The sequence below is a fragment of the Furipterus horrens genome, unplaced genomic scaffold (genome assembly GCF_987537825.1).
Source record: "Furipterus horrens unplaced genomic scaffold, mFurHor1.1.pri manual_scaffold_13, whole genome shotgun sequence".
Taxonomy (NCBI): Eukaryota; Metazoa; Chordata; class Mammalia; order Chiroptera; family Furipteridae; genus Furipterus; species Furipterus horrens.
The window spans coordinates 37,407,130-37,479,218 of NW_028327183.1; the positions used below are offsets into that span (position 1 = coordinate 37,407,130).

At 39.5% G+C, this 72,089-nt stretch overlaps 1 protein-coding gene and 1 pseudogene across 3 annotated transcripts; one reads left to right on the top strand and one right to left on the bottom strand.

Annotated features, from left to right (window-relative positions):
- Positions 1–9,621: 9,621 nt before the first annotated feature.
- ZFP14 (ZFP14 zinc finger protein) lies at positions 9,622–57,017 on the top strand. 3 transcript variants are annotated; one of them, XM_090260686.1, is made up of 4 exons: positions 9,622–9,669; positions 16,558–16,633; positions 19,550–19,676; positions 52,604–57,017. In XM_090260686.1, exons 2-4 carry the CDS (start codon positions 16,604–16,606, stop codon positions 53,968–53,970), a joined length of 1,524 nt encoding a protein of 507 aa, XP_090116812.1. In that variant the 5' UTR covers positions 9,622–9,669; positions 16,558–16,603; the 3' UTR covers positions 53,971–57,017. The 3 variants fall into 3 exon arrangements, with proteins under 3 accessions (XP_090116812.1, XP_090116813.1, XP_090116814.1); XM_090260687.1 differs by lacking the exon at positions 9,622–9,669 and adding an exon at positions 10,822–10,862; XM_090260688.1 differs by lacking the exons at positions 9,622–9,669; positions 19,550–19,676 and adding an exon at positions 10,822–10,862.
- LOC149994574 (calponin-2 pseudogene) lies at positions 34,188–35,073 on the bottom strand (annotated as a pseudogene).
- Positions 57,018–72,089: the final 15,072 nt, after the last annotated feature.

Genomic DNA, 72,089 nt, shown 5'->3' on the forward strand with positions numbered 1-72,089 from the left:
AGAATAATTCCCCAGTGGAGACCAGGTCCATTCCTATGCTTCCCTCTGCTGTAGCGCTGAGTTCTATGACTTGGCACCTCCCTGAATCCAAAACAACTGGCTGCCTGTCTTTGCAGAGCTCCTGTTGTGGGCTGGGGTGCCAGAGCTCGCATCTCCCTGTCCGTTTCTCGGTTGTTGTAAGGGGTTACTGTCTTTATTGAATTTTGATCGGCATAGATTGGCCTAATGCTTGCCTTTTCAGCAACTGGGGCACAGCTGATTAGGAGCTCTTGGTTTTTCTGAATTCTTAGGTGCAGAATGGCATTCTTGCTGTACATGGCCAGGCTTGCCGCGCTGAAAGCATTTTTGGTTTGTATAAATGGCAGCGGTTAGCAAGGTAGCCTTGTGCTCCTCAGTTCCTATATTTTGGCATGCTTTTAAATATTGCCCTATGTCCATAAAAGTAGATTTTACTGCAGTTAGTGCCTTTTTACAATCATTATTGGCATTTTCATAAACTAGCTGAAGCAATAAGGTCTGAACCGCCTCCTGGCTTTCTACCGGCCTTTGGATTGCTAGTTGTAATCTATCTATAAAATCCATATACACTTCCATGGCCCCTTGGCAAATGTTAACAAATGAGTTGAGACTGTGGACGTTGGATTCTGGGACGCTCCTCCATGCCTGCAAGGAGATTGCCGAGCACTGGGCAAAAACCTGGGGATCTAAAGTGGCTTGCACATCGGCTGTATTATACATGCCAGTGCCGGTGAGCATTTCAAATTCGATAGGGATTTTGTGGTCTGCATTTACTGCTGCTTGGTGACGGCAGCCGTCAGTATATTCCGTGAGCCAAATTGTGTACTGAGCTGGGATGATAACGGTTCTAAGCTTTTCCAGTCACAGGGAGTCATAGTGTACCCCTCTGTTATTGCCTCAATTATCCCAGGTGTAAAAGGGAACTGGAGCCCGTTCTCTGAACACTCTTTCTTAGTTCTTTGAATATTCCAAAAGGTAAGGATTTGTAAGCTATGTGTCCTCTCTGGACTTGTTTTACAACTATGGGAAAGGCTGAAATAGCCTTCCAATCACCGGCTTTTACTGCTTCCGGCAGGCAGCTGTGCATAGCCGTGGGTGTTTCATTAACAAGCTGCGGCAGCAGCAGTGGCGGTAGCACTGGTCAGTTTTCAGGTTCTTTGTCCCATGGCAGGAGAGGCACCGTGGGCAGGGTGGTCTTAGCTTCCACCACCCCAGTGCTTTCTTGGCAAAGTTCTCATCATAGGTATTTAATCTCTCCTTTTCCTTCTCCTGAATATTTGAGATGGCGGGATCACCCTCCAAACTGAAAATCTCCTCCCCGCTTACTTTGCTTTTAATTTTTACTAATATATGCAGGGGAGTTAAAGCTGTACGAACTACACCCCAAGTAACTAAATTCTGATGATCTATGGGGATCCCATTCTGGAGACATTTAAGTTTTTGTCCTACTGTTTCCCAAACCTCTAAATCATATGACCCTTTATCTGGGAACCAGGGGCAGTGCAAATTTACTGCCCATAATAGATTAAGTAAATTCATTTTTTCCGCCTGACATCCTGCAGCTTTAAGGAACTGAAAGAGCCGGTGAAAATAAACATCCTGTTCTTTAGAAAGACTCATCCCCATGATAGAAAGAAAATAGAAACAGAATTTTTATGAAAGAAAATTATTTAGCTCTCTCTCTCTCTCATATATATAAATCCGAAATTGGAAAATGCCAAGGGGATGGGGTTGTGATTGTTTTTACAGTGTGCTTAACGTTGCATGCACTTTGTCTTCTGGCTGGTGGGAAACCTAGTGTTTCTGTCCAGAAGTATGTTCCAGCTTATTCTGTCACGGGAGTCTTGTCATCGGCGAGTACCCCTAGCAGGCATATTAACTACCCGTCCCGTGCCTGTATTGTTGTGGTGACTTTTTAAGAGGAGAGAGAGTGAAAATGAATGTGAGTATATAGACAAAAACAGAACGGCTGAGAAATTTTTAAAAAGTAAGGAGAAATTTTAGAAAAGAAAAAGAAAGCTCCCTTCCTTTAACTAAGCATGCCAGCGGCCTTACCAATGAAGATGGTGCCGCTGTCCCTCCATTCAGGATGATTTGGCCAATTTTTTCCTCTGTCTAGGCATGCTGTCCACAGTTCTTGGTGTGTAGCTGGTGGCTTTCAGCGAGTCCTCTGCCCCATGTTGGTGAGTCACCTGAGAGAGACTCTGGACCCCTTGGAATGGATGAAGAAACTATTCAGACTCTCACCATCCGAGGAAGGAAGGGAGAAGTATTTTTCTGAGGAAAATCATCCCCATTTCTTTATTAGCCAGGGTTTTTATCTACTTTCTACATGGGGAAATGCATAAGAAAAACATGCAGCCCTTCACCAAATGGTTGGGAGTAATATCAAAGGGAAATGTAGATCAATACAGGGTTGAGGTGCCCAAGTATTTTACACAAGTTCAAAAACATTTACTCTCACGTAATCATTCTGTTTTTCACATTCTACTGACAAGAATTTGGGGCTATTCAGAGAAAAACAGAGCGGGTTCTCTTTTCCTTAAAAGCCACTTTGTATTTCTATTCTACCTTTAAAACCCCCTGGAGAGTGGGATTCATAGCAAGCATGAAAAACAAAAACCAGCTTGGTAAGACCCAGGGCAGGCTCTGCACAGTCTTTTGAACCATGCTTGCCTGTCTCCCACATCAATTTCCTAATTTTGATTATTGTACTGTGATTATGGAGGAGAATATCTTTTCTTTTACTAAAGGAGCCTTATATGTGCAATTGACTTTTCTGAATGAAATTCCATTTGTTCAGAAAAAAATAGACTTCACAAAGCAAATGGAGTAAATGTTACCAGTTACAGAAAAATAATTTTTTGTTCAATTCTTACAACGTTTTAATAAGTCTGATATTATTTCAAAATAAAAGGTTTATTTTATTATTTTAAAAATATTTATTTAATTTTAGAGAGGGGGAAGGGAGGGAGGAAGAGAAGGAGAGAAGCATCTATGTGAGAGAGAAACATTGATTAGTGGCCTCCTTCACATGCCTCAACCAGGGACAAAACCCACAATCCAGACACATGCCCTGACTGGGAATCTAACCCACAATCCTTCACTTTGCAGGACAATGCCCTAACAACTGACCCACATCAGTTAAGGCAAAAAGTTTCATTAACAAGGAGCAGGTTTGCATTCTGCCTCCTTCATTAAATGCTCTGTGATGTTGGACAAGTTACTTCACCTCTCTGTGCCTCTGTGTCTGTCACATGAGAATCAAAATAGCACCCAGGTTATGAGAAATAATTAACACATGTAACATTATTAAATTAGGCCTGGAAAATAAGAAGAGTACTATAAATTTTAGCTTTTATAACTTTTATTTGGAAATTTGTCTTTTTTTACCTCCAAGAAATTTTCTTGCCTTTTTTCCCTTCAGATTTCCTTTTCTACTTTATTATTGGTTTCTCCCTCTAGTATTCCTAATAGACAAACATTCGAATTTCTGGCGCTGCCTTTCATATGTTATTTTTTCTCATGTTATATATTTTAATTCTTTTGTACAGAGTTTTGGGAGAAACTCTAAGCTCGATTCTTAAAATTCTTTTAGTCACTCTTTCACTATCTTTTTTCTGCTATTCAGCCAAGCTATCAAGTTATTTAATTCATATGTTTAATATCCAAGAAAACAGATTGTGACTTTTTAAAATCTAACCTGGTTTTATGAACACATTTTCTTTTCTAATATTTCAAGAAGTGGAATTGAGGTAAGGTGGGAAATGTAGAGGCCTAATTAGGCTTTAAGGGCTTCGTTCCAAATTCTTGAGGTCCAGCCATTTTTCTGCCATTAGAATCTTTGAAACATTCTAGTATCCTTATAATAAATCTCAAATTCAACTTGTCACTTTTTAAAAGTATATTTTATTGATTATGTTATTACAGTTGTTCCAAAATTTTTCTCCTTTGCCCCTCCTCTGCCCAGTACCTCCCTTACCTCCAGCAATCCACACCCCCTTAGTTCATGTCCATGGGTCATACCTGTAAGTTCTTTGGTTTCTCCATTTACTTTTCTACTCTTAACATCCCCCTGACTATTTTGTACCTACCAGTTATGCTTCTTGATCCCTGCACCTTTTCCTCTTTCTTCCCCTTCCCCCTCCCCACTGATAACCCTCCGTATGATCTCCATATTTATGGTTCTGTTCCTGTTCTAGTTGTTTGCTTGTTTGTTTTTCTTTTTTTTAGATTCACTTGTTGAAGGCTGTGAGTTTGTTGTCATTTTACTGTTCATAGTTTTGATCTTCTTTTTCTTAAATGTGTCCCTTTAGCATTTCATATAATAATGGCTTGGTGATGATAAAATCCTTTACCTTTACCTTCTCTGGGAAGCACTTGATCTGCCCTTGTATTCTAAATGATAGCTTTCCTGGATAGAGATATCTTGATTGTAAGTCCTTGCTTTTCATCACTTTGAATACTTCTTGCCGAGTCCCATCTTGCCTGCAAAGTTTCTTTAGAGAAATCAGCTGAGAGTCTTATGAGAACTTCTTTGTAGGTAACTCTCTTCTCTTGCTGCTTTTAAGGTTCTCTATCTTTAACCTTTGGCTTTTTAATTATGATGTGTCTTGGTGTGGTCCTCTTTGGGTCCAACTTGTTTGGGACTCTCTCTGCTTCCTGGACTTGTATGTCTATTTCCTTCACCAAATTAGGGAAGTTTTCCTGCACTATTTTTTCAAATACATTTTCAATTTCTTGCTCTTCCTCTTCTCTTTCTGGTACCCTTGTGATTCAGATATTAGCACATTTAAAGTTGTCCCAGAGGTTCCTAAGCCTCTCCTCATTTTTTTTCAATTCTTGTTTCTTCATTCTGTACTGAATGACTGTTTATTTCTTCTTTATGTTTCAAACTGTTGATTTGAATTCCAGCTTCCTTCCCTTCACCATTGGTTTCATGTAGATTTTTCTTCATTGCACTTAGTATAGTCTTTACTTCTTCTTTTATGCATTTGCCATACTCAATCATTGCTGTGAACATCATTATCACTAGTGTTTTGAATTCTGTGTCTGTTAGGATGGCTATCTCCTCGTGGCTTAGTTCTCCCTCTGGAGCCTTGATGTGCTCCTTCTTTTGGGTCATACTTATCCATCTCCTCATCTTGAAAGCCTCCTGTGTTTGCTTCTGTGTATTAGTTAGAGCTGTTATACCTGTTACATTGTAAGGGGCAGAGCCTCAGGTATTCATCAGTGCAGGGTGATTCATTTCACCATGTCGTGGAACTATATGTGGGGGAGGGGTCAGAGAGAGAACAATGCCACTTGTTTGGCACTTGCCCCTTTTCCAGTCAGGTCACCTGCTTCCCATATGTGAGTGGCACCCCTCTAGCTGTTGTCCTGGTTATGGTTCCCAGAGTGGGTGGATTTGCATACATTCTAGGACCATGGGGGCCTCTAAATGGACTCTCCTTAGAGATCAGCAGTTTTTTCCACCACCCCAACCCCCACTGGTTTCACAGCCAGAAGCAATGAGGCTCTATTTTCCCAGTCCTGGAACCTTGAGCTGTGCCATCTGGCCTGGGACTGGGATTGCTCCCCAGGTGTCCCTCCTGGCTTTTATAATGTGTGACTGCTCTTTCTACCTGCCATTGCAACCACTGCCTTGCTGCTGCCACCACCACCACCACACTGCATCCTTTCTGCCCCAGCTCCCCATCTCCGCCCCTCCTGCCAGTCTGGATGAATATTACTTCCTTATATCTTTGTTTGTTGGACTTCCATGCAGTTTGATTTTCTGGTAGTTCTGGTTGTTTTTTGTTTTGAGGTGGATGTAATCCTTATGGTTGTGGAAGGAGGTGAAGCGTGTCTGCCTACGCCTTCATCTTGGCCAGAAGCCTCTCACGTGTTACTTCTTAAAAAGGCCTCATGCAAGTTACCTATACCCAGTTTCTTGTTCTATAACCTCAAAGTTTGTTTTGAATAAACTTTTCTTTTAGAATGGTTTAGATTTACAGAAATGTCACAAACACAGTTCAGAGTTCCCGAATAATGAGCACGCATTCTCCCCTTTTGTTAATATCTTGCATTACTATGGTACATTTGTCATAACTAATGAACCTGATACATTGTTATTAACTAAAGTCCATATTCCAGTAAAATTTCCTTAGTTTGCACCTAATGTCCTCCCATTCTAGAATCCCATTCAGGATACCATATCACACTTAATCATCTATATCCTTATACTTTTCAAGACTGTGACAGCTTCTCAGAGTTTTCTTATTTTTGATGTCCTTGACAGTTTTGAGGAATACTGGTCAGTTGTTTTACAGACTGTCCCTTAATTTGGGGTTGTCTAATGTTTTTCTCCTAGTTAGACTGGAGTGTGGATTTTTGTGGAAGACCACATTAACTACCAGTCTTACAATATCATATTAAAGTTCATGCTGCTATCAACATAATTTTACTGATATTATCCTCAAAAACCTAGCTGAGTTTGTGTTCCCCAGATATCTCCACTGTGCAGTTATGTTATCTCCCTTCTCTTATTATATTCTTTGGAAGGAAGACACTAAACACAGTCAACACTAAAGAAGTAGGGGAGTAATGCTCCAACTACTGGAGAAGGGGAAATCCACAAAAATTATTTAGAATCCTCCTATATGAAATATTTTTCCATTGTACCATTTATTTATTTATTCAACCATTTATTTTTGTAAGGATAGACTCATGGATACCTATTTTATAGTTGGGTTATAATTCAGTACTATCTTATCTATCTATCATTTATGTATCTCTCAAAATACTCTAGCTTTGGCCATTGTTACCTATCTCAGTTGGCTCCTGTGTGCCTTTGGTATAATTCCATCCTTTTCTTTTTTGAGCATTTCCTTACTTTCTGGTAATACAAGGTATTACAGTCTTACCTTGTATATTTCCTGCCCAGACCTAGACTCAGTCATTTTTTCCAAGGAGCTCTGCTTCCTTTCACAGTAGAATGTTATTAGAAACTAAGATTGCTCTTCCCCCCTCCCTGGGATTTCATTACTTATAGGTCCCCTCAGCAAACAGGGCTAGAAATTATATCTGTGTATAGTAACTCAAGTATATATACATCGTCGTCGTCGTCGTCGTCGGCAGCCGTCCGTCTCGAGAGACGATGGCGTAGCTTCTTGAGAGTCTATCTGCACCGCCGAGAATGGCTGTGCAGTCCGATTCGGGAGTGACAATCCCTGCCGCACTTGGTACAGGTGAAGGCAGATGGCTGTTGTTGCTGCTGCTGACGCTGCTTCCGCCTCCATCTTTTCTGGACCGCCTCCTCGTCGCGCGCAGCCTCTGCGCGTGACGTACCTTGCCTGACCGCGAGCCTCCAGGCTAGGCGGTCGTCTGCTTGAACTTCCCATGTGTTGAGATTGATGGAGCATTGTGTCATGTCCTTTTTGCAGATGTCTTAAGTATATATACATATCTATAATTATTTATAAATGTGTATGTGTATTATATTAAGCTAAATATGAATTCTTGGATTTCTCTGACTCTAACTTAGTAACACACAGTTCATTCTAGCCTTTCCCCCTTGCTCTTCTGGAAGCTCCCACTCCAAGACAGAGAAACCTGTCTTCTACTATTTGCCATCCACTTATTTATTTGTTCATACCCATATACATGAACAGTGGCTTCAGAATTGTTTACCCATGCACTGATGAAAAACAGCTTTATTAATTAAAGTATAGCATTAATATACACTTGTCTCTAGACTTCCATTTTCAACTCATTTCCAAACTTACTTAGGTCAGCCTCTCCCCACCGCCCATACTCTTCAGTGTCATTGATCATACATCTTTAATAGTTATATTCTTTTATCACTATCTGAATTACATCTTGGAATTTCTCAGATCAGCCTCCTAATTGATTTTTTTAAATGTATATGCATTAAGACTCAATATTTGTGCTGTGCTGTTCTATTCATTTGGACAAATGCATATTGTCATGTATTCACTATTATGGTACAGAACAGTTTCACCATTATAAAAAATTCCCCTGCATTTCACCATATTCAACTCTCCAAAATCCTTAAACCTCTGGCAACCAATAAACTGTTTTACTCCTCCATAGTTTGCCTTTTTCACAATTTTATATAAATGGAATCATATGGACTTTTCAGAATAACTTCTTTAACTTAGCAATATGCATTTGTGCATATTAATTCTTTAAGACTTCTTTGAGAATTGCCACTTCATTGTTGGATCAAAGACTTGCTGTTTAATAGCTCTATAAGAAATTCCTAAACTATCTTTCAAAGTAGCTCTACAATTTTGCATTCCCTTCAGAAATGAATGAGAAACCATTCCTGATGCTCTGTATACTTACCAGCAATTGGTATTTTATATATATATATGTTTTAGCCATTCTAATAACTGGGTTGTTATGAAATAAATGTTTATTCCCCTACAGTATTCATATGTGGAAAGCCAATGTAATGCTATTAGAAGGTGGGGCCTTTGGGAAGTAATTAGGTTACTGAGGGTTACTTCAGTCTCTTAGACTGAATGCCTAGGGCATCATGTCTTTTAGATCTCCCAATTCAGTCATGATAAAAAGTTTTTGTTTTTGTTTTTGTTTTTGGTTGTTTTAACTCACACACCTTAATTAGTAGTTGCCTTGAATGGAATTAGTACCCTTAGAAGAAGATACAGGAGAGTGTGCTTCCACTCCCTCTGCTCTTGCCAGTGAAGATGAAAGAAGACCACTTAAAAACCAGGAAGCAAGTTCCCACCAGATGCTGAATCTGCCAATGTCTTGATTTTGAATTGTCGGGAAGTCTCCAGAACTGTTAGAAATAAATGTTGTTTACACTACCCAGTTTATCATCATTTGTTATAGCAGCCCAAAGATAGTGATATCTCATTGTCATTTTAATTCACAATTCCCTAATGACAAATAATATCGAGTGTATTTTCACATGCTTATTTGTCATCTATATCTTCTATGGCAAGGTGTGTGCTCAAAGCTTTAACCCATTTTTCAAATGATTTATTTTTTTATTGTGGAGTTTTAAGAGTTCTTTATATATTCTGGATTCAAATCATATAGCTATGTATTTGCAAATATTTTTTTCTAGTCTATGGCTTGTTTTTTCATTTTCTTAACAGTTGTCTTTTACGCAGAGGGTTTTTAAGTTTTAGTAAAGTTTAACATCTTTTTAGCAGATTATACTTTTGGTATTGTATCTAAAAACTCATTCACAGAACCCAAGGTCACACAGATTTTCTCTATAAGTTTTGTACTTTTTATGTTACATATTTGCGGCTGTGATCCATTTTGAGGTAATTTTGAGCTAATTTTGATTTAAGGTGTAAGCTCTGCGTGCCTAACACAAATCACGTATTAGCTTCCAGCTGGAGCCAAGACTTCTTTATAAACCCTGGCAAGGTTTTCTTCAGTGATAAACACAATCCCGGTTTTGCTAAGCGTTCCTAGTTCACACCGGGGCCGCCTGCAAGCCCCTCCCCAAGCAGCCCATCATCAAGCACAGGCGCTAGGCCCCGCCTTTGCATTCTTGCGGCAAACCTTTGGGGGTGGGGACCAGGCCCTCCCCACCCAAGACTACATTTCCCACAGGCCTCTGCACGTAGTTGTCTAAGGGCTTCCTTGCTGGTGTCGTCTGGAAAGGTGAGTGGGTTTCGGACTCTGAGGAAATGGGCGCGGGGGCAGCGGGCCTGGGCCTCTGTGTGAACCCGGTTGCAGTAATTGTGGAGTTTGTGACAGTAACTGGGCTCTGGAGTCCTGATGCGTCCTCTGCCCTTCCGCTTCAGGACCGCACAGATCTAGCGGCCCAGAATGGCTTCGAGTTAAATGTATGAATCCCAGAGTGAAGGCCAACTACAAAAAGGTGCAGTCCTGAGAACAGCACAGATCTCAGAACCACAGCTTAACAACCAGTGCGACTTTCCAAGGAAAGTGCCTTGAACTCGAAGTCAAGAGTCCAGTCCTGGTCTTTGTACTCTGGCCTTCCTCTTTGATACCGGGAAGGGTCGCTCTTGCCCCAGGTTCCCAGATTTCCATCGGCTTATATGTGTCGTGGATGATCAGAGAGAATGTGGGAGGGAGGCTGTTAGCCAGCCTGGGCTGAGCTCCAGATTCCCGTCTCCTTCCCCAGACCTGCTGATCTTTAGGAAAGGAGAGAGAAAGGAGGATATGTATCTATTATATATATAATTTATATATAATCTATTGATATGTGTCAATAGATACATGCCTATCTTGAGATGAGTTTCTGTTTTCCCTTTGTTCCATGGAATGTAATTTTTAATTTTTCCAGACATGGGGATATTTGCTTTTGCGAAAAGGGAAAATCAGGTTGGACTCAAAAGAAAAACCCACCTCCGTCATTAATCAGGCTGGGAGATAAGAGACAGATAAATTCAGCTGTAAAATTAGGAAACAGTGGTAAGGAGAAGGTACCAGGTTAAGACCTGACCTTGGTTCAGCAGCCTTGAGGTACTCAAATTCTGGGTAAGAAAGAATTCAGAGCCAACACTCTTAACTATAAGAGAAAGTTTACTTAGAAAGTCCCAGGGGTAGAAGCAGTGAACTATGGAAGAAATGGGCTCAGGAAACAAGTTACAGAGGCAAAAGAAAAGGGTCCTTGGAGCTTAGGAGAAAGAGAGTCAAGGAAAACATAGCTGGGAGATGGAGGTGGTGAAAGGCACAGGGGTATTCCACATAGTGAGCCCTGGGTCCTCTGTCTTGAAGGTAGTTATCTGGAGGTCTCAGGGGAGGGTCCTCATAGAATATTTACCAGCTTTCCATGTGTGTCCTTTCAGGGTTGTGGTCCCTACTGATTGGTCCACACCATCACAGAGGTCAGTAATCAATGCACCTGATCCTGATGTCAGCCATGGTGTCACTTTTCTGGTTTTGTTGCTTTTCTGGGCCTGGAGCTGAAACACAACTGAGGCCTACATGTATTTGATGCAGGTCAGAGCCTCATTGTCCTGGGGGCTTAATGCTTAAGAGCTATTCTCTGGCCTTCTTGTTGGTTCCCCCTCTAAAGGAGTCTCACCTGCATGATGAGCAGCACGCCAAGGAAGGAAAGATCAGGGGAGTGTCCAAACCACACACATGACCGGTGATATGAAAGGTCAAGGGGTCTAAACTGCAGGACCAGCCATATACTAGAGTATGAGAGATTACCCTGTGGGCAAGGTCCTTTTTTTTCCAGTTTTGCCTGTTGTTAGGCACCTGGGGAGCTTTTGTTGTGGTGACTTTCTGTACCTGGCTCATCGTCCTTGCCCTGCTCATGTCTTTCTAACTGCCTACTACATACTCAAGTCATGCAGCAACTGGAAAATGCCATAACCACTTTCTCTCTTGAGAGACTACAGCTTTCTTACCACTTTGCTATTTTTATTTTATTACTGGGGATACACAGTTGCTAAACTACTCTGGCTTTATTGTAGTGCTCAACCTCCAGTTAGTCCCTGCCTCCCACTCTCACCTCAGAGATAGCAAATATTCCAGAATTATTCCCCCTTCCTCAGAATCCTTCAGTTGGTACTCAGCCCTTTACAAGAGAGTCCCTCCTCCCTCTCTCTCTTCCTCTCTCTCTCTCTCTCTCTCATCCAGCATGTTCCAATAGTTCCTGTGGAATTTCATCCTTGCATATACAGTAATCCCTCTCTATATCGCGGTTCACTTATTGTGGCCTCACTGTATTGCGTGATTTTTAAAAATATTATATTTAATTATTTATCGCGGATTTTTTGCTATATTGCGGGATTTTGCGCTACTGTATACGTACTTTGTTAAAGTTACATAGGTTTAAGAGTGTAGAATATGTTTAAGAACATAAGTAGTGTTTATAAAAGTGTGGAAAAGGTTAATAAAGGAGTGGGAAAGGTTAATAAGGGACTGGGAAAGGTTAATAAGTGTGTGGGAAGGATCTATAAAGCCTTAAAATATATATAAATACTAAAATAAATGTAAGGTTCCTACTTCGTGGATTTTCACCTATCATGGGGGGGGGGTCTAGAATGTAATACCCACAATAAGTGAGGAAATGTTGTATAGAGTTGTTCCATGTAGTCTTTTGCTGGTAAGGCCTTAACACCTGAATTATCTATTGACCTGGATCTTTGCCCTTCCCACTCCGTGAATGATGGAGATGATGTGGGTAGGCATCCCACTCCCTCTCATCCCAAGTGGGTATTCACTTGAACATTTGGCGATCATTTAATTTCTCCTGTGAACTGCTGCTTTCTAAACCCTTGATTGGTCTTCAAGCAAGGCTAATCACAGAGCTTTACTGTAGACTGTGATTTGTAGAGATTAGTTTAGTTGGACTCATACTAGGTGGCTTTGAGATCAAAGCAGGGAAAGGTAAGAGGTGGTTTGATCCGTGACAGGGTCTTCTGCTTTTGAGGCTTTTGAGAAGTGTTAATTTGGTAGGGTTTTTAACAGAGGTCTCTGTTAACAAGGGAAGGGATTATTAGTAGAAGAAAGCAAAGACATTAGTAGAAATTTGAGAAGAGATTTGAAGGTTTTGACAGCATGAGTTTGTTTCAGGCTACATATTTATGTGGCTTTAAGACAGGCAATTTAGTGTAGTCTCAATGTATGGGCTATGGAACTAAATTACCAGGGTTCTAATCCTAAACCTATCACTTAGAACTGGGTGAACTTGGGGCAGTTTATTTTATCTCTTTGTGCCACAGTTCCTTCATCTGTAAAAGGACAATAAAGATAGAAGATACTATATTATAGGATTGCTATGAATAAATGAAGTAACATATGTAAAGTTCTCAGATACTGTTTGAGACATGTAAGTGCTCAGTAGATTTAGGTATTACTAATATGTTGTAATTCCATGGTTTTTCTTCTCATCCAAACCCACATCCAAAAATTGTGAGGATTTTACCACATTTTACTTCCTTCACATACCACACACCTTTTTGTAAACTGTTAATCAGGAGGAGTTGCCTGTCAACACAAAGCTTTGAAGCTTAATAGTTAGCATTATAAGAAAGAGCAAGGCTGAGAAGCTCATTTTTTTATGGAAAAAAAGAGAATTGTCTTTAATAATTATGGGAAGAAGAGTATATAGGATTCTTCATATATAGCTGCCCTTTATTAAATTTTTATTTGCTACTTGAAGTGCTTTATATATAGTATCTTATTTAATCCTCATAACAATTCTATGATATAGAACTACAATTATTACCATTTTACATAGGAAGAAACTAAGGCTGAAAAGTAACTGTCAAAGATCACACAGTTAATAACTGTCAGAACTGAGATTTATATCCTGGAAGTCTGACAGCAAAGCCTATATTAGCAAGTATAGCAGTATATCAAGTCTCATCATTATATATACTTTAAAATTCTTCCTGCCTTGGTAATCCATCAAGATCTGATGTCAGCAAGCACTGCCGAATTATGTCCGGCTTGTACTGAGGCTATGGAGTCTCTGCAGGGAAGTAGATTTTATACAGTAAGATTTATGCCTTAAAATTTTAATTTTAGTGATATTTTATGCAAAATGAGACTAGTAGGACAAGAATATTCATCATCTATCATAGGCCTTCATAGGTATCTTAGCCCAAGTGATTGGGTCAGAAGCAAAACAAACTTGTTTGTTAGATAGATGCGAAAGGAGGCAGCTATGAAACTGCAATCAGTGCAGCTGCTATGGAAAACAGTATGGAATTACCTCAAAAAACTAAAAATGGAACTGCCTTTTGAACCAGTGATTCCACTGTTAGGATTATACCCCAAAAATCCTAAAACCCTAATTCAAAAGAACTTATGCACCCCTATGTTTATAGCAGCACTGTCTACAATAGCTAAGTGCTGGAAACAGCCTAAGTGCCCATCTGTAGAGAAGTGGATCAAAAAACTGTGGTACATTTACAGAATAGAATGCTATGCAGCAGAAAGAAAGAAGGAACTCCTGCCATTTGCGACAACATGGATGAACTCGAGAGAATTATGCTTAGTGAAATAAGCCAGGCAAAGAAAGCAAAATACCATATGATATCACCTAATACAGGAAACTAAAGAACAACATAAACAAACAAACTAAATAGGACAAGGAGCAGAATAACAGTCAATAGGGGGGAGGGGGAGGGAGAGAAAGGGGATAAGTAAGGGAAGGGTTTAGTCAGAGAACCTGTATGAATGACTCATGGACATGGACAACGGGGAGGGATATGATTGTGGGAGAAGAAGTGGGCTGGGTGGGGGTGAGCAATGGGGGAAAAATGGGACAACTGTAATTGAAAAATCAAAAAATAAAATTAAAAAAATTAAATAAATAAATAAAGACCCATGGGGGGTGGGGAAGACATCAGTCAAGGACTTTTTCCATTCTTTTTAGATAGTACTCCAACATAGATGAGCAAATTAAATCATTGAGTTGGTTCATGAATTAGAAGCTGAAGTTAAAAAATCACTCAGGAAAAATAGCTGTTTTTAGAGAATCCTAAGACCTTTTTTTAGTTTAACAGAAGGCGGGAAGAAAACCTTGAACTGGGAAGTCTTTTCCTTCTTTGGAGTATTTGTGTACTTTAGGTCACACTATGTTTAATATGGTGATGTGTATCACTGACTATCACTGTGAATATTTTAACTGGTACTTTTAGACATACGTGTGATTTTTTTTTTCTGTCAGAATAGTTTAATGCCATACATGCTGGGCTGTTTTTTGTTTGTTTTGTTTCGTTTTGTTTTTAATACAGCAGCTTCACAAATTTCATCAAAACTGTGGTAACATCATCACTTTTTAATATTTGCTTGGTTTTCAGTTGTTTAACCATGTCTCCAATTAGATTATTTTCAACTTTTATTCATTATAAACCATATCTTTCAGCATACTTCTGCAAATATCTTTATGTACATGTATGAATAGTTCCTTTAGTCCCAGCAGTGGAGTTTCTGGTTCATGGGGTATTTAGGGTTATAGGGTTTTTAAATGATGCTTCATGTAATTCTGAATTTTCATCAACCTAGTGTCCATTTTCTCGTGACCTTCTATTATGGGGCTTCATTAGTCTTTTAGATCTCCCAATTCAGTCTATGTAAACAATTTTTTTTGGTTGCTTTAATACGTCGTCGGCAGCCGTCCGTCTCGAGAGACGATGGTGTAGCTTCTTAAGAGTCTATCTGCACCGCCGAGAATGGTTGTGCAGTCCGACTCGGGAGTGACAGTGTCTCCTCCCGTGTTGAATCGACATCTTGCGATGACGCTGGAGTGTCCTCCCCAGTGAAGCTGAAGCTACAGAGCCTGGGCAGGGTGATATGGAGGGTCTGCTGTTGCCCATGCAGCAGACCCCCCCCTCTCTTCGCAGCTGAAGGGTCCAAGGAAAAGACGGAGTCAATACAGCTTGGCTTCAGGTGCGCCGCAGGAGTTGCCGGTGTTGACTACAACGTCAAACCGCCTTAGGGACTCCGGCTCCGGATTTTCTGTCGGGGTTTACTCCCTTAGCCTTTCCCCTGAAGAGGTATGCCGCAAGGCAGCGGAGGTTTTTTGGAGTCAGAGTTTTCCTTCTCTGATGTGCCCTGACTGGAAGATCGAACCAGCGACACTTAGCTCGCAGGCCCACGCTCAATCCACTGAGCCAAACCAGCCAGGGGGTTGCTTTAATACACATCAACCTAATTAGTAGTGAAGTCTGGTATCTTTTGAAAGGTTATTTCTATTTTATAGTTAATTGCCCTTGCTTTTTTTCCCTCTCAGTGAATTGGAAATCCTAGCCTTTAAAGGCAAAAATCAAAGTTGGAAGATGACTTTTTAGAAAAAATGTGGATTCAAAACAAAACAAAACTCTGGTATCTAATAACTGAATTTGAACAAATGATTTTTGAGCCCTGAGCATCGGTTTCCTATTGAAAGGCGAGAAGAACTACATTGCAAAACAGTGCTGAGGTTCAGTGAGTGGTGTGTATAAATGCATTCACCACACCAAAGTTCTCAGTGTCTGTTGGTTTTTGACTAACTGCCGCTGTCATGAATTCCCTCCTCCCTAGTTTAGATACTGAAAGAGAGGCAGTGCAAAGGATGTCATGGTATGACAGGTTCTGACTGGGAAACAGGATAGTGAGTTGCCCTAGCTGTGGAAAGACCAGAGCAGCTTTATAGTGGCAGAAGCTTTCAGGCTCAATCTGTGCAGTTTTTAGTCTTTGTGTTTAGGAAGTTAAGACAGAATCCTGGGGCTCAAAGGAGGCTCTCTTTGGTTGATGTGGCTCTGAAAAGCTGTGCTAGAGGGAGGAGGGCCTGCTCAGGACATGTCTGAATAATCTAATGTTGGGACCACATTAGAAATCCTGTAGAAATTTCTGTTCTTCTACACCAAGATCAGTATTATTCACTGGGTTTTTCAGGGCTTGGATTTCTTCAGACTCTAAACTCTTCCAGTCTTTATGAGTATGGGATCAGTGTGGGTGTAGTGGTGTGGAATAGTTTGGAAGCAGGAGTGGAAAGAAATAAAGCTCATATTAACATAAGTAATTTGGGGGACTCTGAGACACATCTGGTTTCATGGCTTCTTTCTCTATTTTCAGATTTGGCTTATCTACACTTTGCAGTTCTTCAACATAAATTTTGAGAATGACTGACCAGTTTGAAAACATAGCCCTTGTAAGTTGATGTTTCTTTCTCTTTTTTTTAGATATCATCAATTTCTAGGTCATGTGTACATACTCATTTCTTATCCTGAAATTTCCTTTTTAACAGAATTCCATCCAAAGAACCAGCGCTAGTTTCTCTCATTCCCCTGAGGGTTGGGGGCAAATAGCCCAGTATCCTTTCCAACACACTCTTCTGTTTTTTCCCATTTATGTAGACCATCTCCTATCTACAAACTCTGTCAAGAGCTATGAGGGAACAAAAGCTTGATAAAAATACAGGCATTCTCTGCAGAATATTCCTCCTATTAACATTTTCCAGCTGAACAAGCTTTTGATTTTAATACTTAAACTTAAGAGAAAGTATATTTCTCTGAGTACAGTGGTTTTTAGTCTAGTTTCATTTAGGAAAATTTTATATCTCCAATACACAACTTGACGTTTTAACAAAGCTTTTTGAACTTTGTATTGATATATAACATGCATAGAAAAGTACACGTCATGAGTGTACAGCTAAATTAATTTTTAAAAATTGAGGACATTTATGCCACCAACTCTCAGGTCAAGAAAGAGAATATTATTACTAGCACTTCAGATGTCCCCTTTTTTGCTACTCCCTACCTATCCAGTCAAAATGTAACCTTTATCCGGCTGTCAAATAGCATAAATTAATTTTGCCTATTTTTAGAACTTTATATAAGTGAAATTGTATAGTTCAATGCAACATTTTTAAACAAAAAATAATGTGCAGCAAGTCTTGTTTTATTCCAAATACACTTGATAGACTATCAGAACCATCTGCAGATGTTTTGAAATACATGCAAGTATTAGTAAAGGGTATGTGTATATCTGGTGCTACTGATTAATAAAAGAGACATCAGAGCATCATACTGAATATGAATCATTCCTGCCATTCTATTCTTGTTAGAAATATATTTTCATAGTGTACTTCACATATAGACCTTGTTTATACCTAGTATAAAATGAGTTCCTAAAAATTTGGAAAAGTTTTGAAGAAAACAGAAGAAAAAAACAAATCAAGTGAGAAAAATGAGTTCAGTAAAAATGACAATGAAAATACTAAAACCAAGTACTTGAGCACTGATCCTTGTGTACTGTAATTCTATACTAGGAGGAAATATGAAACTAGTCTGAGGAGTTGAAATTGATGTGTAATGCAATCTAACTATTTGATTTAAAGTGATGGGAAGATAGGTACCTAGCCAATAATGTAGTGTTAAAATGGATTATTGATATCAAGTGGGAGATCTCAGTTTTGAACTTTCCTTGAAGATCTATAGTTTGATGAAAGAGAAAATTTGATCCTATTTGACTGTATAGAGAAAACTCCAAACTTCTCCACTGACCTCACTTTCCCAAGCACATATAAAATGAGATTTAGTATTGGCTGGTCTCAGTCTCTGTATGTTTTGAGATCTTATGGTATGTAAGGCTTTTACAAATACGCCTTGGTATATTTATCAAGACTCCAAAGGCTTAGCGATGAGTTCTGCTCTCACCAGATATGTCTGCCATCCAACAAAAAAGACTCCCTGTGTGGCTAGTTCCCCTACCAGCCCCATCAGCATCCCCCCTGGTTACTCCCCTGCCAGCCTGCAGATTATTCAAACAAGCCCATCACATTTTTCTGCGGGACCCAAGGAATACCTTACCCTTTTTTTACTACAAAGCCTGCCTCTCACAGTCCTTGCTTATTCACTTTATTCCTGAGTGCAACCCTTGTGTGGTCCTGCATGACATTTGGTGTCCTCCTCCCCTGGGCTGTGAGTAGATGTGACTAATAAACTACAGGTAATCTCATCTATCTGGTATCAGGTATTTAGTCATCTCATGCTATCTAGGGCAAGGGATTCCCCCCTTCCCAGTAGATGAATAGGAGGTGATCAGAACAGGACCGCAAATAGAAAGCTCAAGAATCATTGTGTAGTTTTATGGGATATGCTGGTCTATAGTAGGGTTTCTCAGCCTTGAAACTATTCATATTTTGAGCCAGAGAATCTTTTATTCTGGAGGACTGTCCTCTCCATTGTAGGATGTCTGAAGTTATCCCTGGCATGTAGGTACTTGTAACGCATACACCTCATCCCCCAACTTGTGACAATCAAAATTGTCTCCAGACATGGTGTCTGCTGGGGAGTAAAATTACTCCTCATTGAAAACCACTGGTCCAGAGTGATATCTTCACAATTCAGTATCCTCTAATTTAATGAATGATAGAAGGTGGTCAGTGAGGGATAATGGATGATAAAAAATAAAAAAGTCATCCAGTTGCATAAATAAGTATTAGATAATATAGACTGTGAGATTTGAGGAAGACTTTTGAGATTATGTTGAATTAAAACATCTAAACAGAGAAAAAAGATTGAATTTCATATATTTTAAATGTGGACTACCATGTAACAAATTTTTGAAAGTTTACTAAAAAATTGGTCATAACAGGGAAAATTATAATAAAATCTGACTCTATAATGAATTTGAGTCTGTTTTCTTAGATATTTTCTAATATATCCAGGAGAAATTGTTATCAATATTTTTTCGTGATCTCAAAGAAAAAGAAGATAGAAGACCTCATATTTCTTTAGAATTTATGGTGGAGATACAGCTTATAGAAGGCTGTGTGCACTGTTTCATTTTGTTGGGACTTTGTTTTTGGTTATTGTATTCATTCCCAGATATGTGTGGGTAAAGTTTAATCTTACCTGCAGCTACAGGACTGTTTAAGAGATGTAGTACTCTGCTTCAGGAATGCTAATTTTCTTACTATCTCCTATGCATGTCATAAGTTTTCAGTCCTACTCTATTTGCTGCTATGTGACTCATTCTCTGCAGTACAATCCTTGATCTTCTGTCTTTCCAGTTTAAAAAGATTTTATTTATTTTCACAAGTAATACCTGCATTTTTTTTCAGGGTTCAGTGACATTCAGGGATGTGGCCATAGACTTCTCACAGGAAGAATGGGAATTTCTGGACTCAGCTCAGAGGGATTTATATAGGGATGTGATGTGGGAGAATTATAGCAACTTCATTTCACTAGGTAAGGCTATTTATTTCAGATTATACTGGCATTCTCTACTGTCAATTTCAGGACTGTGCTTTGAGGAACTAGATAATTTTTGTCTCAATGTTCCAAAGGAATGGTTCAAGCTTTGTTAGGTTGGAAATAGGCCCCTCCATTTAATACTTCATCACTCCTGTCCTGCCAGGTCCTTCAGACTTTCTTTAGGCTTTGTACTTTCCTTGTTTCTTTAATATCCAAGTGGATGCATTTGAATTCTAGGTTGGTTGCTTACTACAGGTGCATTGTCCAAGAAACTAGATTTCACATTGTATTTCAGCTCAGAATTGATGTAGATGCTTAACACTCATTTTTAAGAAATGTTTTATTTATTTTTAGAGAGAGGGGAAGGGAGGGAGAAAGAGAGGGAGAAACATCGATTTGCAAGAGAAACATCAACTGGCTGCTTCTCACATGTCCCCAACTAGGGATCTAGCCACCACTCAGGCCTGTGCTCAGACTGGGAATCAAACCAGTGACCTTTCGGTTTGCAGCTCGGCACTCAATCCTCAGAGCCACACCAGCCAGCGCTAACACTTATCTCTAATCCACCTGTAAGGAGAATACCTAGACACAGGGGTTCTGAGTCTCTCTAAAAATCAGAACCTATAGAACTTATATAATATGGGATGGATCAACAAAGTTCATTTAAAACTCAGTTAAATATTTATATGCATTCTGTTTCATGTTACACACATTTAATTCTACCTACTTTGTAGTTGAAAGTTAAAAGTCTTTGTAACATTGAATGAATATTCTAAAAAGGATATGAGAATGTCATAAGAAGCCTCTTATTCTCCTCTTAAGAAAATTATATTAATAAAAGTTAATACCCAGTACACACATAATTATAACTACATATATAACTATTCTAAGCATTATGTGCAAATTAATTTTCACAACTCTCTGAGAAATATATTTTTATCCTTATTTCCAATGACAAAATGTAGGCACAAGAGTTAACACAGTAACAAAGTCAGTATTTGAAACCAGGCAGTCTGAATCCAGATTTTGTTTACTCAACCACTACACAAGACTGCCTCTCAACAGAGTTTAAATTATGTTAAGGCCTATTCTTAACTATCTGGTGTCTATTCTTGTGGTCCTGAGATTATCATAATGTGAGTGTTCTTCAACTTCTCACATTTCTTTGCTCTTAGACTTTATAAAATAACACTTTTGTCTAGAGCTACCATATTTTTTGCACTGTAAGATGCACCTGACCATAAGATGCACCTAGGTTTAGAGGAGGAAAACAAGAAAAAAAATATTCTGAACCAAAAGGTGTACTAAAGTATTTAATAAAATATAACAGTACTATTTCAACCATGTAAAGTGAACAGCAGTCAACAGTGGTATTAAGAACCATCATCACTGTCATTAACAAATGAGGAGAGACTTTAAGGTTGAAGTACTCTTCTAGTTTTCTGGGAACCCCAAGAACTCATCATCACTAGTGTCAGAATTTATGGGGGCCTTTAATAACAGGCATTGAGGGAGTTAAGAGGCATCACTAGTTGTAACAGTCACTGAGAGTATTACTATCCTAGTTACAGGTTCTGGTGGACTACTCCCAGTGCCTGTTATGGCTAGTGATAGACTTTAATCCCCTCAGTGCCTGTGTTACTACTAGAATAGTGACCCCACCATAACTCCCTTTATATACTACAAACTTCAGCATTTATGGCTGCTTACCCAGTTACTGCCGGCTTTCTCATGCAGAAATCTGGTGTGCACTGGAAACACTATGGAGGTAGATGAGACAGCTATAGCATCTAATGGAGCTAGGAACCAGCAGAGAACATGTTACTTCAGTTCCATCCAGCTGCCTCTCATGATTGGCAGAGCTTAAGACACAGTGATTGGTGATTGGAAGCAGTTCTACTGACACAGACCCCACCCAGTGTCAAAGACAATTGGCAATTGGCACTGTGCCTCATACCTGTTATTAGCCTCAGCTGATATGACAGGTCAGCAGTTGTAGCTGGGAGTGTCAGGCGGCTCTCTGCACTCTCCCAGGTCCCAGGTGATGGGCAGAGGCGAACAGCAACTGACCAGATGCCTAAGATTCAGCAGTAAAGTGGGACTTTTAAGCATCCCCAGGGGTTTCATGTGGGCCCACTGCTTCTTCTAACAGCTGACACCACCGCTGACAGGTCAGGTAATATACATCACAGGCTGTGATGCAATATTCGCTCCATAAGCTGCACAGAAATGTCACTTTTGGGGGGAAGAAAAAAGTGCGTCTTATGGAGCGAAAAATACAGTAATTATAAATTTAACCAAATCTGAATTTAAGGACTTTTGGGCTTATAATTTCATGTCACATTTTTCTATTTAGGAGGATATTTTGTTTCTAAACTAGATGTGATTACATTATTGGAGGAAGGGAAGGAGCCAGGGACGGTTGAGGGAAAGTACAAGAAGACACTGTCCTGGTGACTGAGGCTTAACAGGCATGGGGAAGTCTTTATTGCAGGTAATAGCCAAGCAGTTTAAGCCAAAGGTATAACCTTTAGTTGTTTTTGTGGATCTTGCCTCAAAAGCCTATGGCCTGTGCAGGAAAGGCCTGAGACCTCAGAAGCAAATTAAAACCTTTTATGCCTAGACTAACAAAGAAACTTTGTTACACCTCTCTTTTTCTTGTTTTTCATATTTCTCTCCCATTTCAAAGAGAAGAACTATTCTCAGTAGAAGAAAAAATGATAAATATAAAAGCTGAAATCAACAAAATAGAAAAAGAAAAGCTGTAGAGAAAATTAATAGAGTTAAAGTTCATTTCTTGAAAACTCAACAAAGTTGGTAAACAGTGAGCTTGACTAATCAAGAGGAAAAGACAACATAAATTACTGTCTTGTTCACTCCCTCTTCCATTTATCTTTACAACTTTCCACAGAACTTCTGCAACATTCACAGACTTTCTAAATACCTTTTACTCTTTCAGATTTAACCATATGCTTATTTCTCCTTCTTATTTCTTTTCCACTTCCCATGTCCTTCTTTCATTTGGGGATGATGGGAGTGATCAGGATAGTAACTTCATTGACTGCCCAAAGATCCTGGACTAGGCAAAAAGACCCATTGGGTTTCTTAACAGCAAGGATGGGAGTGTTGGTGGGAGAGTTTGCTGGTCATAGGAGTCAGGCTTTTAGCAGGTGGTGAATGACCGGCTGTAAACTCTGCATTGTTTGTGCACTGAGAGGATACTGAGACCGACTGGGGTATGAAGGCCCAGGCTTGAAGGTGACCTGTACTGGCTGGTGGTGTCTGGCTACTGCTGGGTTCTCAGTATCCCAAATAAGGGGGTTAACATTCACTCTACAATGGTGCAGCTGATGATAGGTATCCCCCTGAGAAGCTTCTTATGCTAAAGCCAAAAGGAAAATGGAGTCAGCCTTAGCCCCTCCATCTAGATTACAAGACAGGGATGTCCCTAGTTTGGCCAGGATGTCTCTTCCCAAGAGGGAGACTGAGCATTCAGGCATAACCAGGAAATAATGTACAGAGGTTAACGTCCCTAATGTACATATGAGGGATTTAGTAGCTAAAGTTTTAGTATGGACTCCATTAACTCCAACAGAGATGGGGGATGGGTGTAAAACACCTACATATTCAATAAGGACAGAATAGGTCACCCCCGTGTCTACCAGAAAGGAGACCAGTGTACCTGCTACCATCATGATTATTACCCTGGGTTCAGCCATCCAGATTGTCAGAGACAGGGTCTCCCAACCCAGGCACCATTAGTCATCTGTGGCAAGCCCCAACAGACTGAGGATACTGAAGTCTTCATTCTTTTGAGGTTGAACCAAACTGGACTGGAGAGGTCTATTGGACCCCCGATTAGAGGACAGAGGACAGTCGACCTCCAATGTTCCTTCTGTCTGCAGATGGACAGGGACCTAGCAGGGGTCGCAGTTGGGGGCATTGTCATGTCCAGTGACCTGTCTGCTTACACTTGAAGTACGGTCCTGGCGGAGGCTTAGGCAAGCCTGTGTTCCCTTGAGTTTTCATGGGCTGACCCTTAATGGCGATAGCTAACATAAAGTATTTCTGCTGGTCCCTTTTTAATTTTTGTTGTTTTTCCTCCTCCTCTCTGTTATTAAAGACTTGGAAGGCAATCTGAATTAGGTCCCTTTGGGGAGCTTTGGGTTTGTCCTCCAGCTTCAGTAACTTTCTTCTAATATCAGGAGCAGAGTGTATGATAAAATGGGTATTAAGATAGACCTTACCTTCTTCCGAGTTGGGGTCTAAGTTCATCTATTTGAGAACAGCCTCTGTAAGGCGGATCATGATGAGGCTGGGTTCTCAGAGGCCTCCTGTATAATTTCTAGGATTTTGTCATAATTAATGGCCTTCAGGGCAGCCCTATGCACGCAGTTAATTAGGCATGTGAGAAAATGAGACATCTTAGCCAAATCAGGGGACCCTGACTGATAGTTCCAGTGAGGATCTGCAGCTGGAACTGCGGAAGGTCCAGCTGGATTTCTTTTGGGATCCCGGACAAGTAGGGTGTCCACAAATGTAGAGGCAGCAGACAGAATATGATCCTTTTCCTCTGGGATGGTAGAGGAGTTAGGATGACATAGACATCTTGATATGTTAACGAATATGTCTGAGTTATATTGGAACTCCTTGCAAAAATGGGTAGGATTTGTAGTATATGACACTAGACAACACTCACTTTGGGCTAAATCTGTGAGGGAAAAGGGACATTTACCCAGACAATGCCCTTGGCTCCTGCCACCTTGCAGAGATGGTACAGGCCTGAGGATGGCAGGGAGAACAACAATGCAAGGCAGCCCGAGAATGGGTGCAGGGAGGTGAAATGAGAGGGGTGGAGTCCGGGGGCAGCAATGGCTTGTCTTTGGCCGGCAGATCAGGAGGGGAGGTGGATAGGGGAGAAGGGTTTACCGTGGGGGAGCTGTTGACTAGGAGGGGGCATATGGAGGAGATAAAGGTGTCCAAGATCTGAGGGGTCTGCTTCTGTAAAAGACGAGGTTGGGGGGGTCAGGGGAGTTTGTTGATGCAGAGGAAGTACAGGTGGAGGTCAGTTGAAGGAGAATAAGTTGGAGGGGGAAGCAGGAGCAAAGGGATGGTCTACTGTGAAGAATAAAGAAGGCCTTCGCGTGTGGAACTTTGGGTCACTTGCCATTACACCTGAGGTAGTTGCTGAGATCAGTAATAGTTTGAGGGTCAGATGTTCCATGTTACAGCCAACGGCATTTGTTATCAAGAGGATATTGAGGCCAGGCAACAGTGGAGAGAGAAATTAGCTTTTTTAGCTTTACCTGGGACCCTATTTGAAGGGTCCAGGGGTTCTGACAGACAACCCAAAGGGGAGTCCTTTGAAGGTAGGAATTGATGTGCTCCCATGGTATGAACAACCCAGAGGGTGAGCCTGAGATGAAATGAATCAGGAGGGTTAAGGGGTGTCCCCACTTGAGCCACTGATTCTACAAGGCACAAAGGCGCGAGCGAACTCTCCAGGGGGAGAGTGTCCCCAGCCGCCTCTGGAAGTTCAACTGAGCGTGAAGGCTCCAAAGCACAAAGGCCTCAAATGAACGGTCTATGGGGTGGGCATCCCCAATCGCTGGTGGAAGTTCAATGAGGCGCAAGGCCCCAAGGAAGACTGGCCTAGGCCTAGGATTTTGAGCGCAGAGCCACAGTAGGCTCAGAAACGAGACAGTCAACCTGATGAGAGACTCACCCAAGGAGATGAAACTCAACTAGTTGGTGTCTGGTGTGGATGGAGGGCAGGCAACAGCAAAGAGTCCATAGGTGGAGATCGTCAGATGCACAGATCTCTCGAGCAGGGTGGGGCGAGAAGGGGAGAGCGAGAAGGTACTGACAGCAGGATCAGGGGGTAAGCCTGGGACTGCTCCCTTGCCTGCAAGCTGCTGGTGACCACTCTCAGGGTCCCTCCTGGGTTTTGGCGCCAAAGTGTCAGGCTGTCTTTGCTCTGAGAAATCACCCAGAGAATAGTCTAGAATTTTACACCAGGTTTTTTGAGGGAAAGAAGGGAAGGGGATAGAGGTAAGAGGGAAACTCCTGGACCAACTCAAGGGCCCATAGGAGCAAGGAAAGGGGAGAGGAGACTCCCAATCCCTCCGAAGGGCCCGTATGAATCACCTACCTCTGTGTCTGCAGGCACCGTCTCCACTCCTTTCTGAACATACATTTTGGTTTAGGTGAGTATACCCATCAACACGTTCAACAGGTTATTTACATCTCCCTGCTTTTTCCCAGTCAATATGCCATTCTAGGTCCATCAACATTTCTCCTGGGAACGAGCAAAGTCCATTTTTATTTCTTATGGGGGAAGCTGGGACCAGGTTAATTTCCATATGGTTCATTGCATATGTCAAAAGTCTGGGCGGGTGGTTCAGCCGCCACCATGTTTTGACAGTGAAAGAATGTAAAGTGTAGGCAGCACAGATGCCCCGAAGGAACTGGGCTGCAGGCAGGAGCCTCTGGGATGAGATGAGCCATAGTGCTCGGAGCTTGCATAGCCGCAGTGGAAGCCGCGGTAGAAGCTGCATGCACTCCCTCCCGCCAGTCGCACTGACCGGATCACCATATTCTGATAGTAGAGATATGTTAGATTCATGGTAGATTTGCCCAGTACGTAGTGGGCTTCTCCTCTGCGTGTATACTCTCCTCACCTTGCTTGGATTCCAACAACATGCATTAGGCTGTCCCATAAGTGGATACCCTCATTACCCAGATTGGACCTCTCACACAACTTCCCTCCTCAAATGTCTTTTAATTGATGTATTTTATCTCTCTACATTTAAATAATTTTCTTATATATTTGGGTTTGAATTTACTACCTTCCTAATTTTTTAAATTTGTTCAACATTTTCTTTTTGTTTTCTCTCCTGCCTTTTTTGGATTAATCAAGTATTTTTATTTCATCTTTTCTCTTTAACATGTTTCTTCTTTTGGTTGCCCTAAGAGATTAACATATGCATTCTTTACTTACTACATTGTACCTTAAATTAGTTCCTTTATATCTTTCCTAAAAATGTAGCAGTCTTAGAAATATTTTAATTCCTTTTATGTGTTATCCCATTTTTGTGCTTTTGTTATTTATTTTAATTTCATATATTGTACATTTTAATCCCCACATAGCACTAATTTACATTATATTGTCAATATTTACTTAAAATGACCTATTTGTTTACTGTTTTTACAGTGCTCCTTATTTTCTGCATTGCAATGTTTCTATGTAGAATATTTTCTCTATACTTGAAGAACTTCCTTTAGTATTTGTTTTATTGTGCCTGATAACAATGAGTTCTCCTAGATTGTATTTGCAATTATCTTTATTTTGTTTTCATTTAAAAAATTTATATTGAATTTATTGGGGTGACATTGATTAATACGATTTTCTACGTTTCAAGTGTACAATTCTATAGTAACATCATCTGTAGATTGTATAGTGTGTTCACCATCGAAGTCAAGTCAATTCTGTCACTATTTATACCCCCTTTGCCTTTTTCACCTCCTCCACCTCCACTTTCCCTCTGGTAACCACATACTGTTGTCTGTGTCTGAGAGTTTTTGTTTTTTTTTTGCTTAATTCCATCACCCTTTTCACACAGCTTCCCAATTCCCCTCCCCACTAGCAGCTGTCACTCTGTCTCTGTTCCTATTTTGTTTGTCTGTTTCTTTTGTTTTTTAGATTCCACATATAAGTGAAATCATATGGTATTTGTCTTTTTCTGACTGGCTTATTTCTCTTAGCATAATACTTTCCAGGTCCACTCATGCTATTGCAAAAGGAAGATTTTCTTCTTTTAAAGCTGAGTAGTATTCCATTGTGTAAATGTACCAGTTTTTTTACCCACTCATGTACCGATGAGCTCTTTGGGCTGCTTCCAAATCTTGGCTACTGTAAATAATGCTACTATGACATAAGGGTGCATATATATTCTTTAGAATTAGTGTTTCAGGTTTCTTGGGATATATTGCCAAAAGTGGAATCACTGGGTCCATAAGGCAGTTCCATTTTTAATTTTTTAAAAAATATTTTAAGATTCTATTTATTTTTAGAGAGAAGGGAAGGGAGGGAGAAAGAGAGGGAGAGAAACATCAATGTGCAAAAGATTCATCTATCAGCTGCCTCTCATACTCCCTCAACTGGGGACCTAGCCTGCAAATCAGGTATGTGCCTTGACTGGGAATCGAACTAGCAACCTTTTGGCTTGCAGGCCAGCATGCAATCCACTGAGCCACACCATCCAGGGCCACTTTTAATTTTTTGAGGAAACTCTGTACTCTTTTCCACAGAGGGTGTACCAACCTACATTCCCACCAAGAGTGCATGAGGGTTCCCTTCACATCCTCATCAGCACTTGTTTATTGATTTATAGATAATAGCCATTCTGACAGGTGTGAGGTGTTATCACATTGTGGTTTTAATTTGCATTTCCCTGATGATTAGTGGCATTGAGCATCCTTTCATAAGTAGATTGGCCATCTCTATGTCCTCTTTGAAGAAATGTCTTTTCAGGCCCTTTGCCCATTTTTCAATTGGATTGTTTGTTTTTTTGGTGTTGAGTTGTATAAGTTCTTTATAAATTTTGGATGGTAATCTATTGTCAGATGTATCATCAGTGAATTTGTTTTTTCCTTTCAGTGGATTGTTGGTTTATTTATTTATTTTTAACATGAAATGGTTCTCCATTTATTTTTATTTTTTGAATTATATTTTATTATGTATGTTATTACAGTTGCCCCAAATTTCCACCTTTGCACCCCTACAAGAGCACCCCCACTCTCTCAGGCAATCCCCATACCATTGTTCATGCCCATGGATCCTGCATATATCTTCTTTGGCCACTCTATTCCCTATGCTGTACCTTACATCCCCATGACTATTCTGTAACTACCAATTCTTAAACCCTTCACCTTTTTCACCCATCCTTCTGACCACCTTCCATCTGGCAACTATCAAAATGTTCTGTTTCTGTTCTGTTTGTTTGTTTATTTTTTTTTCTTTGATTCAGTCGTTGATAGATATACATTTATTGCTATTTTATGGTTCATATTTTTTATTCTCTTCATCTTCTTAAAGAAGACCCTTTAACATTTCATATAATACAGGTTTAGTGATGATGAACTCCTTTAGCTTTTTCTTGCCTGGGAAGCTCTTTATCTGCCCTTCCATTCTAAATGATAGATTTGTTGGGTAGAGTAATCTTGGTTGTAGGTCCTTGCTTTTCATTACTTTGAATATTTCTTGCCAATCCTTCCTAGCCCGCAAAATTTCTTTTGAGAAATCAGCTGATAGTCTTATGTGGACTCTCTTGTGGGTAACTAACTGCTTGTCTCTTGCTGCTTTTAAGATTCTCTCTTTGTATTTAACCTTTGGCATTTTAATTATGATGTGTCTTGATGTGATCCTCTTTGGCTCCATCTTGTTTGATACTCTCTGTGCTTTCTGGACTTGAATGTTTATTTCTTTCACCAAGTTAGGGAAGTTTTCTTTCATTATTTTTTCAAATAGGCTTCCAATTTCTTGCTCCTTTTCTTCTCCTTTCAGCACTCCTAGGATGCGAATGTTGGTACACTTAAAGTTGTCCCAGATGCTCCTTACACTATCTTTATTTATTTTTTATTATTTTTTTCTTCTTGCTGTTCTGATTGGTTGTTTTCTGCTTCCAAATTGCTGATTTGATTCTTTGCTTCATCCACCCTACTGCTGATTCCTGTAAATTGTTCTTTATTTCATTTAGTGTATCCTGCATTTCTGCCTTGATCTTTTTTATGCTGCTGAGAATCCTTATAACCAGTGTTTTAAACTCTGCATCTGATAGATTGCTTTTCTCCATTTTGTTTAGTTCTTTTTCTGGAGTTTTGTTCTGTTCTTTTATTTGGGCCATGTTTCTTTGTCTCCTCATTTTGACAGCCTCCCTGTGTTTGTTTTTATGTATTAGGTAGAGCTACAATGTTGCTCAGGCTTGATAGAGTGGCTTTATGTAGTAGGTAGCCTGTAGGGTCCAGTGGCATAGCCTCCCCTGTACCCAAACTGCTCAAGGTACACCCATTGTGTAGGCTGTGTACACTCACCCCTTGTAGTTGAGCCTTGATTGCTGTTGGCATGTCCAAGGTCAGCCACCCCCTGTGCTCTGTCCAGGGTCACACAGCATTAGCTACAAAGTGATCTGCAGATGGCTACTACTGATGTTGGGCTTGGAGGTGTCCAGGAGAAACCAAGCTGTGAACCAAGGCCAGCTGCTGCTAATGCCGGCCCTGGGGCAACTTAGCAAGAGATATGGGGCTCTCTGAAGCCAGATGCTGCTTGCTTTAGAGAATTTAGGAGAATCTGAAGCATGGGCCAACACAAGCCATTCATATAGAAAAGCCACGGGAAATGGCTTGGGTGGGCCTGAAAATTGGGTGGAGCAGGGCCTCCGGGAATCACCAGGGTGTGGTAAACAGTATGAGCCAGACTGATGGAGTCTCACATATGGCACCTGCCTGCCAGCTCTGTGGCTCTGTGGTGGAGAGGACTCTGAAAAGGACCAATGACCTCTTCCAGCCTTCTGTCTGGGAGAAAACTGCCCCACAGTTTTCACCCCGATTCTGGACAGTTCATTTCCTCCCTGTATGTCTCTGAAGCTTTTCATTCTGCTTCCCTGGCTGTGGATCTCAGAGGGAGTGAACCTGAGTAAGTCTGTGCATGGGCCCTTTAAGAGGAACTGCCTGTTTTTCCAGCAGTTTCTGTCTTCCACAGCCTCAATCCCTGCTGGTTTTTACAGCCAGAAGTTATGGAGACTTAAATTCATGGCACTAGAACCCTGGGCTGGGGGCCTGGTGTGGGGCTGGACCCCTTGCTCCTAAGATATTACTCCTGATTTTTCTCCACCACACATGGGTGTGAGACCAGCCATTTCCAAGTCTCCACCCCTCCTACTAGTCTGGACATGGTTTCTTCTTTAATTCTGTCATTGTAGGACTTCCATTCAACTGAATTTCTGACCGTTCTGAATGATGGTTCTATAATTTAGTTCTAATTTTGATGTGGTTGTGTCAGGAGGTGAGCCACATTTACCCACGCTGCCATTGAACAGAAGTGTCGGTTTATTTTGTTGATTTTTTTTTTTGCTGTGCAAAAACTATTTACTTTGATGTAGTCCCATCTGTTCGTTTATTTATTTTTTGTTTCCCTTGCACAAGGAGATATATCTGAGATTATGTTTTATTCTAGGATTTTTATAGCTTTGTGTCTTATATTTCAATCTTTAATCAATTTTGAGTTTATTCTTGTGTATGGTGTAAGAAGGTGGTTAGTTTTTTTTTTTTTTTTTTTTTTTCTTTTGGCATATATCTGTCCAATTTTCCCAGCACCATTTATTGAATAGACCGTCTTTACCCCATGGTACATTCTTGCCTCCTTTTAAAAAAGTAGTCAGTCACAGAAGCATGAGTTTATTTCTGGGCTCTCTGTTCTTTTCCATTCATCTATACCTCTTTTTATTCCAGGACAATGCTGTTTTTATTATTATGGTTTTGTAGTATAGTTTTATATCAGGTAGCATGATTCCTCCAACTTTATTATTCTTTGTGAAGATTACTGTGACTAGTCATGGTTTTCTATATAAACTCTGGGAATATTTTTTCTAGTTCTGTGAAATAAGCATTGCATTGAATCTGTAGATTCCCCTGGGTAGTATGGACATTTTAATGATATTAATTCTTTTTATTCCTGAACACATTATATACTTCCATTTATTTGTATTTTCTTCAGTTTCTTTCTGTCTTGCAATTTTCTCAGTACAGATCTTTTAGAACCTTGGTTAAAGTAATTTCCAGGTAAATTATTTTGTTTGATGCAATTGTAAATAGATTGTTTTCTTAGTGTCACTTTTTGATAGTCCATTATTGGCATATAAAAATGTAACTCATTTCTGGATATTAATTTGTATTCTGCTGCTTTTTAGGTGGAATCTTTAGGGTTCTGTATATACACTATCATGTCATCTGCAAATAAAGACAGTTTTACTCCGCCTTTTCCATTTGGATGCCTCTTATTTCTTCTTCCTAATTGCTTAGCTAGTACTTTCAGTATTATGTTGAATAAGAGTGGTGAAAGTGGACATTTGTGTCTTGTTACTGATCTTAAGGGAAACACTTCATTTTTGCTGTTGAACATGATGTTGGCTGTGGGTTTGTCATATATGGCCTTTATTATGTTGAAGTATGTTCCCTGTGTTCCCTCTCTGCTGAGAGTTTTTTTCATAAATAGGTGCTGTATTATCTATTGATATTATCACGTGATTCTTATTTTTTGTTTTGTTTATGAGGTATGTCATGTTTATTTATTTGTGGATATTTTACTAACCTTACATCCCTGGAATAAATCCCACTTTATCAAGGTATATGATCTTTTAGTGTTTTGATGGATCCAGTGCTAATATTTTGTTGAGAATTTTAGCATCTTTGTTTATCAAGGATCTTTGCCTGTAATTTTCATTTTTTGTAGTGACTTTATCTGGTTTTGGATTTTGGATAATGCTGACCTCGTAATAGATCTTGGAAGTCTTCCCTTCTCTTGGGTTTTCTGGAATAGTTTGAGAAGTATAGGTATTAGTTTTTCCTTGAATGTTTGGTAAAATTCACCTGTGAAGCCATCCAGTCCAGGACTTTTACTTGTTGGGAATATTTTTTATTACTGCTTCAATTTCATTAATTGTTATCTGTCTATTCAGATTTTCTGATTCTTCCTGATTTAGTTTTGGAAGAGTATATGTTTCTAGGAATTTATCCATTTCATCCAGATAGTCCAACTTATTGGCATATAGTTGTTTGTAATATTTTCTTAGAATCCTTTGTATTTCTCTGGTGTCAACTGTTATTTCACCTCTTTCATCTCTGATTTTATTTATTTGATCCCTCTTTTTTTTCTCAGTGATTCTGGTTAAAGGTTTATCAATCTTGTTTACCTTTTCAAAGAACTTGCTCGTGGTTTAATGATCATTTTTATTGTATTTTTACTGTTTTGTTTATTTCTGCTAATATCTTTATTATTTTCTTTCTTCTCACTTTGGGTTTTGTTTGTTTTTTTCTCATTCCTTTAAGCATAATGTTAGACTGACAGTTTTTGCTTGATATGATCTCAATATTCTTAAATTTACTGAGACTTGCTTTGTGTCTCAACATTTGGTTTATCCTAGAAAATGTTCCACGTGCACTTGAAAAGAATATATTATGCTGCTTTGGGGTAAAATCTTCTGAAGATATCAATTAAATTCATCTGATCTAAGTGTGCCATTTAAGACCACTGTTTCCTTGTTGATTTTATGTCTGGAATATCTACCCATTGATGTCAATGGGGTGTTAAAACCCCCTGCAGTAACTGCATTTCTGTCAGCCTCTCCCTTTATGTCCATCAAGATTTGCTTTATATATTTAGGTTGTCCTATATTGGGTGCATAAATGTTTACAATGGTTATATTCTCTTATTGGATTGCTCCTTTTATCATTATGTAGTGTCTTTCTTTGTCTATTATTATTGTCTTTGTTTTAAAGTCTATTTTTATTTTGTCTGATGTAAATATTGCTACCCAGGTATTTTTTCATTTGGATTTGCATGAAATCTCTTTTTCCATCCTTATACTTTTGGTCTGTATGTATCTTTTGTTTTGAGGTAGGTCTCTTGTAGATAGCATATTTATGAGTCTTGTTTTCTTACCCATTAAGCTACTTTATGTCTTTTGACTGGAGCATTTAGGCCATTTACATTTAAAGTGATTGTTGACAGGTACATATTTATTGCCATTTTATTCTCTTTTTTTTTTCTAAAATAGGTTTTTATTGCAGTTGGTTTATATTATCTCTTGGTCCCAGGACTCCTGGATGGGACTGGTCTAAGGGAGAGAGCCTCCTGGTGGGGCTTGGCTGGGGAGAAGGACAAGTATGGAAGTGAGTCTGGCTTTGCCTCAACCACTCAGAACTCTATTGTCCTGTTTGCACCTAATTTTTCTCACTGGACCCTGGCAGGGTCCTGGGGAAATTCAGTCCCTCATGATGCCTAAAATATCTGGGGACTTTGGCCTGGTCCTCCCCCAGGGGACTTCCTTCCCCGCACCTCCCTCCACCTTCCCCACCCACTCCCCTCCAAAAAAATTCCTTTTGTTTTATTAAAGCTTCCTGAAATCTATGGGTACAGAAACCACAAACTGATCAGCAGAGATAAGGGAAGAGGAATAGAAGAAACTGGAATCTATTTGGGCCCAGTTTCCCTTGCTACCCAGGTTTCTTTACCAACCTGGCCCCCCACATCTTGGCCTAAAGCCTGCTCGGGTATTTGCTCCCTCAGTGTGCCTGGCATGGACTCCCATCCCACATGCATCTAGATCTGGCCTTTACAGACTCTCTGCTGGAGGAACTTGAATTCAGAAAAATGAGATGAAAACACAGAAACACACAAAATCCAAAATGGAGTGATGATGTGGAGACACATCCCACAACGGTGGGGCCTCAGTATCCTGCCTTCTCTTGGTAGTACTGGGGTTACTCTGGGGTCTTCCTCTGGCTTGGGTAGTCACCGGCTGAACCCAGAGTGCTGTTAGCCACTGGGTTTTTGGGGTAGTACTTGGAGTCATATATCTGTCAGCCAGGCGAAACACCTGGCCACTCTGGTTAGCCCCCTGCGTATAGCCCATCTGCAGAGACATGGAGGAGTTGTCACACTTGCTGGTCCCCAGCTTGGTGTCATAGATGTGCCACCAGATCCTGGGTGACATCATGCCCACCTGGCTGGCACACTTGTTGGTGCCCATTGGTAGGCTGATAGTAGAGTAGTTCATGGCTGGCAGGATATGGTTCTTGGGGTCATACAGATGACTTTTTGTGTCATATGCCGTCATGCCTGACTGGCTGGCACACTTGGTGCCTGCCTGAAGCCTGATGATTCACTGGCCTGCCTTCATGGTGGCATCATCGAAGTTCTACTCCTGCTTTTCTGAGTACTTGATGCTGATGCAGGTCCTTTTTCTTGGCCTCTCCTGCTAGAGCCAGAAGAGACATCTGCATCTATGTCATGTTTCCACTCTCAAACAGGTTATTGGCTTCAAATGGGTCCACAGAGTTTATGCCATAGCTGACTATGGCATTGACGAAGTTGGGGAGGTTTTCTAGCTGGTGACAGTTTTCATGAACTGGTTGGTCTTGGGACTAAGCCTGGCTGCAGTTTATTCATGAATATGCACAGGATAATTCTGTTCTTCAGACCCTTCTGGAAGTCAGGACTCAGAGACAGAACCATGAATCCCTCAATCCAGCTGCAGAGTTCTGCCTCCTTCTGGAGGTCATACTTGGACAGGAGCTGGTTCTAGATCTTGGCATAAAGCCTGTATGTGAGCATTTTGTTGAGCTCATGCTACAGTGAGAAAGATGGCCTAGCAGGTGCTACCATTTGTTCTTTATAACCATGTTTCTCTTAGTTTTATTTCTTCTTAAAAAAGACCCTTGATCATTTCTTCTAATATTGATTTGGTGGTAATTAACTCCTTAATTTTTTTTTTCTTTTGTTTTGGTTTAGGAAGCTCTTTATTTGGCCTTCAAGTTTAAATGATAGCATTGCTGGGAATAGTATTCTTGGTTTCATGTTCTTAGCTTTCAACACTTTGAATACTTCTTGCCTGAAATGTTTCTGTTGAGATATTAGCTGACAGGTTTATGGGAGCTCCCTTGTAGATAACTAGCTGTCTTTCTCTTCCTGCCTTGAGTCTCTCTGTCTTTAATCTTTTTCATTTTGATTATAGTGTGTCTTGGTGTGGGCCTCTTTGGGTTCATCTTGTTTGGGACTCTCTGTGTCCTGGCCTTGTGTGTATTTTTCCTTTACCAAATTAGGGAAGTTTTCAGTCATTATTTCTTCAGACAGGTTCTTGACCACTTGCTCTCTGTCTTCTCCTTATGGTATCTGTGATGCAGATGTTGTTATCCTTTATGTTATCCCAGAGGCCCCTTAAACTATCAGTTTGTGCTTCTGGTCCTATTCTGGTTGTTTGCTTAGTTTGTTGTTTAGATTCAATTATTACTTGTTGAGAATCTATTGCCATTTTAATGTTCACTGTTTTGATCTTTTTCTTATATAATTTCCTTTAGCATTTCATATAATAGCTTGGTGATGATGAACTGCTTTATCTTGTCTGGGAAGCACTTTATCTGCCCTTCTAAGTGATAGCTTTGCTGGATAGAGTAATCTTTGTTGTAGGTCCTTGCTTTTCATTACTTTGAATACTTCTTGCCAGCCCCTTTTTGCCAACAAAATTTCTTATGAAAAATTCGCTGATAGTCTTATGGGAACACTTTTTTTTTAGGTATATTTTATTGATTATATTGTCACAATAGTTCCATTTTTTCCCCTTTGCTACCCCCCTATCCAGCATCCCCCTCTCCCAGCAATCCCACCCTTCCCCAACCCATGCCCATTGGTCATATATGCAATCTCTCCGGTTTGTCCCTTTCCTATATTATTATTTTAGAATTAATTCCTTAATTGATTACTTTTTATAGCAATAAAAAAAAGTAACATTCCCTGTCCCTCAGACTTTAGACCCTTTATAATCTTATAGAGGACAGTGGGTGATGGTCTCATGCTCTTCTAGCTGCTTCAAGCTGAGTGTGGCCGTCATCCTGCTTACCCTTGGGTCAAGTATTCCCTAATAAGAGTGAGGGGCGGGGGGAGGGTGGCCTTCCCATATGGGGAAGGTTCTTGCAGACTCCAGGTCAGTTGGCTGTCCCCGGACAACGGCGTGCTTGGTTTAACAGGCTGGTATCCTTGTTGTATTCTGGAGGCAACAGATTTGGCAACAGGGTTAGAAAGCATCATTCAATCTATAAGCACTAGATGACAAAAGGCAGGTATTCATTTTGCAATGCCCCCAATTAGGGAAAAAAGAAGGGCTTCCTTGGAGGAAGGTGTGCCAGGCACATCATATCTGTCCAGAACCCTTTTATCCACTATACTTAGCTTAGACTGAGGAAAATATTTTAGGTTTTCCCCCTCTCAGACCTTGGTCTTTTCTGGCCAAGCCATTACGATAGAAAAGAGAAACCTGTTTTAAGGTGAAGCCTACAGACCATCCCATTTTTCACCAACCCAGCCAGTTGGTTCAGCCAAACTGTTCAGTCTCAGGAGGCAGCGATGCAGACAGGATTAAGTGGGGCCTATACGTACAGACAATCACTCAGGTAGTGAGATCCTAGGCTTATGCCCTTTGAAAACAGAAAACACATGTTAATTTATGTAACATAACCCACAAACCATTCTCTAAATCTGTAAGCCTGTCTTAATGGGAAGACATCCCATTGCAAGGCATTTGACATTCTTCTTGCCTGTAAATTAAGCATCTTTAATGATGTGACAGATCTAGTTTAACTTACAAATGAAAGGTAACTTTAAATGAAAAGAACCTTTAACGATGGTTAGTTGTATTACTTTATAATCTACCCATGAGCATTGTGATTTTCCTTGGGTCACAATTTTCCTACCTAAGATTACCCCCCTTGTCATTAAAGGGACTGCATTAGGTCCATTTTTAATTTATCCTGTTCATTTGCATGAACTCAACAAGAGCAGGAAATGATCACTTATGATCTTTAAGTCTGCTTTGCTGGAACTTACGCAAAGAACATTTAGGGTGACATTCAGTCTGCCCTTCAGGGTGCAGAAGCTGAGTTACGTACCTGCCATTCAGCCTTGCCTGTGAACACCTGTCTTTTCCAAGTCCTTCAGGTTTTCCATTGTGCTTTAAGGTCCCTTTTAGCCATCTTTCAGGAAAGCAACCTTCATTCCTTCCCTGGAAAGATTGCCGTGGACCGCACATCCAACCTAGGTACCAGGACTTTTTCCTCGTGGGCTTTTATTACCTTCTAGGTTGACCCTTGGTTCCTCAGGACTTTTGGCAACAACCAGAGCCCAAACATGTCTCCTTTAGGCATGATATTCCAGTCAAAGTCTTGGTCGAGAAGACCTATATTAACGACTGGTCTTATTATTTTCATGGAAAGAACCTTATGTCACTAGCAATGGGATTGTTGGTTTGAAAGGTGGTTCCATTTTTAGTTTTTGAGGAAATTCTAAACTGTTTTCCATAGCGGCTGCACCAGTCTGCATTCCCACCAGCAGTGCACCAGGGTTCCCTTCTCTCTGCATCCTCTCCAGTACATGTTTTTTGATTCGTTGATGATGGCTATTCTGACTGGTGCGAGGTGGTATCTCATTGTTGTTTTTATTTGCATCTCTCTGATGGCTAGTGATGTTGAGCATCCTTATATATGTCTATGAACCTTCTGTATGTCCTCTTTGGAGAAGTGTTTGTTCAGGTCCCTTGCCCATTTTTAAATTGGGTTGTCTGTTTTCTTGGTGTTGAGTCATATAAGTTCTTTTTTTTTTAAGTATATTTTATTGATTATATTGTTACAATAGTTCCAATTTTTTCCCCTTTGCTCCCCTCCGCCCAGCAACCCCCTTCCTCAACAATCCCCTCCCCAAGTCCATGCCCATGGGTCGTACATACAAGCTCTCCTGCCTCACCCTTTCATATATTATTATTCTTTTTTTTAAAATAATTAATTAGTTAAATATTTTAACAATAAAAAATAACAATCCCTCCCTCTCAGACTTAAGACCCTTTACAATCTTATAAAGGACAATGGACGAAGGTCTCGAGCTCCTCTAGCTGCTTCAAGCTGGACATGGTCGTCGTCCTACCTACCTTTGGGTCAAGAAATCCCTAATAAGAGTGGGGGTGTGGAGGGGAGGGTGGCCTTCCCACAAGGGGAAGGATCGTGTAGACTCCAGGTTGGTTGGCTGTCTCTGGACAATGGCATGCTTGGTTTAACAGGCTGGCATCCTTGTTGTATTCTGGGGGTAACAGGGTTAAAGGACATCATTCAATCCGTAACCACTAGATGACAAAAGACAGGTATTAATTTTTCAATGTCCCACATTAGGGAAAAGAAGGGCTTCTTTGGAGGAAGGTATGCCAGGTACATCTCACCTGTCCAAAACCCTTTTGCCCATTATACTAAGTTTGAACTGAGGGAAATATTTTAGGTTTCCCCCCTCTCAGGCCTCTGGGCTCTTTCTGTCCAAGCCATTAGGATAGAAAAGAGAAACCAGTTTTAAAGTGAAGCCCACAGACCACCCCGTTCTTCACCAACCCAGCCACTTAGTTCAGCCAAACCATTGAGTCTCAGGAGGCAGCAATGCAGACAGGATTAAGTGAGGCCTATACATACAGACAATCACTCAGGTAATGAGATCGTAGGCTTATGCCCTTTGAAAACAGAAAACACATGTTAATTTATGTAACATAACCAACAAACAAGTCTCTAAATCTGTAAGACTGTCTTATCGGGAAGACATCCAGTTGCAAGGCACTTGACATTCTTCTTGCCTGTAAATTAAACATCTTTGATAATGCCACAGACATAGTTTAACTTTCAAATGAAAACAAATTTTAAATGAAAAGAAACTTTAAAGACGGTTATCTGCACTACTTTATAGTCTACCACTGGGCATTGTGATCTTCCTTGAATCGTGATTTTTCTCCCTAAGATTACCCTCCTTGTCATTAAAGGGACTGCATTAAGTTCATTTTTAATTTATCCTGTTCATTTGCATAAACACAACAAGAGCAGAAAATGATCACTTATGATCTTTAGTTCTGCTTTGCTGGAACTTACGCAAGGAACATTTAGGGTGACCTTCAGTCTGCCCTTCAGGGCACAGAAGCTGAGCCACATACCTGGCATTCAGCCTTGTCTGTAAACACCTGTCTTTTCCAGGTCTTCCTGGTTTTCCATTGTGCCTTAAGGTCCCTTCTAGCCATCTTTCAGGAAAACAACCTTCGTTCCTTCCCTGGAAGGATTGCTATGGACCGCTCATCCATCCAAGGTACCAGTTCTTTTATCTCATGGACTTTTATTACCTTTGAAAGTCAGTCCCAGTTGCTCAGGGCTTTTTGGTAACGACCAAAGCCCAAGCATGTCTCCTTTAGGCATGACATTCCATTCAAAGTCTTAGTTAAAAAAAAAAACCAAAAAACCTGTATTAACAACTGGTCTTATTAGTTTTATGCAAAGAAACTTAGGTCATTACTTACTTCTTTAGAATGCCAAATTCTGGAGGGATCAGATAGGGAGAAAATATATACAATGTGAAGGAAAATCCTTGTCCTTCTAATATTCACTGAACTTGCATTTCTATTCTTTATATTTTTATTTTTCCCCCCACTAAAAATTTTTGTTTGTTTGTTTTTCCATTACAGTTGTCCCACTTTTTTCCCCCTCTTGCTTCCCTGCACCCTGCCCCCCCCTTCTTCCACATTCAGTCTCCACCCAGTTGTCCATGTCCATGGGTCATCTATACATGTTCTTTGACTAGACCCTTCCCCTTCTTACCACTTCTCTCCCTCCCATCTCCCCCTTTGTTACTGTTAGTTTATTCCTTGTTTACATACCTCTGGTTTAATTTTGCTCATTTGTTTGTATTGTTCATTAGTTTCCTGTAACAGGTGATAGCATAAGGTAATTTTCTTTTGTTGCCTGGCTTATTTCGCTAAGCATAATTCTCTCTAGTTCCAATCATGTTGTTGCAAATGGTAGAAGTTCCTTCTTTCTTTCAGTACTTATTCATTGTCATTTTCCCCCTTTGTACTCGTGTTGCTCTCTGTCTCTCTCTGTTTCTTCATCTTCTCAAAGCAGACCCTTTAGCATCTCTTGCAATGCTGGTTTGGTGGAGATGTATTCTTTTAGCCTTCTTTTGTCTTGGAAACTCCTCATTTCACCTTCCATCTTGAATGAGAGTCTTGCTGGGTAGAGTATTCTTAGTTGTAGGCCTTTGTTTTTCATTGCTTGGAATATTTTTTGCCATTCCCTTCTGGCTTGTAGTGTTTCTGCTGAGAAATCTGATGATAGCCTTATTGGAGCTCCTTTGTATGTTATTAGTTGTTTCTCTCTTGCTGCTTTTAGGATTCTCTCTTTGTCTTTGAATGTTGCCATTTTAATTATGATGTGTCTTGAAGTGGGCCTGTTGGGGTTCATCTTCCTTGGGACCCTCTGTGCTTCCTGGACTTGTATGATTCTTTCTCTCTCCATGTTAGGGAAGTTTTCTGTCATTAGTTTTTCAAAGAGCTTTTCTATTCCTTGCTCTTCTTCTTCTTCTGGAATTCCTATGATACAGATATTATTACGTTTCATGTTGTCCTGCAGCTGTCTTAGAGCCTCTTCAGTCTTGTTCAGTCTTTTTTCATTTTGTTGCACTGTCTGTGAGTTTTTGTCTACATTGTCCTACAGCTCGCCGATCCGATCTTCTGCTTCCTCTAGCCTGCTTTTAATTCCTTCTACTGTGTTCTTCAATTCAGAGATCGTATTCTTCATTTCCTCCTGGCTCTTATTGATAGCTTCCATGTCCTTTTTGATGCTGGTATAATTCTCAGTAAGTTCCTTATAGTTCTTCTGGAGTTCACTGTAGTTTTTCTGGAGTTCTTTGTAGTTTCCGCTGAGCTCATTGAGCTTCTCCATAATCCATGCTTTCAATTCCATATCTGATAGCTTGCTCCCCTCTATTTCATTTAGCACTCTTTCTGGGGACTCTACCTTTCCTTTCGATGGGGGGGTTGTTTCTCTGTCTTCCCATTTTTGTGACTCCTATTGTTTGTTGGTGCTTCTTAGAATGATCTGCACTTCCTGGGTCTGCCCCTGGTGGCGTCAGATCCTGTACCAGTCTGGGCCTAGGCAGCCTGTTGGAGACTTCCAGGGATCCACTGCTTTTGTCTGACTCCTTTAGTTGTTAATCTATTCAATCTGTGATTAGCCGTCAGGCTTAAGGACCGTGGGTGTGGCAGTTTAATTCCTGTAGCCAGGGCTTTTACTTCCCCTCAGGCTGAGGCCACTTGGCCGGGAATGGTCTGCCTGCAGCACTGGGGATGAGTCAGCACTGGGACCTGGCTGGCCGTTTCCCCAGCTCTCCCCTCAAAGCCACCACACCAAACTCTCCCCAAGCATTTCCTGTCCTCTCTGTCTTCCCTCTGCTTATGCCCAGGGTAAGTGGGGGCAGAATATTTTCATATGTGATCCGCTTAAGAGCTCTTTTTCTCCAGCTGTTTCTCTCCGGCTAGCAAGAAACCCTGTGGCTTTTCGCTTTTCTCAGCTGGATACTATTTTACTTTCCACTCTGTTACTGTAGGCTGGGAAGCTCAGCTGGGGGTTTAGACCCTGCCCTTCTCAGGGGGAATCCCCGGCTGCTGAGCTGTTTCTCAGTCCCTTCAGCTGCTACCCGTGTGACGCCAGCCAGCCCCTTCCATGTCTCCGCACTCCCTACCGGTCACGTTGTGATGTAGCGGCCTTTTATGTCTCTCCGTGGTTATAAGACTTCTCTCCAGCTGGTGTTCGGTTGGTTATTCCAGATGATTTCTCCAAAATTACGTTGTAAATCCAGACTAGTTCTGGGAGGAAGTTAGTGTAGCTTCCACTTACTCCTCTGCCATCTTGTTTCTCTTCGAGTCATATAAGTTCTTTATGTATTTTGGAGATCAATCCTTTGTCTGAGGTATCACTGGCAAATATATTTTCCCATACGGTTGTTTCCCTTTTCATCTTGCTGATGTTTTCTTTTGCTGAGCAGAAACTCTCGTTTGATGTAGTCCCATTTGTTTATTCTTTCCTTTATTTCCCTTGCCTTAGGAGATATATCAGTGAAAATGTTGCTACGTGGGATATCTGAAATTTTTCTGCCTATGTTTTCTTCTAGGACTTTTATGGTGCCACGGCTTACATTTAAGTCTTTGATCCATTTTGAGTTTATTCTGGTATATGGTGTAGGTTGGTGGTCTAGTTTCATTTTTTTGCTTGTCCCTGTCCAGTTTTCCCAACACCATTTGTTGAAGAGTCTCTTCTCACTCCATTTTATGTTCCTTCCCCCTTTGTCAAATATTAGTTGACTATATAGATCTGAGTTTATTTCTGGGCTCTCTATCCTGTTCCATTGTTCTATATGTCTGTTCTTATGCCAGTACCAGACTGTTTTGATTACCGTGGCCTTGTAGTATAGTTTGATATTGGGTATTGTGATTCCTCCTACTGTGTCCTTCTTCCTCAAGATTGCTGTGGCTATTCAGGCTCTTTTTTGGTTCCATATAAATTTTTGAAGTATTTGTTCTGTGTCTGAGAAATATGTCGTTGGTATTTTAATAGGGATTGCATTGAATCTATAAATTGCTTTGGGTAGTATGGACATTTTAATGATGTTGACTCTTCCCATCCATGAACATGGTATATGTCTCCATTTATTTATATCTTCCTTAATTTCTTTCTTCAGTGTTATGTAGTTTTGTGGGTAAAGGTCTTTTACCTTCTTTGTTAAGTTTATTCCTAGGTATTTTATTTTTCTTGTTGCTATGGTAAGTGGGATTTTTTTTTAGTTTCTATTTCTGATGTTTTATTGTTGGGGTACAGAAATGCCTTCGATTTCTGAATATTAGATTTTATACCCTGCTATTTTGCAGAATTCACTTATTAGGTCAAGTAGTTTTTTTGTGGAGATTGTAGGGTTTTCTCTTTACACTATCATGTCATCTACAAATAATGACAGTTTTACTTCCTCTTTTCTAATTTGGATGCCTTTTATTTCTCTTTCTTTTCTCATTACTGTGGCTAGAACTTCTAAGACTATGTTGAATAGGAGTGGAGAGAGTGGACATCCTTGTCTTGTTCCTGACCTCAGGGGTAATGCTTTCAGTTTTTGTCCATTGAGTATGATGTTGTCTTCAGGTTTCTCATATATAGCCTTTATTATGTTGAGGTATGCTCCCTCTATTCCCATTTTGCTGAGTGTTTTTATCACAAATGGGTGTTGTACTTTGTCAAATGCTTTTTCTGCACCTATTGATATTCCCATGTGGTTTTTTTCTTTCATTTTCTTTATGTTGTGTATTACATTTATTGATTTGAGAATATTAAACCTTCCTTGCATCCCTGGGATGAATCCCACTTGATCTTGATGTATAATCCTTCTAATGTGTTGTTGGATTCGGTTTGCCAATATTTTGTTTAGGATTTTAGCTTCTATGTTCATCAGCAATATTGGCCAGTAGTTTTGTTTTTTTTTAATTGTGTCTTGACCTGGTTTTGGGATTAGGGTAATACTGGCTTCATAGAACGAGTTTGGGAGTTTTCCCTCTTTTTGGATTGTTTAGAATAGTCTGAGAAAGATGGGAGTTATTTCTTTCCTAAATTTTTTGTAGAATTCACCTGTGAAGCCATCTGGTCCAGGGCTTTTGTGTGTCAGGAATTTTTTGATTACTTCCCCAATTTCACTGGCTGTTATTGGTATATTCAGCCTTTCTGCTTCTTTTTGATTCAGTTTTGGCAGATTATATGTTTCCAGAAAATTGACCACTTCAGTTAGGTTGTCTTATTTCTTGTGGTACACTTGTTCATAATAGTTTCTTACAATAGTTTGTATTTCTGTTGTATCAGTTGTGATTTCTCTTTCATTTCTGTTTTGTTTATTTGGGTCCTTTCTCTTTTTTTCTTGATGAGCCTGGTTAAAGGCTTGTCGATTTTGTTTATTTTTTCAAAGAACCAGCTTCTACTTTTGTTGATCTTTTGAATTGTTAATTTACTCTCTATATCATTTAATTCTGCTCTAATCCTGATTATTTCTTTCCTTCTATTTGCTCTAAGCTTTGCTTGTTGTTTTTCCTCTATTTCTTGTAGCTGTAGGCTTATATTTTTTATTATAGATTCTTGTATCCTTTTTAGGTAGGCCTGTATTGCTATGAACTTTCCTCTCAGGACTGCTTTCGCAGTATCCCAGAGGTTTTGAGTTATTGTGTGTTCATTATCATTTGTTTCCAGAAACTTTTTGATTTCTTTCTTGGTTTCATTGTTAACCCATTTATTATTTAATAGCATGTTATTCATTCTCCATGAGTTTGAATGTTTTTGAGTTTTTTCCTTAAAGTTGATTTCCAATTTTAAGCCATTGTGATCTGAAAAGATGCTTGATATAATTTCAATTTTCTTGACTTTGTTGAGGCTTGTTTTGTGTCCTACCATGTGGTCTATCTTTGAAAATGTTCCATGTGCACTTGAAAAGAATGTATATTTTGCTTCCTTGGGATGAAATGTTCTATATATATCAACTAAGTCCATTTGATCTAGAGTGTTGTTCAATGTCTTGATATCTTTGGTGTTTCTTTGCTTCAAAAATCTGTCCATTGTTGACAATGGTGTGTTTAAGTCCCATACTATGAGTGTGTTGTTGTCTATATCCTTCCTGAAGTCTTTCAAAATTGTCCTTACATGTTTGGGTCCTCCTATGTTGGGTGCATATATGTTTATAAGGGTTATATCTTGTTGGCGGATTTTTCCTTTAAGCATTAGGTAATGTCCTTCTTTGTCTCTTTTTATGGCCTTTGCTTTGAAATCTGTTTTGTCTGATATAAGTATTACTACCCCAGCTTTTTTTTATGTCCATTTGCTTGGAATACATTTTTCTATCCCCTCACTTTCAAAGATCTATGTAAATCTTTTGTTTTGAGGTGTGTCTCCTGTAGACAGCATATATGTGGGTCTTGTTTTTGTATCCATTCTACTACCCTATGTCTTTTAATGGGAGCATTTAATCCATTGACATTTAATGTTATTATTGACAGGTATTTATCCATTTCCTTTTGTACTTGTGTTCCTCTCCTTTCCTTTTTTTTGATTTTTTTTTCTTTCCTTCTCCTTTTTAGATCATTCCCTTTAGCATTTCTTGTAATGCTGGTCTGGTGGAAACGTATCCTTTTAGTCTTTCTTTGTCTGAGAAACTCTTTATTTCACCTTCCATTTTGAATGAGAGCCTTGCTGGGTAGAGTATTCTTGGTTGTAGGCCTTTGTTTTTCATTGCTTGAAATGTTTTTGCCATTTCCTTCTGGCTTGTATTGTTCCTGTTGAGAAGTCAGTTGCTAGCCTTATCAGAGCTCCCTTGTATGTTATTTGCTGTTTTTCTCTTGCTGCTTTTAGGATTCTCGCTTTGTCTTTGAATGTTGGCATTTTAATTATGATGTGTCTTGGGCTGGGCCTGTTGGGGTTCATCTTCCTTAGGACCCTCTGTGCTTCCTGGATTTGCATGACTTTTCCTCTCATCAAGTTAGGAAAATTTTCTATCATTACCTTTTCAATCAGGTTATCTATTCCTTTTCCCTCCTCTTCTCCCTCTTGTATCCTTATGAATCTGATGTTGTTTTGTCTCATGTTGTCCTGCAGCTCTCTTAAACTCTCTTCATTCTTTTTTAATCTTTTTTCATTGTGTTGTATTGTCTGAGAATTTTTTTCTACGTTGTCCTCTAATTCACTGATCCGGTCTTCTGCTTCGTTTAGCCTTCTTTTGATTTATTCTACTGTGCTCTTCAATTCAGAAATTGTATTCTTCATTTCTTCCTGCTTCTTATTAATAGTTTCTATGTCCTTTTTTATGCTGGTGTAGTTCTCCGTAAGTTCCTTGTAGCTTCCCTGCAATTCTTTCTAGTTTCCTTGGAGATGTTGGTAATTTTCCTGAAGTTTGTCATAGTTTTCTTTGAGGTCGTCAAGGTCATTAAGTTTCATAATTACCATTTTTTTGAATCCTGTGTCTGGTAGTTGGCTTATGTCTGTTCTATCTATCTCTCTTTCTTGGGATTCCTTTTCTCCTTTCATTGGGAGGTTGTTTCTGCGTCTCCGCATGTTGAATTCTTCGTGTTTGTTTTTGTTTATTAGATTTGTCTGCTTTGATTTCCCACTTTCGTGATATGAGATTATTTATTGGATACCTGGGGGATTCAGTGTTGCAGTCTCTTTGATTTTTGGAGCCTGATGTTCTTGTGTTGTTCTTTATGTTGTTTGTTTAAGCTGTCTGGTTGTATTTCAGCTACTCTTTGGTGGTTCTTTTCCTCTGGCTAGTTGATTGAGAGTCACTCTGCCCACCTTGTCTTGAGTTCTTTTGTGGAGGTGCTGTTAAAATGTAATCACACAACCCAGGCAAGAAACCCTCCACAATCTCCCCCAACCACAATCCTACTATTGGCTGCAAATTAGCCAATATTAATATACTGGTAGAGATATTAAGACTCTTATTTCATAGGAGAAACAGGAGTTCTTTTAAATGAAAGAAGGGTGATTTTTGAGAAGGAAGGTGATAGAGTAATAATATTATCTAATAGGGTCAAAGCTATGGAAGACAGCAAGTAACATTTACACTGTATGTTTGAGAATGAGAAGAGGATTGCAGTATGAAGTGAGAAAGTGGAAGTGTATAGTATTAGGTTTATGTAGTAGTTATATGCTATAGGTTTAGTGTGAAAGGGATGATAGACAAAACAGACAGACAACCATACATTAAAGCAGAGGGATATGAGGGATAGAAGGTAGGAAACAGATTGGAGAAAGAGTTTTTCAAGAATAAAAATACAGAATAGAAAATAGAAAGAGAGAGAGAGAGAAAATAGAAAGAGAGAAGGAAGGAAATAGATAAAGATAAGGAGAGGGAGAAAAGGGAGGAAAGTAAATTTAAATTTAAATTAAAAAATTAAAAGATTAAAAAATAGAATAGAGAGAAAGAGGGGGGAGAAGAGAAGGGTAAAGAAAGAAAAAAGCGAATGGAAAGGGAAAGGGGGTGAAATAAAGAACAAAGTTTAAAAAAATTAAAAGTACTTAGAAAGAAAGAAGGAAAGAAAGAGAACGGAAAGGGAGAGAGGAAGAAAATAAGGGGGAGGGAAGGAAATAAAAAGAAAGGAATAGGAAGGAGTAGAGAGGAAGAAAAATTAAAATTAAAAAAATAACAAGATGGGATGAGGGAGAGAAATGCAAGAGAGAGAAAGGAGAGAAGAGGAGGGGAGGAAAGAGAAAAAGAGAAGCATGGGAGGGAGAAGGGGGAGGGAAATAAGTTAAAATTAAAATTAAAAGATTAAAAAATAAAATAGAATAGAAAGAAAGAGAGAATAGAGAGAGAGGGAGAAGAGCAGGGAAAGGGAAGAAAAAAGAAATGAATGGAAAGGGAGCTGGGGCGAAATAAAGAAAAAAGATTTAATAAAATTAAAAGTACTTAGAAAGAAAGAGAAAGGAAAGGGAGGGAGGAAGTGAACAAGGGGGAGGGAAGGAAATAGAGAAAGGAAGAGGAAGGAGTGGAGAGAGAGAAAAAATAGAATTAAAAAATTAACAAGAAATAGGATGAAGGATAGAGATGCAAGAGAGAGAGAAAGGCGGGAAGGGGAGGGGAAAAAAAGAAAAAGAAAGAAGAGAGAAAGGGAGGGGCAGTAAGAGAGAGAGTGAGAAATAAAAGAATGAAAGAGTTTTTACTCAATTCAACTTTTAGGCACAGTATTTATTTATTTATTTATTAATTTATCCTTCCTGGGTCCGCCCCTAGTCAAAATTCCATGGGTTTCAAATCTTTTCTGGTTGGTTGGCTGGCTGTGGGAAGATCCTGCTTGATTCTGGGGTTGCTAATCCTTTATTTGTGGGTCTACCCCCGCCCTGCTGCAAGCTGTGTTTAGTTGTCCCCTCCTGCTACACCCTCAGCCCTTCTCAGGCTTGTCTAGCAGCGTTTTTCTATTGTGCCAGCGTGCGCTTGCCAGTAATCTCTGCTCTGCCTCCAGTCGTGGCCCCCAAACTGTCCCTTTGTTCTGCAGTGCCCCAGCGAGAGCGCTATGCGTGCCCTGAATACCAAGCCCTCGGTCAGGGGTTGCAGCCAAGGAGGTCTCCACCCAGACTCAGTCCACACAGTTTCTCCCAGTCCAGGTCACCCACCACTCTCCCACTCCTCCGGCCTCTTCAGCCAAATCCTCTCGCTAACTCCCCTCGAGACCTCACTGGCCAGTGCGCTCCTGGCAGGGGGAGCCTCCAAGCAGCTCCCAGCTAACGAGCTCTCTGGTGCAGTAGAGCAGACACACCAGGTCCCGGAGCGTCCTGGAGTGACTCAGCCTGGAGTGCATGGTAGATCCCTCCACCCGCCTCCACGCTGCTCCCACACTCCCCTCCCTGTTCACGCTATCCAAAATCCGCACTCAGTTACTCCTCTCCGCATTGGTTCCTGAAGTCCCTCTGTGACAGGAGCTAGCAGACAACACCGTCCCTACGCCACCGCCATTTTTCCTTATGGGAACACTTTTGTAGGTAACTTTGCTTTTCTCTCTTGCTGCTTTTAAGATTCTCTCTTTATCTTTAACTTTTGGCATTTTAATTATGATGTCTTGGTGTGGTTTTGTTTGGGTCCATCTTGTTTGGGATTGTGCTTCCTGAATTTGTATATCTACTTCTCCAAATTAGGGAAGTTTTCTTTCATTGTTTTTTCAAATAAGTTTTCAATTTCTTGCTCTTCCTCTTCTCCTTCTGGCACCCCTATGATTCAGATGTTGGTACATTTAAAGATGTCCCAGAGGTTCCTAAGCCTATCCTCATTTTTTTTTAATCTTTCTTTCTGCTGTTCTTATTGAATGCTTTTTTCCTTCCTTGTGTTTTAAATCATTGATTTGATTCTTGGTATCATCCCCTCCACTGTTGATTTCCTGTAGATTTAAAAAATTTTTCACTTAATGTAACCTTCATATCTGCCTGGGTCTTTTTTATGTTGTTGAAGTACCCAGTGATTTCCTGGAGCCCCCTGATAACCAGTGTTTTGAACTGTGCATCTGATAGGTTGCTTGTCTCCATTTTGTTTAGCTCTATTTTTCTGGAATTTTGTTCTGTTCTTTCATTTGGGCCATGTTTTTTGTCTCCTCATTTTGGCAGACTCCCTGTGTTTGTTTCTGTGTATTAGATAGAACTGCTCTGAATCCCTGTCTTGTTGTAGAAAAGCACACAGGTAAGTTGGATGGGGCAGAGCCTTAGGTGATTGCCAGGACAGAGCAACCTGTATCACCGCTCTGTTGCTCTGTGTGTGGGAGGGCTCCGGGAGGGGACAGTGCTGCTGCCTGGCCTCTGGAGTTGTCTGGGGAGGAAGCTGTCTCCTGGCACTCACCCTGTTGCCAGTCACTTTACTTTCTCCCCATATGCCCCTGGTGCCCTTCCAGCTATTGCCCTGATGCTGAATCCCAGTGGGATTCATGAGTCCTAAGTCCATTCTGGGTCCTTTAAGAGGAGTCTCTTGAGAATCTTGCAGTGTCTTCTGCCACCCCAAAATCCATTGGTTTTTACAGCTCAAAGTTATGGAGACTTATCTTCCTAGCGATAAAACCATGGGCTGGGTGATGTGGTCTGGGGCTGGGATCCCTTGCTCCCTACTTGTCCCTCCCAGTTTTTATCCACCATGCATGGATGTGGGACTGCCCATTCCAATCTCTTACTTCACTGCCATCTTCATCTCCACGCCTCTTCTGGACTCTGCATCTCCGCCCCTCCTATCCATCTGAATAACCGTGACCTCTTTAAATCTTTGGTTGTTGGACTTCCACACAATTTGATTTTCTGACAATTCTAGGTGTTAATTGTTTTGTAGTCTAGTTGTATTTTTTGCTATAGTTGTGTGAGGAGGCAAGGCATGTTTACCAAGGCCTCCATCTTGACCAGAAGTTCTAAAATTCTTTTTTCTTTTTGATGCTTTGATTAGAGGTTTTCTGCTACCTTGTGTTCAAAATTGCTGATCCAGTCCTACTTTTCATCCAATCCACTGTTTATTCCTTTTCGTGTATTATTTATTTCAGGTATTGTATTCTTCATTTCTTACTGGTTATTCTTTATGATTTTTCCATTCTTTTTCATGCTCTCACTGAGTCCTTGAAGTTCTTACCAAGTTCACTGACAATCCTTATAACCATTTTTTGAACTCTATATCTGGTAAATTGCTTGCCTCCATTTCATTTAGTTCTTTTTCTAGAGATTTCTCCTTTTGCTTTATTTGGGGCATGATTCTTGTCCTCCCCATTTTGGATGCTTCTTTGTGTTTATTTCTTTGTGTTAGATATATCTGCTATGTCTCCCGGTCTTGGTAGGGTGGCCTTATGTAATAGGTTTCTTGTGGGACCCGTGGATCTATTTCCTTGATCACCTGAGCTGCGTGCTCCAGGAATTTCCCTTTTGTGGGTTACATAAGCCCTTCTGTTACAATTGAGTTTTTATTACTGTTGGCCTATTTATGCATGGGGTTGACTCTCAGGTTGGCTGACTGTAAGGTCCAACCCCAACCACAGTGTACAAGTTGCTGTCAGGTGCTGACCAAAGGAAGCAGAACTTGCCTCAGCAGGGTCCTGTGTCTTTTGAGAACTCCCTTTGATATGCCACTTGTGAAACTAATTGGATCCTACTCTGATGCAGCCACTGTGGAAAACAGTATGGAGTTACCACAAAAACTTAAAAATGGAATTTCCTTTGACTCAGCAATCTCACTTCAGAGACTATATCCTATGAATATATCCCAAAATACCAGTTTGAAAGAATATATGCACCCCTCTGTTCATAGCAGCATTATTTACAATAGCCAAGATCTGGAAACAGTCCAAGTGTCCATAAGTAGATGAGTGGATAAAAAAGCTGTGCTATATTTACACAATGAAACACTACCAGCTGTAAAAAAGGAAGGAAATCTTACCTTTTGTGACAGCAGTAGTGGACCTGGAGATTATTAGGCTAAGTGAAATAAGCCAGTCAGTGAAAAACATACCATACGGTCTCACTTATACATGGAACCTAATGAACAAAATAAACTGATGAACTAAATAGAAACATAGGCATGTATACACAGAACAGACTGACTGCTGTCAGAGGGCACTGAGGAGTGGGGTATTGGATGAAAGAAGGTAAAGAAGGGATTAGCCAAAGAATATATATGCATAACCCATTGATACAGATAACATTGTGGTGGTGGCCAGAGGGAAGTGGGGGATGAAAGTTGGGGAGAGGTAAGCAATGGAGGGAAAATGGGGACATTTTTAATCGTGTAAGAAATAAAAATAAAGTGAAAAAAAGAAAGTGCCTGAATAAAAAAAAAATAATAATAAATAAATACCTCTGTATAGTTTCAAATCTTCAGGTGATTCTTATTCATACTTAAATCAGGCCTTTACTGATTTAACTTGTTTCCCCAATCACCAAGTTCACCTCCTTTTCTGCACTTTCCTTATCCTTCATTTCCTTTGCCTTTTTCTGAAATGTTTGAGAATACAGTCTGTTCCATAATATAATTAATAATCCATATACAAATTAGTTTAATATTTATATGAAGTTCAGAATATCAGTATAATGTAGAAGTTAGTTGGTTCACAGGTAATTTTCTTAGTTGAATGGAACCAAAATAGTAGTAGTTTTATAACATTCACAAGGAAAGGCAAAAACCTTCAATTTGATGCTTTGTTAGGAGCCTTTATACCTCTATATCAAGGAAATTGATATTAAATGCTTGCACCCACAGCTCCCTCCTCAAAGGCATATTAATCATCAGCTTGTGTGACTTCTAGTTTGACACATTGCACTTCACCCGATTCACATCTTAATGGCAGCCTTAGTGGCTCAGGGATTTATTTTCATGTGCAATGTCTCAGTTTCTGAAATTCAGCATTTTGACTTAATTTTTTTGTGCATTTTAATACTCATGAAGTGGCCTTCAGCCATGCTGAGCTGCCTTTGGGTTCTTTTGAAGTTCCTATCATTACATTAGTTAGTGCTCTGCTGATATAGTTGCCTAGATTTGAGTGGTCTTCTCCAGTTCTACTTGCTTCATAAACTTTAATTTTTGGTGTGTAAATTTGCATTAGATAGGTATTGTAGGTACACATGTGGTATTGTAGCAGAAATGCTTATGTCCTAGAGATGTCTGATTCACTCACTTATAATAGCCATTATTTTCAGTGCCTTTTATTTCTTTATAGAAGTTTTATTTCTTCTGGAACAGAAAGACATAATGTGTTTGCTTTCTTGTTTTCTTTCAGATATGGAGTCCAGATACAGGACCAATACTTTATCTCCAGAAAAAGACGTTTATGAAATGTATTTATTCCAATGGGAGATAATGGAAAGAACTAAGAGCTATTGCCTTCAGGACTCCATTTTTAGAAATGATTGGGAATGTAAAAGTAAGACTGAAGGGCAAATGGAACCACAAGAAGGATATTTGGGGCAAGTGAAAATTACTTCTGAAAAAATGGCCGCATACAAAAAGCAAAATTTTTTTGCTGAATATCAGAGAGTTCATAATGGAGAAAAGCTATATGAATGTAAGGAATGTAGGAAGACCTTTATTCGTCGCTCAACACTTAGTCAACACCTGAGAATTCATACTGGTGAGAAACCTTATAAATGTAAGGAATGTGGGCAGGCTTTTAGACAGCGTGCACACCTTATTCGACACCACAAACTTCATACTGGTGAGAAACCCTTTAAATGTAAGGAATGTGGGAAGGCCTTTACAGTGCTCCAAGAACTTACTCAACATCAGAGACTTCACACTGGTGAAAAGCCCTATGAATGTAAGGAATGTGGAAAGGCCTTTAGAGTACATCAGCAACTTGCTCGACATCAAAGGATTCACACTGGTGAGAAACCCTATGAATGTAAGGCATGTGGGAAGACCTTTAGGCAATGTACACACCTTACTCGACATCAGAGACTTCATACTGCTGAGAAGCTCTATGAATGTAAGGAATGTGGGAAAGCCTTCGTATGTAGTACAGACCTTAGAGTACATCAGAAAATTCATTTTGGTGAGAAGCCCTATGAATGTAAGGAATGTGGAAAGGCCTTTAGAATATGCCAACAACTTATTGTCCATCAAAGTATTCATACTGGTGAGAAACCCTATGAATGTAAGGAATGTGGAAAGACCTTTAGATTAAGACAACAACTTGTTCGCCATCAGAGAATTCATACTCGTGAGAAACCCTATGAATGTATGGAATGTTGGAAGACCTTTAGTAGTTACTCACAACTTATTTCACATCAGAGTATACATATTGGTGAGAGACCTTATGAATGTGAAGAATGTGGGAAGGCCTTTAGGCTGCTCTCACAACTTACTCAACATCAGAGTATTCATACTGGTGAGAAACCCTATGAATGTAAGGAATGTAGAAAATCATTTAGACTGCTCTCACAGCTTACTCAACATCAGAGTATTCATACTGGTGAGAAACCTTATGAATGTAAGGAATGTGGTAAGGCTTTTAGACTTTATTCATTTCTTTCTCAACACCAGAGAATTCATACAGGTGAGAAACCCTACAAATGTAAAGAATGTAAGAAAGCCTTTAGACAGCATTCACACCTTACTCAACATCAGAAAATTCATAACGGAATTTAATACAAGAAAGCCTTGAAATGTACAGAACATCAGAAAATGTCATTTTTGAGAATTTTTTATGCTCACATCTAAGCATAAGAAATTTTATATTACAGAAAAAATGTTGCTTTGAAAGCTTTCCTTTGCCATTCAGACATTGTCTTTAGCAAATATATGTCAGAGAATAATACAATGAATGTAAGAAAAATCTTTAGTTTTATTTATCATTATCTCCATTTCACCACTTTATTACTAGTGTGTTACTGGATAAGGCACTTAAACTTCTGTGCCTCATTATGTTCTCTCATAAATTGGTGATAATAGCACCTATGTACATTATTTATTGCTGTGTAATAAATTACTACAACTTAATAGCTTAAAATAATACATATTACTGTTTCACAATTTTCTGTGGGTTAGAAGTCTGGGAATAATTTAGTTGGGTCTTCTACTTCAGGGTCTGTCACAAGTCTAAAATTAAGGTTTTTGCTGGGGCTGGGTCTCATCTGAAGGCTCAGCTGGGGAAGGGATCTACTTCCAGCCTCACATGGTTGTTGGCTGAATTTATTTTCTTGAGGGCTATTACACCTGGGGCTCTCAGTTTCTGACTGTTGGCTAAAGGCTAAACTCAGTTCCTTGGCACATGGGCCTCTTCAGTATGCTGCTTGATTTATCAAAGCATGCAAGCCAAGAAGGCAATAGAGTTTGCTAGAATCATAAGAGTTGTAATCTTGTGTAATCTAATCACTGAAGTAATATTGGGTTGGCAAAAAAGTTTGTTTTTTTCCGTAAGATGACTCTAGTAGCTTTTAGTTGTCTTTAACTTCATTCACAACAACTCTGTTAGATTGTATTGTGACAGCTATCATATCAGCATGCATTTCAAAAAAACTCAAAATTGGTTATTTTTTATATAGCAATTTTAATATTAAATGGAAGAAAAAACACGACATTTTTGGCACATTATGCTTTATTATTTCAAGAAAGGTAAAAACACAAAAAATGATTTATATGGAAAAGGTGCTGTGACTAATCGAACATGTCAAAAGTGGTTTGTGAAGATTCATGCTCCATGCTCTGGTAGTCTAGTTAAAGTTGATAGTGATCAAATTGAGACATTAATTGAGAACAATCAACATTATACCACATGGGAGATAGCAGACATACTCAATATCCAAGTCAATAAAGTTATCAGTGAAAGTGAAAAATGTGTCTTTTATTTTATGGGAAAAAAAACATATGGACTTTTTAGCCAGCCCAATTTTTCATCACTCTTTCTGTCTTCTACTGGCTAGAAGTGAATTTCTAGGTTGCCCACACTTAAGGGAAGAGGATTACAGAAGAGTGAATACCAGGAGGTAGGGACCATTTGGGCCAATTCAGAGTCAGCCTGCACACACTGTGTAATAGAATTGCAAGGATTAAGTAGTTAATACTTAGAAAATAGCAACCACATAGCATGTTTTCTGTAATTATTATCTGTAATTGTATCATTATTAGTATTAGTTAAGTCATATGAAAGAAGTATCCTATAGAAGTAATAAATAGAGAAATGCCTCCTCTCACTGCTCAGCACTTGTTCTGGATAAAATCTAGGAGCTTATATTGAATGTGAGAAGCTCTTCATCACTTATGCTGCATCAGCTATTTCATGCTGAAAAGAAAACCTTAAAAATTTCATGAATATGGGTTTGCTAAGAGTGCAATTATTGAAGACTCAAAGAGAAACATGAAATTATATTCCCATAATAAATTCCCCAAAGTAAATGTTTTATAATCTCTCTTGTCCAAGCACCATTCAAGATTGATTAGAAACTATCAAAAAGATGGCAAAAAGGAAACTAATCACTGGAAATTTAATATTTATGTGCATACTTGTATGTGTGTGATAATGTGTATAAAACTCTTGTATAAAAGAAAACATTATTTCATTACACTCAGTATAACTTTCGGTGTTCATATTGTCCCATCTTCAACCAGTGGAATTTTGGTCTTTTGAAATGACCCCACTAGTAGTTAGTTTACTTGGTTATGGCTGTACAATTTGGTCAGCTATGGATGATGCTTTGGTGCCAACTCATCATTCTGAAAATTGAAAAGTGAAGGGAAAAATAATTTATTTTGCTTTTCCTATGTGAACCAAGTTTTACAACCACCACAAGCTCTTCAAATTAGTGTTTTTAAAAATCTAGTAAATACAGAGAAATTGACAAGATCAGAAAAAATCAGCATTTTCTAGTTTCCTAATGGAAAATGGGTCCAGAAAAATGATCAGTCAATATTAAAACTATTAGGTAAAAGATTTTATAGTGAGAATGTTAAAATGAATTTATCAAGCTGACCACCTCTGAATGTTTTGATCACCTTTAACCATTATGAAAGTGGGGCAGTCAGACTATTCACCTCCTGAAATAATGCAACAGGAAGCACACAGCACTACTTATGAAGCATTATTGCCAAAATTATGAACTGAAGGAATTAAACCTTTAAGTCAAAAAAATTTTAAACCAAGAATTTGGGGACTAGATGAACAAAGTAAATGGCAGGAGAAGAAAGCAGCCAAAGAGATCCAGAATGTGTAAAATTCTGCAAAACAATCTGCTTTCTTCAGCTGAGTGGTATGAAAAAGAAAAGAAGGGCAACTATTAACAGATTAAAAGAGCCAAGAGACATACCAACTAAACAGTATATGGGCATCACTTGCACCTACTTGGAACAAAATGTAAAAGGACTTTGGAGACATTGGGGGGAATGTGGACATGCTCCGACTGTTAGATGATATTTAGAAATAATTTTGTTAGGGATGATAATGTCAATGTGGTTAAGAAATAAGAGCTCTTGTATGTTAGAGATACATGCTTACATGTTTATGAAATGATAAGCTATCTAGATTTACATTAAAATACTTCAACAATAGAAAAAAATTGGCAAAGAGAACTGGAAAGTAGATTGACAAAGTGTTGATAATTACTGAAGTGGAGTGGTTTGTATATGGGGGTTTGTAATAATATTTCTACTCTTTATGTGTTTGAAAGTTTCAATAAAAATATTTAATGTAAAAACTGAAATTATAGATGACTTAGAAGTGATTATTAATGAGATGCCTGCATATCAAACTTGTTTGATATGATTATAGTTCTACCCAGGAAGAAATGAATCCCCTTTAATAAATTAAGTAAACTTTGGGCACAGTCTTGATCTTCACTTATCCACAGAAGTCAAGTCTGGGCCTGTCACATATGTTAGTGTTTAAGGAGTGAATAAACATTTATGTCAAGAAATTAGAAACAGAATCAAATAAAACCACAAAAGAAGCAAAGTACAATTAAAAATAGAAATTAAGAGACGACAATAGTAGACTTAATTGAGTGTTTTTAAAGTTTTTTTCAATTACAGTTGACATTCAACACGAATTTCAAGTGTACAGCATAGTGGTTATTTATATAACTTAAGAAGTTATCCTTCAATATGTATTAGTACCCACCTGCATAATTATTACAATATTGCTGACTATATTCCCTATGCTGTACTTTATAGCCCTGTGACCTTTTGTAACTGCCAATTTGTACTTCTTAATTCCTTCATTTTTTTTCATCCACCTTCCAACCCCCTCCCATCTGGCAACCATCAGTTCTCTGTATCTATGAGTTTTCTACTGTTCGTTTATTTTGTGTTTTAGTTTTTGCATATAAGTGAAATCATATGGTCTTTGACTTATTTCACTTAGCATAATACCCTCTAGGTCCATCAATGTTGCAAACAGATTTCATTCTTTATGGCAGAGTAGTATTTCATTGTATATATGTGCCACTTCTTTATTCATTTGTCTATCGATGGAACTTAGGTTGCTTCCATATCTTGGCTATTATAAATAATGCTGCAATGAATATAGGGATGCATATTTCTTTTCAGATTAGTGTATTGGATTTCTTTGAATTAATACCCAGAAGTGGAATTGCTGGGTCATGTGATTGTTTGTTTGTTTGCTTTTTGAGGAGCCTCCGTACTGATTTTCATAGTGGCTGCATCAATTTTAATTTTCACCAACAGCCATGAAGCTTTCCTTTTCTCTACATTGTCAACACTTGTTGTTTGTTGATTTATTGATGATAGCATTTTCATACATGTGAAGTGATATCTCATGGTCTTATTTTAACTACTTCTATTGTTGACATTACAGATGTCCCCTTCCCTTTTCTCCACCTTTGCCCACCTCCACCCAGCCCTGATCCCCCTTTCCTCTGGCCATCGCCACACTGTTATCTGTGTGTATAGGTTATGCATATATAATCTTTGGCTAATCCCTTCATCTTCAATTTTTTAATCAGTTTATTTTGTTTATTAGATTTAAACTTGTTGGATGGTAAGTGACATCATGCATCTTTTCATATGTCTATTGACCTCTTTGGGAAAATATCTATTAACATCCTCTGCCCATTTTTAAATCAGATTATGTTTTTGTTGTTAAGTTGAATGCATTCCTTATATATTTGAGATACTAATACTTACCAAATGTATAATTGGGAAATAACTTCTCCCAGTCAGTAGTTTTTTTGTTTTGTTGATGTTTTTCTTTGCTGTGCAAAGAATTTTAGTTTGATGTAGTCCCTTCTGTTTATTTTTTCTTGTTTTCTTTGCCCGAGGAGACCTACATCCAAAAGTTACTATTAAGAGCAAGTCAGAGAGGTTGCTATCTATGTTTTCCTCTAGAAGTTTTATGGTTTTGTGTCTTACATTTAAGTTTTTAGTCCAGTTTGAGTTTATTCTACTATGTGGTGTAAGAAAGTGGTCTTGTTTCATTTTCTTGCATTTAATAATAGTTTTCCCAACACTTTATTGAAGAGACTGTCTTTACCACATTGTCTGTTTTTGCCTCCTTTGTCAGTTATTAATTGACCAAATAGACATCAATTAAGTTCTGTGCTCTTTAATCTGTCCCATTGACCTATGTGTATTTTTATGCCAGTACCACGCCGTTTTGATTACAACTTTGTAGTATAGTTTGATATCAGGTAGTGTGATCCCTCCAACTTTGTTCTTTATATTGCTTTAGCTATTCAGCTGTTGTAGTTCAATATAAATTTTAGGATTATTTGTTCTAGTTCTGTGAAATTGCCTCTGGTATCTTGATAGGAATTGCATTGTGCAGTATGGGTGTTGTAATGATATTAATTCTTCATATCCATGAACACAGGAAGTGCTTCCATTTATCTGCATCTTCTCCAGTTACTTTCTTCAATGCCTTATAATTTTGTGAGTACAGTTCTTTTACCTCCTTGGTTAGGTTTATTCCTAGGTATTTTGATGCAATTTTAAATGGGATGATTTTCTGAGGTGGATGTGCCTCACACACCCTAGGCTTGGTTGGAAGCTGCTCTGTCCAGCAGAGTCTTCATGACCACAGTGGAACAAACTTTTACCTAGGACACTATTATTTTTGATGAACAAGCTTTTACCCAGGACATTTTATTATGTCTGGGGAAGGAAGGTGGCTGCCTCTCTAGTGGAGAACAGTGATCAGACCTTCTTCCCTCATGCCTTTTATTGAGGAGGATACACATGAGGATACAAGGCCAAGATTCATGAATCATCAATAGTTTGGAGGCATTAGGATTACGGTTGACAGTAACAGATTACATGTACTAGTACAGAGGGTACAGTGACCAGTCTGTGTCAGGGTCTATCAAACATCTTGACGCGACACTGGCATTAGGTGCAAGGTTTCATACATTCCTTGCTAGAGATTATTTACATTAAATTATAGATAAAGAAAGCAGAGCAAGTTCTAAAACATAATAGGCATTTATTAAATCCAATTCCCACAGAAACCCTCTGAGTGGCTTTTGGTTGTTTCACACACAGCCTTATGTTGAAACTTAAAGACAAGCACAGCCAGAATGCCGGCGGCAGTGATGCTCAGGCTCGGGCTACACTTCCCTAAACCACAAGGAGCGGTTCCCTACAATTTTCTGAATTTCTTATTATTGGTTTATAAAATGCAATCAATAAATGCAATCAATTTCTGAATATTAATTTTGTATTCTTCTACTTTACTGAATTCATTGATCAGATCAGGTTTTTATATAGAGTATCATGCCATCTATAATGACAGTTTTACTTCTTTCCAATTTGAATGTCTTTTATTTTTTGTTTGTTTGATTGCTGTTGCTAGGACTTCCAATGCTATGTTGTAAGTGGTGAAAACAGACATTCTTGTCTTATTACTGATCTTAAGGGAAATGCTTTTAGCTTTTCATTGTTGTGTATGTTAGCTGTGGGTTTGTCATATGTGTTTTTATTATGTTGAGAGTTGAGCTCCCTTTCCAACTTTGCTGAGAGTTTTTACTCTAAATAGGTTTTCTGCACTTATTGATATGATTATATGATTTTTATCCTTCATTTTGTTTATGTGGTGTATCATGTTAATTGATTTGTACCCCAGGAATAAATCCCACTTGGTCATGGTATATGATCTTTAAAATGTATTGCTGAATTCGGTTTGCTAATATTTTGTTGAAGATTTTTGCATCAGTGTTCATCAGGGATCTTGGCCTATAATTAAAAAAATTTTTTCCTTTGTCTGATTTGGAATTAGGGTAATGCTGAACTCCTAAATGAGCTTGGGATCCTTTCCTTCTCTTCAATTTTATGAAAAAATTTAAGGATAGGTATTAATTATACAGAGATTGTTTGGTCAAATTTACCTATAATACCACCTGGTCTAGGACTTTTGTTTTGGAATTTTTTTGATTACTGATTTAATTTTTTCCATAGTTATCAGTCTTTTCAGATTTTCTGTCCCTTCTTGATTCCATCTTGGAAGATTGTATGTTTGTAGAAATTTATTTCTTTCAGGTTGTTTAATTTGTTGGCATGTCATTGTAGTATTTTCTTACAATTCTCTTTATTTCTGTGGTGTCTGTTGTCACTTCTGCTTTATTACTAATTTTATTTTTTTAATATGTTTTATTGATTATGCTGTTACAGTTGTCCCAATTTCTTTCCCCTTTATTCTCCATCCAGTGACCCCCCTCTCTCCGGTAGTCCCCCATGCCCTAGTCCATGCCCATTGGTTGTGCATATAGTTATTCTCAGCATCTTCCTATCTACTCCACTCCCTCTTACTATGCATCTTAATTCCTGTACCATCTCCTTTCCTTTCCCCGCTTCCCTCTCGCCATTGACCTTCCCCCAAAATGTTCCCCATACCTATAATTCTTTTCCCACTTTCGTTGCCTACTTATTTTACCTTTGTTTTGATTCCCTAGTTTCTGTTGTTTGTTGTTACGATACAGGTTTCATTTTAATGTTCGTAGTTTTGATCCTCTTTCTCCTAAACAAGTCCCTTTAACATTTCATATAACAATGGTTTGGATCTGATGAACTCCTTCAGTTCTATTTTGTCCTGGAAGCACTTTCTCTGTCCTTCTATTCTGAATGACAGCTTCACTGGATAGAGTTATTGTGGCTGTAGATTTTTGCTTTTCACTACTTTGAATATTTCTTGCCAGTCTCTTCTTGCCTACAAAGTTTCTTTTGAGAAATCAGCTGCTAATCTTATTAGGACCCCTTTGTATGTAATTCTCTTCCTCTCTCTTGCTGCTTTTAAGATTCTCTATCTTTAATTTTTGGCATTTTGATTATAATGTGTCTTGGGGTGGCCCTCCCTGGGTGCAGTTTTCTTGGAACTCTCTGTGCTTCCTGGACCTGTAAGTCTATTTCCTTCCCCAAGTTAAGGAAGTTCTGCTTCATTATTTTTTCACATAACTTTTCAATTTCTAGTTCTTCTTCTTCACCCTCTGACAACCCTATGATTCAGATGTTGGCCCGCTTATAGCTGTCCCATAGGTTTCTGAGCCTCTCCTAATTTTCCTCACTTTTTGTTTCCTCTTTCTGCACTGGTTTACTGTTCCTTCCCTATGTCCCGATTTGTTTAATTTGATCTCTGATTTTCTTTCCTTCACCACTAGTTTTGTACGTGTTTTCTTTCATTTCAGCAGGACTAGCCTTCATTCCTTCCCTGTCTTGTTTAAGATTTGCTCTTAGATCTGTAAGCATTCTTATAACCAAAGCTCTGAACTGTGCCTCAGAAAAATTTCCTACCTGCTGCTTTGTTAGATTAGAACTTTGCTGTGTGGTCAGCTGCATCACCAGGATCTCTATCATGATCTGTGCCATCCTGACAGTTTTGTGTTTACCTTTGCTTCCTGGGAAGGGCTGTCACACCTCCTACGCTATAGGGGGCAGAGCCCCGTACACTCGTCACTACTGGGCGACCCTTCTCATAACACTGTGGCGTTTTGTGTGGGGGTGGGGGTCCAAGATGGTTTCCTGCTGTTCACTCTCTGCTGAGATACCAGAAGCCTCCTCCTCTGTCCCCACCTCTTCTGGCCTTCACAGTCTGAGGCAATGGGGGTCTTTCTTCCCTGTTATTGGAATCACGAGCTGATGGGTTTGTTCTGCAGCCAGGGGTATTCCCCAGGTACTTCTGGCCTCCCCTTAAATATGGGTGTCTGTGCTTGTTGTCACCGCAGCTGCCACCGCCAGCACAGCTTGACCTCTCTGCCCCAGCTTCGCCCCTTCTACCTGTCCGGACGAGAACCACTTGTTTATAATACGTTGGACTTCCATGTAGCTTTATATTCTTGAACTTCTGGTTATTTCTGTTTTTGCAGTAGTCGTATTCCTTCTTAGTTGTGAAGGGAGACAGAACATGTCAGTCTAGGCCTCCATCTTGACTGGAAGTTCTCCTCTTTTATTTTTTTGGTGAGTCTAAAGGTTTAAATAATCAGCTCTTGGTTTTATTGATCTTTTGTATTTTTTAACCTATTTATATTTGCTGTGTTCTTTATTAATTTCTTCCACTTACTCTGGGCTTTGTTTGTTCTTCTTTACCTAATTCCTTTATGTTTAAGTTTAGATCATTTGTTGGAGATTTTTCTTGATTCTTGAGGTAGGCTTAGGACTGTTTTTTCATAAAATTTGGGTCATTGTATTTTCATTATTTTTTTGTGTCAAGGTACCTTTTGATTTCTTCTTTGATCTCATTGTTAACACTATCATTATTTAATAGCATGCTATTTAGCCTTCATGTGTTTTTGTTTTTGTTTTCAGTTTTCTTACTGTAATTGATTTTTAGTTTCATATCCGATTGGAAAAGATGCTTGATATGACTTCAGTCTTATATGTTTACAAGGGTTATATCCTCTTGTTGGATTTATTCCTTTATCATATGTAATCTTTTTTTTCTCTTTAAAGTCTTGTCTCATTTAAGTATTGGCTCACTGGCCAATTTAACAAATTTAAATTACAGTTAACATTTAATATTATATTAGATTTGGGTATACAGCAGAGTGATTAGACATTTATATAACTTATTAAGTGATCACCCTGATATGTTCAGTAACTATTTAACTTATAGATAGTTATTGCATCATATTTTCTTATATTACATTTGTTGTGCTTTACATTCTTGTGGCTATTTTGTAACTGGCAATTTGTATTTCTTAATTCCTTCACCTTTTTCAGCAAACCCCCTAACCCTCACCCTCCCCTGCCATTGGCAACCATCAGTTTAGCTGTTTTTTGCTACCTAGTTTTCCAAATTATGAATTTAATTTTCTGCTTTATATAATCTGTTGATTCCCTCTAATCTAGTCTTCATTTAAGATATTGTATTTTTCAGTTTCTGACTGGTTCTTTTCTGTTTTCTGTATTTTATGTTTTCTATCTCTTTATTAAAGTTCTCACTGAGTTCATCTATAAGTTCAATGAGCACCCATGCAACCAGTGTTGAACTCATCTGCTAGATTGCTTGTCTTCATTTTGTTTAGTTCTTTTTGTGAAGTTTTGTTCTCTCACTTGGGACATGTTTCTTTGTCTCCTTATAGTGGCTTCCTCTTTGTGCTTGTTTCATTGTATTAAGTAGAGCTGGTGTGTCTCCTGGTCTTAGTACAGTGGTCTTATGTAGATGTTCTGTGGGGCATGATGGCACAGTCTTTCTGGTCACTTGAACCAGGTGTTCCAGGCGTATCTCTTATGTGGGTTGTATGTGCCCTCCCATTGTAGTTGAGCCTTGATTGCCATTGGCACATCAATGGGATGTATTGACTTAGATAATTTTTTGTGTATTTATTATGACTACAGCAGATAAACTGTGTAAGGCTGACCTAATGAAATGGTATTTATTGTAGTGGTTCCCTGGTTTCTGCTGAGTTTACCGTTTGAAAGTGTCATTTGCATCAAATTAGGTGGTAGTCTTGTGTGGTCTGAGTCTGGCCACCAACTGTGTTGGTTCTGGAGCCTCTTGGGAGGAGTTAGTGCAGTCCCAGGTCAGTTGCTGCCTGTGCCTGGCCTTGGACACACCGAGAAGAGGCTGTGCTGTTAACCAAGGTAGCTGTTACTGATGTCAGACTGTGGTTCACTTAACAAGAGGTACAGGGCATGCTTAAGCCAGCTGCTGCTTGTTTGGTGTTTGTGAACTTTTCAGAGATTTAAGGAAGTTCATAGCATGGGCCAAGATCAACCACTTGTTAGGAACCTTAATTTAATATTTTTTTCTTTCTTTTTTAAAAAGTATATTTTATTGATTATGTTGTTACAGTAGTCCAAATTTCTTTCCCCTCTGCTCCCCTCCACCCAGTACCCCCCTTCCCTCAAACAATCCCACCTCCCATAGTTCATGTCCATGTGTTGTGCATATGTTTTTTGGCTTCATCCTTTCCTATCTTAGCCTTCACTCCCCCCGCCCCCCGTCTATTTTGTACCTATGAAGTATGCTTCTTAATTCCTGCACCATTTACCCACTTCTCTCCCTCCCCCTTCCCAGCTGATAACCCTCCACATGATCCCTATACCTATGATTCTGTTCCTATTCTGGTTTGCTTAGTTGGATTTTGTTTTTATTTCTTAGATTCAGTTGTTGATAGTTGTGAGTTTGTTGTCATTTTAGTATTCATAGTTTTGATCTTCTTTTTCTTAAATAAGTCCCTTTGACATTTCATATAATAATGGCTTGGTGATAATGAACTCTTTTAGCTTCACCTTTTCTGGAAAGCACTTCATCTGCCCTTCCATTCTAAATGATGGCTTTGCTGGATAGCATAATCTTGGTTGTAGGTCCTTGCCTTTTATCACCTTGAATACTTCTTGCCAGTCCCTTCTTGCCTCTGAAGTTTGTTTTGAGAAAACAGCTGATAGTCTTATGGGCATACCTTTGTAGGTAACTCTCTGCTTTTTTCTTGCTGCTTTTAAGGTTCTCTCTTTATCTTGAACCTTTGGCATTTTATTATGATGTGTCTTGGTGTTGTCTTCTTTGGGTATAGCTTGTTTGGGAGTCTTTGTGCTTCCTGAACTTGTATGTCTTATTCCTTCACCAAATTTGGGAAGTTTTTTTTCCATTATTTTTTCACATTAGCTTTCAATTTCTTGTTCTCCCTCTTCTCCTTCTGGCACCCCTATGATTTGGATGTTGGCACGTTTAAAGTTGTCCCAGAGGTTCCTGAGCCTCTCCTCATTTTTTTTCAATTGTTGTTTCCTCATTCTGTACTGGCTGACTGTTTTTCTTCCTTATGTTCCATATCATTGATTTGAACCCCGGTTTTCTTCCCTTCACCATTGATTTTGGTGGATTTTCCTTCATTTTATTTAGCATAGCCTTCACTTCTTCTCTTATGCGTTTGCCATACTCAAGCATATCTGTCAAGCCTGTGAGCATCTTTATCACCAGTGTTTTGAATTCTTCATCTGTTAAGTTGGCTATCTCCTCATCACTTAGTTCTCCCACTGGAACTTGATCCGTTCCCTCTTTTGGGTCATACTTCTCTGTCTCTAAATCTTGAAAGGCTCCTGTGTTTGTTTGCCTCTGTGTCTTAAGTAGAGCTGTCGCACCTGTTATGTTGTAAGGGGTGGAGCTTTAGGTATTCGTTAGTACAGGGAGACCCATTTCACCATGTTGTGATGCTGTATGTGGGGGAGGGGTCAGAGAGGGAACAGTGCTGCTTGCTCAGCACTTGCCCCTTTTCCAGTCACTTTTCCCACTTTTGTATGGGACTGGAGCCTCTCTAGCTGTTGCCCTGGCTGTTGTTCCCAGAGTGGGTGGATCTGCAGATGTTTTAGGACCGTGGAAGCCCTTTAAACAAGTGGACTCTGCCAAGAGACTGGCAGTTAGTTCCTCTGTCCCAGCCCCCAATGGTTTGCAGTCAGAAGCAATGAGGTTTGATTTTCCCAGGCGCTGAGACTGTGAGCTACGCGGTTTGGTCAGGAGCTGGGAATGCTCCCCAGGTGTCCCTCCCCACTTTTTACAATGTGTGACTGTGCTTTCCACCAGCCTGCCGCCGCTGCTGCAGCCACTGCCACCACCACCACACCGCATCCTTCCCACCTGGCTCCACCCCTTCTACCTGTCTGGATGAGTATTCTTTATATCTTTGTTTGTTGGATTTCCATGCAGCTTGATTTTCTGGAACTTCTGGTTGTCTCTAGTTTTGAGGTAGTTGTATCCCTTTTTAATTGTGGAGGGAGACCCAGCATGTCTGTCTAGGCCTCCATCTTGGCTGAAAGTCTTGATTTAATATTTATAATTACATTTGGCAGGTCTAGTGAAGGAAAATAAAATATAATAAATTTAGAGTATAAATGATGATAAAGGTAACATAACTACAGATTATCAAGGAAATTTTGTTTTAATTATAACATAATACTACATATGTGCTATATAAGTTCCAATACATGTAAAAATAGAGGGACTCCTTTTTTCTATAAAAATGTTATTATAATTTACTTTGCTGTAGAAACCAAATAGACAAACAATAATGTGTGAGTATGAAGTTCCTATTTAAGAAAAATTAATTTGGGGTGGGAGGAAGATGGTGGCAGAGTAAGTAGCAGTCTTGTCTGTTTGCTCCCATCACAGAAAGACTTGGAGTACAAGCACACAGCTGAGAGTGAGTGAGAGAAACTTTCAGATAGGGCAAACAGGGATGGGAGCATGGGAACAGTACAGGAGAGGGCAAAAACCATGGCCTCCACTTTCCAAGCAGAGTTGGCAGAATACCCAGCCCAATGCCAATGCCGCACCACATAGGATCAGCTGCTGACCAGCTGATTAGCCAGGATCTTCCAAGAAACTGTGCGCCCACTATAGGCACCCTGTCCAATGATGTCCAGGATGGAGTCAGAAGGTTTGAGTGAAACTCTTAGAGGCATGAGAAGACAGAGACCAGTCCTGACTGCAAGATACTGTGAATTGTGGAGTGGGGGAGAGCATGGAGGTCAGGGCCCACAGGGACTGGTGCTGAAGCATAGGAGCCAAACTGAGACTTTCAGAAGGAAAGCTGAGGTGAGACCGAGGTTCAGTAGGGACTCCTGGTCTCGCAGGCCTGTGCCCAGGCACAAGGGCTCTGCTAAACAAAACCATAGACTGGTCTTGCAGTTTGGAAGCCATGCAGAGACTTTTTTGGGAAAAGAGCTGAAACAAGACCCAAGACTTGGCAAGAACTCTTGGTGTGCACACCAGCTCGCTGGTATAGTAATACTGTTGAACAAAAACAAAGAGTGCTAGAGGGTACCACAGGACCAGTGGGGAGACCCAACCCAGTGCAACTCACAGTGGAGAGCTGCAGTAAGGGGAAAGGTTGCCAGACCCATTAGCTAGAGAATAGCAGCCTCAGAATCAGCTAGATCTCCCCACAGCCATCAGCCATAAAGGAAGATATGATGCCCATGAAACTTTGACCAGGGGTGGATCCAGAAAGAGAAGAAAGTGATAAAAACTAGATATTACTGGGATAAATTCCACCTCAGTATTCTTCATGAGTTATTTCTTGTCCTCCCAGTTTATGCATTTCAAGTCACTAGTTGGTATATTTTATTCCAAATATCATATTTTGCTTCTCCTTTCTATTACTCCACTTTAACATCTGATCTCTTCTTCTTACTTTTGTCTTAAGTTCTATCTTCTCTCTTACTATGACTAGTATCCATTTCATACTCATATTATTTTTTCCCTTTACAGACTCTAAAAACCATTTTTCTTGTCTTTAGTCATCTCACATTTTTTCTCCCATTCATAAAATACACTTGATCAATCTATGTGTATTGGTTGTGATATGGTGATAGTTGTGTCATTACTGCAATTTTATTCATAGATATTCACTCTTTCAGTATTACAAATCGCAAATCTTATAGTACCCTTCTCTTACTCCATTCATACCTTCCTCCAGCCTTTTCCTTCTTTCAGCCTAAATTTGAAAATTTTTTTCCTGTCTTAGCCTGGTTTTCATTCTTCATTCTTAATATACCTACCCCCTCTATCATCTCAAATTCACTTCTCTTTCCTTTAGACATATCTTAAACTTTTCTTTCTTTTTTCCATCTTATTCCCATCCCACCTATATCAATTATAGTCCAAAGGTTGTCCATAGTACTGGGGAGAAACCCCCATTGGTTTGCATGGTCAGATGCAATGAGACTTTATTTTCCCTGGTGCTGGAACTGTGAGCTATGTGGTCTGGTCTGGTGCTGGGAGCACTCCCTAGGTGTCCCTCCCTACTTTTTAAACCATGTGACTGTGCTTTCTGCCAGCTTGCGGCGGCTGCTACCACCACACAGCATCCTCTCTGCCCTGGCTCCACCAGTCCTACCTGTCTGGATGAGTATTTCTTCTTTATATCTTTGTATGTTGAACTTCCATGCAGCTTGATTTTCTAGAACTTCTGGTTGTCTCTAGTTTTGGGGTAGTTGTGTTTCTTCTTAGTTGTGGAGGGTGACACAGTGTGTCTGTTTAGGCCTCCATCTTGGCTAGAAGTCTCTTGAGTCTTTCCAGAAACTTTCTGATATCTTCCTTGATGTCATTGTTAACCCATTCATTATTTAATAGCATGTTATTCATTCTCCGTGAATATGAATGTTTTTGAGTTTTTTCCTTGAGGTTGGTTTCTAGTTTCAAAGCATGTTGGTCTGAGAAGAAAATTGATATAATTTTAATCTTCTTGAATTGCTTAAGGCTTTTTCTGTGTGTGTCCTATCATGGGGTCTATCTTTGAAAATGTTTCATGTGCATTTGAAAAGAATGTATATTTTGCTTCTTTGGGGTGAAAGGTTCTATATATATCAATTAAGTCCATTTGATCTAGAGCGTTGTTTAATGCCTCAGTACCCTGGGTGTTTCTATGCTTTGAAGATCTGTCCATTGTTGACAGTGAGATGTTAAAATGTTAAAATCCCCTACAGGACTTCTGGCCACACTACGTCTCCCTCCACAGCTAAGAAGGAATACAACTACCTCAAAGCTAGAAACTACCAGAAGTTCCAGACAATCAAACTGCATGGAAGTCCAGCAAACAAAGATATAAAGAAGAAATACTCATCCAGACAGAGACTTCCAGCCAAGATGGAGGCCTAGGCTGACATGCTCCATCTCCTTCCACAACTAAGAAGGAATACAAGTACTGGAAAACCAGAAATGACCAGAAGTTCCAGAAAATAAATGGAAGTCCAACGTATAAAGTTATAAAGAAGTGGTGCTCATCTGGACGGGTAGGAGGGGCAAAGTCGGGGTGGAGAGATAAAACTGTGCTGGCGATGGTGGTGGGACAGCGATAAGCACAGACACCCATATTTAAGGGGAGGTGAGAAGCGCTTGGGGAGCATCCCCAGCTGCAGAACAGACCTGTCAGCTTGTGATTCCAACGCCGGGGAAGGCAGACCCCCATTGACTTGGTCTGTGAGGCCTGGAGGGGGTGGGGATGGAGGAGGAGGCTCCTGGTCTCTCAGCGGAGAGTGAACGGCAGGAATCCATCTTGGACCCGCACGCCCACAGAAAATGCCACCCGTGGTGAGACGGGTCACCTGATTGAGATGAGTGCACAGGACTCTGCTCCCTATAGCATAGGAGGTGTGACAGCCCTTCCCAGGAAGCAAGGGTAAACACAAAACTGTCAGGATGGCACAGATCATGATAGAGATCCTGGTGATGCAGCTGACCAGGCAGCAAAGTTCTAATCTAACAAAGCAGCAGATAGCAAATCTTTCTGAGGTACAGTTCAGAACTTTGGTTATAAGAATGCTTACAGATCTAAGAGCAGATCTTAAACAAGACGGGAAAGGAATGAAGGCTAGTCCTGCTGAAATGAAAGAAAACACGTACAAAACTAGTGGTGAGGGAAAGAAAATCAGGGATCAAATAAACAAATTGGAACATAGGGAAGGAACAGTCAAACAGTGCAGAAAGAGGAGATGAAAAGTGAGGAAAATGAGGAGAGGCTCAGAAACCTATAGGACAGCTATAAGCGAGCCAACATCTGAATCATAGGGTTGCCAGAAGGGGAAGAAGAACTAGAAATTGAAAAGTTATGTGAAAAAATAATGAAGCAGAACTTCCTTAACTTGGGGAAGGAAATAGACTTACAGGTCCAAGAAGCACAGAGCGTTAGAAGAAAACTTGACCCAGGGAGGGCCACCCCAAGACACATTATAATCAAAATGTCAAAAATTAAAGATAAAGAGAGAATCTTAAAAGCAGCAAGAGAGAGGAAGAGAATTACATACAAAGGGGTCCCAATAAGACTATCAGCTGATTTCTCAAAAGAAACTCTGCAGGCAAGAAGGAACTGGCAAGAAATATTCAAAGTAGTGAAAAGCAAAAACCTATAACCACAATAACTCTATCCAGTGAAGCTGTCATTCAGAATAGAAGGACAGAGAAAGTGCTTCCAGGACAAAGTAAAACTGGAGGAGTTCATCAGATCCAAACCACTGTTATATGAAATGTTAAAGGACTTGTTTAGGAGAAAGAGGAATAAAACTGCAAACATTAAAATGAAAACTGTATCACAACAACCAACAACAGAAGCTAGGGAAGTGAAACAAAGGCAAACTAAGTAGGCAGCGAGAGTGGGAAAAGAATATAGGTATGGGGAACATTATGGGGGGATTTCAGCAAGGAGGGGAAAGAGGAAAAGGGAGGGAGATGGTACAGGAATTAAGAAGCATAGGAGGGAGTGGAGTAGACAGGAAAATGTTGAGAAGAAGTATATGCACAGCCAATGGGCATGGACTAAGAGGGGGAGACAACTGGAGGGAGAGGAGTCACTGGGTAGAGGGGGACAGAGGGAAAACAAATTGGGAGAATGGTAACAGCATAATCAATAAAGCATATTTTTAAAAAGAGTTTCTGGAAACAAATGGGACATGGTGAAGACAGTCCTGAGAGGGAAGTTCATGGCAATATAGGCCCACCTAGAAAGAACAGAATAATTTCAAATAAACAGCCTAAATTTATAGCTATAGGAATTAGAGGAGCAACAACAAACAAAGCCCAGAATGAGTACAAGTAAGGAAATAAGATCAGAGAAGAATTAAATGACATAGAAACAAAGCAAACAATTAAAAAGGTTAATAAAACCAGGAGCTGGTTCTTTGTAATGATAAACAAAACCAACAAGGCTTTAACCAGACTTATCAAGAAAAAAAGAGACTGGACCGAAAAAATGAATCAGAAATGAAAGAAGAGAAATCACAAGTGATACTACAGAAATACAAGGATTGTAAGAAATTACTACAAACAATTGTATGATAAAAAATTTGACAACCTGGGGGAAATTGACTAATTTTCGGAAACATATAATCTTCCAAAACTGAATGCAAGAGAAGCAGAAAGCCTTAAGAGACCAATAACAACTAGGGAAATTTAAGCAGTAATAAAAAAAACTCCTGGTACACACAAACCCTGGTCTGGATGGCTTCACAGAATTTTACCAAACATTTAGGAAAGACCTAACTCATATTCTTTTCAAACTATTACAAAAAATCCAAAAAGGAGGAAGACTCCCAAACTCATTCTATGAGGCCAGTATTATCCTAATTCCAAAACCAGGTCAAGACACAACAAAGAAAGAAAACTACAGGCCAATATCACTGATGAACATAGATGCTAAACTCCTCAACAAAATATTGACAAACTGGATCCACCAATACATCAAAAAGATCATACACCATGATCAAGTGGGATTCATGCCAGGGATGCAAGGATGGTTTAATATTCTCAAATCAATAAACATAATACACCACATAAAGAGAAAGAAAAATATCATATGATCATATCGATAGGTGCTGAAAAAGCACTTGATAAAGTACAACAC

Coding starts and splice junctions, on each gene's coding strand:
- ZFP14 (XM_090260686.1), top strand. CDS start 16,604: ATGACTGACCAGTTTGAAAACATAGCCCTT. Junction 16,634..19,549: donor AGTTTGAAAACATAGCCCTT/GTAAGTTGATGT, acceptor ATTTTTTTTCAG/GGTTCAGTGACATTCAGGGA. Junction 19,677..52,603: donor TAGCAACTTCATTTCACTAG/GTAAGGCTATTT, acceptor GTTTTCTTTCAG/ATATGGAGTCCAGATACAGG.